This window comes from Phyllostomus discolor, chromosome 13 (assembly GCF_004126475.2).
Source record: "Phyllostomus discolor isolate MPI-MPIP mPhyDis1 chromosome 13, mPhyDis1.pri.v3, whole genome shotgun sequence".
NCBI classification, from domain to species: Eukaryota; Metazoa; Chordata; class Mammalia; order Chiroptera; family Phyllostomidae; genus Phyllostomus; species Phyllostomus discolor.
Genome location: NC_040915.2, coordinates 6,659,092 through 6,720,039, shown reverse-complemented (window position 1 = coordinate 6,720,039; position 60,948 = coordinate 6,659,092). Strand labels below are relative to the sequence as shown.

At 52.1% G+C, this 60,948-nt stretch overlaps 1 protein-coding gene and 1 pseudogene across 2 annotated transcripts; one reads left to right on the top strand and one right to left on the bottom strand.

The window, feature by feature from the left end:
* Positions 1-10,829: 10,829 nt before the first annotated feature.
* On the bottom strand, positions 10,830-33,530 carry LOC114510344 (annotated as a pseudogene).
* Positions 32,862-40,000, top strand: IRF1 (interferon regulatory factor 1). 2 transcript variants are annotated; one of them, XM_028527824.2, is made up of 10 exons: positions 32,862-33,233; positions 34,273-34,364; positions 35,549-35,648; positions 36,378-36,554; positions 36,703-36,752; positions 36,855-36,987; positions 37,165-37,287; positions 37,720-37,769; positions 38,592-38,727; positions 39,021-40,000. In XM_028527824.2, exons 2-10 carry the CDS (start codon positions 34,278-34,280, stop codon positions 39,143-39,145), a joined length of 981 nt encoding a protein of 326 aa, XP_028383625.1. In that variant the 5' UTR covers positions 32,862-33,233; positions 34,273-34,277; the 3' UTR covers positions 39,146-40,000. The 2 variants fall into 2 exon arrangements, with proteins under 2 accessions (XP_028383625.1, XP_035869659.1); XM_036013766.1 differs by lacking the exon at positions 34,273-34,364.
* The last annotated feature ends 20,948 nt before the right edge of the window (positions 40,001-60,948 follow it).

The window sequence follows — 60,948 nt, the reverse complement described above, 5'->3', positions numbered from 1 at the left end:
TTTTCCTATTTGCACAAAGGCTTGCCATGGGCTAGTGGTGGCCCTGGATACTATTAACTCCACTTCTGTTAAAAACTGTGACTTGAGGTCCTGGCTTCCCAAGAAAACACAAGCAGAACTACTTAGTATGAGGATCATATTGCAAGAAACAAAATTCGTATATTCATATAGCACATATAATGCATATATATGCAGATGATACAATATGACAAAAATAAAACCCAAAAGAATGTAGAGCCAGTCAAATAATTGAAAGGAAACAGTTTGTTTAACAAATTGCTGGATCACATACAAAATCGATTACACGTATCACCAACAAATAGCAATGTAATTTTAAGGACATTTATAATACTTACCAAAAATGAAGTGCCAAAGAATAAATATCAGAAAAAATGGGAAAGAACTTAAAACTTTATTGAAAGACAGTAAAAAGGACCTTAACAAAGGCAGAGACCTCCTGCACTAAGCACACGGACAGGGACACCGATACCGTAGCTTGGAAACTGATCTGTAAATTCCGTGTAGCTCCAATGAACGCCCCAGCAACCGGTGGGGGGAAGGGCTTACTAAAACGCACACGAAGAGCGAGGGTGCACGCACGGCCAGCACAACGCTGAAGAAGATGGGAGTGCAGAAGACGTCCACTGGGTGTCAGGCTTCAGTGATCCGGTCAGCGTGGTGTTGGCGTGGGGGAGAGCAGTGACTCTTGGCAGAGGATGCTGCCCTGGCCAGGGGGAATGTTCGGCAGGTTTCTGTTGCCACAGCTAAAGAGGAAGGAGGGGATGCTCTCGTCATCGGGGGCAGAGCCCAGGGATGCCACTGAACCATACGATACGCAGGACAGCCCCTACGACAAAGAATTATCCCATTTAAAATGGCACTAGTGCCAAGGTTAAGGATCTGGGGGTAGAGATAGACTAATTAAAAAACTAATTAAAGAAAGAAAATATGACCTTGGAGTGAGCATATCCAGCTGGAAACAGCTGGCACACGCATATTGGGTAACTTCAGGTGAGGTTTTTCAAAAAAGGGACCATTACAAAAGTGAGAAGAGGGCATAGAGAAACCTCGAGGGAAAGTGCAGCCCCCGGGGGTGATAGGAGATGTAACAGGACAGGGAACAGCTGCCAAAACCCAGAGGCTCAGAGGGCTGTGCAGAGGGGGCCCACAGGCAGGAGGCGGGACCTTCAGTCAAGGGACACAGCCGACCTGCAGCAACTTTGCAAGGAGAGAACTGAGAGGACAAACTCCCTGCCTTCACTGACGTTTGATTGCGTGTCACCGCTTCTCATGGCCAACCTGGTGGGGAGCCCTGACCAAGGAAGTCGTGAATTCAGCCCAGACAGGTCTGCCTCCCCTCCCGGGGCCCAGGGAAGGCTAGAGAAGGGCCGGGAGCAGATCTGAAGGCGCAAACAGGAGCTCTCCAGACCAAAGGGAAGGATTTCATACATAAACCACCCAAAGCACAGATCGCCGAGGCAATTTAATATTCATCAAATTTACTATATGAAGAATGAAAAGGCACAAACTAGGACAAATATATATCACTTTAAATGACAAAGGAGTAGTTTCCAGAATGTGTAACAAAATCCTCTTTATCAATAGGAAAAAGATAACCCACTAGAAAAGTTTTTCAAAAGGTAAATGACATGAATAAGCATTTCTCAGAACAGGAAACACAGATGGCCAATAAAAATATAAAGAGATGTTCAGCCTTGTTAGTAGTCAGGGAAATGCAAAACTGAACCACAGTGAGATAACATTTCACGCCCACCAGACAGGCAAAAATTAAAAAGGCAGATATCACAAGTCTTGCCCGGGCTGTGAAGTAAAAGGAATTCTCCTACTCAGGGCAGTAAACGGGCGCTTCTGATACGCGGTGCCTAGTGACACGGAGGGTGCGTGCACTCGGTGACCCAGAGTCGCAGCCTGGAGTGTGCTGTAAGGGAACTCTTGCGCGGGTGCATCAGAGGTCCAAGCAAGTATGTTCCTCACGGCACTGGTTTTTAAAAATAACCTTTTCACAATATGGAATATAAATTGAAGCAGGAGAACATTAAAAAATAACATTTTTTATTTTGGAATGATCTTTGATTTACAGAAAAAATGGGAAGTACAGAAAGTCCTCATATACTCCATACCCATTTCCCTCTGATAGTACATCTTGTGTTTGTACTGTACATTTCCACATTAATGAATCTCAAGTCCTTTTTCTCTTTATCTTTACCTGAGGATATTTTTATTGATTTTTAATTGATTTTTAGAGAGAGAGGAAGGGGGAGAGAAAGAGAGAAAAGGTGTGTGTGTGAAAGAGAGAGAGAGAGAGAAAGAGAGAGAGAGGGAGAGAAAAGCATCAGTCAGTTCCTTCTGTATGTGACCCACAGCCGGGGCTCAAACCTGAACCCAGGTAGGCACCCTGACCAGAGATCGAACCCTCAGCCATTCAGTGCACGGGATGACACTCTGGCCACAGCTTCATGTCCTTTTTTTAAAAAATTATTATTTTAATAGCTAAAATGGAAAAAAAAACCTATGTATCAGTATGAAATAGATACATAAATCCTAGCTTATTATTCATTCACTGGATTATGGTAAGTAAGGTTGATACAGTAGCATAAATGAATGCACAGGGTCAACGTGCACGAGTCCGAGAAGATTTTGTTGAGCAACGAAAGCGTGCCTGAAACACCTCCAACACAAGTCCATTTATAAAATGGTCAAAAATAGACAAAATAAAATATAGAATTTGAGGATATTCACATATTCGATAGAACTTAAAAATAGCAAAGAAATGATTAACCACAACAATGGAGGTGGCGGCCACCTCTGGTGGGGAGGGGCCGACGCTATGAAATACACACCTCCCCGGGGACAGGGCGGTGGGCACGTGGATTTTTATTTTGTTATGTTTTAAATTCTGCACATAGGTCATATTTTCTTTTGTGTCTGTATGTTTCATAGTAATAATTTAGAAAACTCTGCCCTGGCTGGTGTAACTCAGTGGATTGAGCATGGGTGGGCTATGGACCAAAGTGTTGCTGGTTCGATTCCCAGTCAGGGCACATGCCTGGGTTGCAGGCAGGTCCCCAGGAGGGGCACGTGAGAGGTAGCCACACCTTGATATTTCTCTCCTTCTCTTTCTCCTTCCCTTCCCCTCCCTCTAAAAATGAATATATCTATATATCTATATATCTATATGTCTATGAACTCTTATCCCCTTGCTGTTTTTTCTCCCTAAGGCATATTTTCCACAGAGTCCTCATCCTCCGGCGTGAGGTGGAAGGTGACGCATTAGAGCGAACAGGAACCCAGCCCTCTGGGCCCAAACCAAAGAAATGTGACCATGTCTTCTCTTATCGTTCTTTCAAACCCCAGCACACATCATGGTTTTTCCTGTTTCTCAGAAGCTAAGAAAATGCTGACATAATGTAATGAGTGGAAGTGAGGCTGCTCACACAGATCCACACAGAGCCTTGGGCATCACCCCAGCTGCGGTCAGAGCAAAGGCCAAACCCAGGCCCTTCGTTAAGGAATGACCCTAAGTGTGAAGCGTCACGGAGCAGGTGACTCTCGCCATGAAAGCAAGTGAGGCCACCGTCATCTGGCCCAAAATGTGTCTTCCACAACAGTGAGAGGCAACTTCTCAGCCCGTCCCTCTCTGCCAGGGGACTGCTGGGCTCCAGGCACGGAACTCCAGCTGGGGCCTGGGAAAGTCTGCCACCGCTGGGGCACTCCGATGCCTCCACCTCAGCTCTCCCTTGTATGTTCACTCAGTTGTTCGCCCATTCACCCAGCAAACGCTCTCGGAGCACCTGCCACAGCACGTGCTGGGCGCAGCTCTAAGCCCCGGCAACCCATCAGGGAGCAGGGCACAGCCCTGTTCCGGCAGCATCATGCCCAGACAACAAACAAACAAAACCACAACAAACTGTGCTGAGTGCCATCCAGGAAAGACAGGCAAAGGTAGAAGTAAAATAACCCAATGTCAAGGTGTGAGCCCGAAAGTCAGGCAGCCTGTGTTCCTGTTCTGCCTCTAGCACCTATACTCCAGGCAAGGTAACTGGCCTTTCTAGGCCTCCGTTTCCCTTTTTATAAATTGGAAGTGATGACCAAACCTACTGAATAGAACATTTATCCTTTTTTAAAAAATTTATTGAGCACCTCTACATGCCAGCACTAAGGATTAGCCCTGAAGATGACAGGCAAGGTCTTGACCTCAAGCTGCTTACATCATAGTGAGGGGAGAGTCACTTGGATAAGCAAAGGCCATTTCTGATAGCGGTACGGATGGGGGCTGAGGTGGCAGAGTGAGACGTGGGAGGTCGCTGCTGAGAAGCCAGGGCCTCCTGAGATGTCAGGGAATTCCTCTCTGAGAAGGAGACGTGTTAGAGCTAAATGATGAGAAGGAGCCAGACATGAGAAAGTCAGGGGGGGAGAGAGAGCTAAGCAGAGGGAATTAGTAAGAGCGAAAGTCCTGAAGGGGAATGAACTTGGGGTGGTTGATGACTAGCAGGAATACATTCACATCAGGAAAAGTATTCCCCCGCTTTGAGTTCCATTCTCTCTAAGGTGGTAGGCCTCTCTGGATCTGGGGTTCCCCCTCCCTCTGCTGCCTCCTGGCCCTGGAGCCCTCTCCCGGAACTCAGATGCACACTGGGACCCCCAGGCTCCTGAGACCTGGGTGAGAAGACCCAAAGTCCCCTTTGCCCAAGTGTTAGTCCAAAGCCTTTGCCAAGGTGCCTGTAAGATCCCAGGGGCTGGTGTTCACAGGACCACCACTGGGTCCCTGCTCCTCGTGCTCTCTGTGGAGTTGGTTCATCTGGAACGTTCTACAGGAGTGCTGCTCCTGTTCTGCAGCTGACAGAATGCAGCCCTTTCCACTGAGTGCTGTTCTCATAGTGAAGCTGACCAGCCACCCAGATGGGGCAGAAGCAGCCTCAAACTGAGCACTCTGGTTCCTGTTCTTGGAAGTCCTGTGCGCACCCCACTGGGTGGGTTTTCTGATTCTCCACCCTGGCTTTCACTCCCCTTGTCTCTAATCTTTTGCCATTTTGCCAGCTCCTCCTCCCTCCTCACCCAATTACAGTTTATTTCTAATACAGAGCAATTCCTGCAGCCCTTTCGTGAACTCAGCTCCCTACCTCCCTCTACTGACTGGTTCAGATATTTACCCCAAGAATTCCTGCTGAAGCAGGATTCATGACAGGCTGCAAGGCTGCCATGGAAAGCCCCTGCACACAGAGTGGTTCTAAGTGTTCAAGGTGCTTAAGACACATCAGGAAAACAAGCGAAGGCTGTCTGCCACGGAAGCCTAGGCTGAAGGAAGCCAAGCTCTGTTTACCATCCTCTGGCTGAAGTAGTTTTCTGGGGTGTTGACATACCCCACACCGCCCTCTAGTGGCTGGCAGATGTTAATTCTAGAACCTGCTGTCCCCACTTCAGAGACAAATCACTAGCCTTCCCAGCATTATCCTCCATAACAGCCTGCAGAGTCAAATCTTTAGACCAAGTTCTGTATTCTGCACAGGAGCCATTACATGTCGTAGGGGTGGGGCTGTCAACTGAGGTGCCTCCCAGCAGCGGCCTGAGTCCAGTCAAGGAGAGAGGTCAGGTGGGACCCTGAGCTTGGAAGGCCAAGCATCAAGGGACCCTTGCCCTGGCCAGCAGCTTGGTGGATTGGAGCGTTGTCCCGTGAACTGAAAGGTTTCGGGTTCAATTCCGGTCAGGGCACATATCTAGGTTGCTGGTCTGGGTGTGCGGGCGGCAGTGGGTCGATGTTTCTCTCCCTCTCCTTCTCTCCCTCCCTTCCTCTCTGTAAAATGAACAAGCATGTCCTCGGGTGAGGATAAAAGAACAGATGAGCCATCCTTGGTCTCGAGTGCTTCTCTGGACCGCGCCATGCGTCACGGCTTCTTGCTGCTCACCCTACACACTGGGCAGCAAGAACAAACCGGGGGTAAGGATGGCTGGCCCAGGGGCACTGACAGAATCAGAAAAGTGATGTTTGGTCTAAACTCTGACCAAACACCACTTTTTACCTCCTGACCTCTCAGGCCCAGTGTCAGCTCTGTGGAGCAAGGGGCCCTTCTGCTGGTCCCTCAGATCTCAGCACAGTGTGAAAACGCTGCTGGCAGGAGTGGGTAGAGCAGTGAATGAGGGTGGTGAGGGTGCCTCACTCACTCCTCCCGCCTCCTCACCCTGACCGGAGTGCGTGCAGCATGCTGTATGGCTCCTAACTCGACTCCCCACTCCCTCCCTCCCCTGCTCTCCCACCTCCAGCCCCCACATGACGGTTCCCTGGTTCTCCTCTGGCCTTGGTCCCCCAAATCTGCTCTTGCTGTCAGAGCGCTAGGCTAGGGATCAGGAGTCCCAGCTCTGGCATCAGTCAGCTCTTCTGTCTCATGGCCCATCTGTACCCCGAAATGTGGCCCTTCCTTGGCCCTAGGAAGTAAGTGGGGTGGGAAGGCACCCAACCTTACTTAGGACTGTGGTAGCCTGACTCGGAGCACTGCCCTCTCCCTCCCCCTCTCCCTCCCCCTGGTGCTATCTATCTCTTTGTAGTCCCACCTCCTTTCCACCCTGAACCCCTGGGAACTGCTAGTCAGATCTCCATCAACATGGTTTTGGCCTTTTGAGAATGTCACATTAATGGAAACAGGCAGTATGTAGCTTTCTGATACCAGCTTCTTCAATCCAGCATAATGACTCAGAAATTAATCTAAATTGTGTTTTCTTTTTCTTCCTTATTTATTTATTTATTTATTTATTTATTTTAAATTAACTAATTAATTTTGCTGAATAGTTATTTCATTGCATAGAGGTATGAGTGTGTTTAACCATTCACTTGCTGGATGTGTGAGTGGCTTCCAGTCATTGACAATTATGAATAGAGCTGCTAAAAACATCCGTGTACAGGTATTTGTGTGAGCATTTCTCTGGGGTAAAGATCTAGAAGTAGGATTGCCAGGTCGTATTGTAAGCATATGTTTAACTTTATAAAGAAATTGTTAAATTGCTTTCCAAACTGGCTGTATCATTTTGTATTTCCATCTATAATATATGAGAATTCCAGCTGCTATCTCCTCACCAGCACTTAGTCTTGCCAATGTTTTTTATTTTGATTATTCTAATAGACGTGTAGTGATACCTCATGATAGTTTTAATTTGCATTTACCTAATGCAATAATGTAAAGTTAATAATGTCCAAACATGTTCACAAATGTAATGATTGACATATTATGGCTTCAGCCTGACATTTAATATTTTGTTTTCTGTTCATTCTCTCGTTTCTCATCTTTTTATTCCCCCACCCACCCACCATCTCCTAAGTTAATTATATATTTTATCTGTTAGTCTTCTATCCAATACAGGATTTATAAATATTTTCAAATGTCTAATTTGACTTTCCATTTTCCTGATGATGGCATTTATTTATTTGTTTGCTTATTTATTTATTTTTCTCTATTAATCTATTATCTGAACACTGAAAAAGGATGTTAAAATAATCTGAAGTATAATCATAGTATAACCATGCCAGAAAGACTCAGCATTATGCTTTCATCCTGTAGAAAAACAAACAGAAATGTGACAATAAAATAATGAGATATGTTTCCATACTTTTTCTTCCTTTCCTGTAAAAAAATCAACCCTCTGCGTCAGCTTCCTCCCTCAGCAGAAACATATACACACTCCCTGCAAACAAAACACGGCCTTTTTTCCTCCTACAGCCACAGCTCACAAACACTGTCCACATTTACTGCTTTCCTCTCTCTCTCTACTCAGGCTTCTGCATCGATGTCGCACGAACAGTCCATAATGCCATCCACGGCTGCCCAATTGCCCAGCCAAGAAGTCCATCCTTTTTACTGTGTTTCACACTCTTACATATATTCCTCTTACCTGAGTTCATCTTCAGAAGTCCATGATGCCACTCTCTGGTCCTGTCGCTCTAGGCCTCCTTTTCCTACCACCCCTTGCAGGTTGGTGCTCCCAAGAGCCTGACAAAGACTTCCTGCCTAGACCACACACACACACACACACACACACGCACAGAGACTGGTGAAGAGACAGTCACACCACAACCGACGGCCAGCTAACCCTCTCAATCTGGACGTCAGGAGGTGCCTCACAGCATAATTCTCATTTCCAATTCCCCTAACCCCAAACCTTCTGGCTTTCCTTGTCTTGGTGATCTCACTATCCAACTCATGAGCCAGCCCAGAAATCTGGAAACCACGGTTACTTTCTACTTCCCCTTCTCAAGAAACACCACTAGTTTTACTTACTATGTGTAGTGCCAACCCGTCTCCCCCCTTTCATTCATCCTCATCAGCTCAGGTCTGCAGTGCATTAAAGGCCATCTTGGCATCGCCTTTTCCCATCCATCACTCTCCAGGCTGCCGCCCCTGATCCAGGCTGCTTGGCCAATAAGGCCAGTCCATGCCCATAAAATGAGGCTCTTCGTGATCTAAATATTTTCTGCTGTTTGCCCCCCAGCACTGCCTTGCCTCCCCGAAGCGGTATGCCTTCAGATCTCCCAATCAAAGTTCCCTTTGAGTGGAATGTCCTGGCCTAGCTGCTTGGCAAACTCATTTCTCCTTCAAAAGCCAGTCTTAAAAATGTTCACTTCAAAGGTCACCCTTCACGAAGCCTTCCCACACATCTCCAGACGGCGGCCACTACATGCACGGTCTCTATGGCTCCATTTCATGAACTCACCGAACTCTCCAAAAGCTGATGCGCTCCTTCACAGCCAGAAGTTTTCATTTGTTCCCCGGGGCGGCCTCGCAGTGCTTTGCTCATTATAAGCACTAGGTATTCATTTCAGGAGTAAATTCACCAGAATCAGTCTCATTATTTTATAGACACATTACTTTTACTCAAAAAGATAACCATCACAAATGCAGAAAAATAAAGCTAACATTTGAAGGTTAGTCAAGTTTCATGTTACGGACTATAGGGCTGATAAGCACTAGATACAGTTAGTTTTGGTAGCTGTGTGCCAAGCACACACACTAGAACTTGGGGCTTTGTCAAGTTGGCCTCTTTGATCACGTCTGTAGCTTTACCAACAATAATTCTGTAGTAAGTGTGTTCAATATCATCGTTTGGTTGGTGAGCGGAATAGATGAATGAAAATAAGTGGGACATCCAAATGGTTGGCAGCTCTTCTGATTTCAGAGTTTAACTTGTACAGTGCACACCTAGCTTCCCAAAAGTGAGTAAATAAAAGATTAAAGGAAAATAATCTCACTTAAGGTGACTGAATGCCTTTTTATATAGACTAAAATGAAAAGAAACAAAATAGGATTTATATATCCTTGGCTGATTTTTTTAAAAGATTTAATTAATTTATTTATTTTTAGAGACAGGGGAAGGGAGGGAGAAAGAGAGGGAGAGAAACATCAGTGTGTGGTTGCCTCTCGCACGCCTCCTACTGGGGACCTGGGCCACAACCCAGGCATGTGCCCTAACTAGGAGTCAAACCAGCGACCCTTTGCTGCACAGGCCAACACTCAATCTACTGAGCCACATCAGCCAGGGCCCTTAACTGATTTCTTAGGTAGAAATTAAACTATTTGCTCAAGTCAAATTGATTACATGAAATTTTCAATTTGTAATAGCTATTAACTTGAAACTATATGTTTCGACTTAATTTATTCTAAACTCTCTGGCAATAAAGTATTTTTACAAATAGTACTTTCTTTTTTTTACAAAAAAGTACTTCACAAACAGTAACATCCCAAGAAACTTATCAAATGATAAAATGCTATCCAATCTATAAATGTTAAAGACTATTATAACATGGTGCTATGTGAACTGACCTGGGTCCATATGGAGGTGGGAAGGTGTGACCAAAGAAAAAAATTACTGATGAGCCTTGGCTAGTATAGCTCAATGGATTGAGCACGGGCCTGTGAACCAAAGGGTCACTGGTTCAATTCCCAGTCAGGGCACATGCCTGGGTTGCGGTCCAGGTCCCCAGTAGGGGGCATGTGAGAAGCAACCACACATTGATGTTTCTCTCCCTCACTTTCTCCTTCCCTTCCCCTCTCTTTAAAAATAAATAAATAAAATCTTTTTAAAAATTATTGATGATTTGATCAAGTTCTTTCCAATGATGAAAAGTATCCAGTATTTCTATTAAGTTACCTTTCAATTAACTGTCTAAACTCATCTATCCTTCCAGGATTAGGCACTTTCCTATTTACGAAGTCAATGGATTCCTGTCAAGCACATTCAAATACAACAGAATAAGCTTTTCAGAAAGAATTTGAATTTTTGCTACAGCCATGTTCAGCTCTAGATTTCTGAATTTGTACTTTTTCTCAGTTCTTCAAAGTGAATTTGTAACAGGGTGCAGCCAAGAGGGGAGCCCCAAATAGGGATTTGTAGTGAGATCCAAAAGAGCTCGGAGATAACTGGCTCCACACCACAGGGCCACACCTGCCCAGAATGCTGGCAGCTGTGGGAGGAGCCGGGATTGGGGCTGCAGAGGAAGATTGGTGCTGGGATTCAAACGGAGGCTCGGCAGCCATTGGGCGTCTCTTTTTGGGACCATGCGCCTGTTTAGGACCACGTGGCTTGGGTGGGAGTCAGGACCACGAGGCTTTGGAAGTGCTTCCTTTTGCCATGTGGAGGGTGCCAGGAGGACTGTGTGTATTTGTGGAGAACTTCAGTTTGTGTTATTTCAAATAAATAATAAATTATTTTCCTTTTCACTGATCTCTGGTATTAAGAGATGTCTTTCCTCAGGCGGCAGGCAAAATGAACCCAGGAGGTGGGGAGGAACCCCCGGAGAAAAGGGGGGTCTTTTATATCATTCAGCCCTATCCCCGGTCTGTTGTGTAACAAACTGTCTTTCCTTTCCTTTCCTCTCTTTGTGTGGTAGGGCCTCTGTTATTCTGCTTTTGTGTTATACTGTGGGCATAAATATTCACTAAAAACTGTTGGCTTTTTAGCTGCGCCTGCTTTTGTAGCACCAAATCTTTTGCTGCCCTTTTCCTCAAAGATACTCTTGGTGGTGTCTTCGAAATGTCCAAAGTGGATTTGGACCGGAGATGTTTTTCAGATTTTCTTTCACAGCTTCTTTCACATGCTTAGTTTTTTTTTTATGACACCTCACAAACTCCTTGGTGGGAGTCTTCAAGGCACCAAATGTTTCCTTAACTGAACCCAGAGTTGTTTCTTTTGATTTATTTTTAGCCCTGTGGTTTCCTCTGCTCCCTTACTCTTTCCCATCAGTTTCTCGTTTTCCATTTTGATCTTGCCTCAATATACACTCTTTCCCACAAATCAGAGTGCTGCTGTTCAAACTGAACTTCCCCCTGGCTCAGGGAGTCTTACCCATCAGATTTCTAGTTCCCCTTCTCAGGCAGTGCATGGGGAGAGCCTGGGCTGCCTGCTGACCGCCTAGAGCTGAGCGGCTGACCTTCCCCCCTTAACACCTCGGTTTTCAATCATTCCCACTCCTCAGCATGTTCGCTTCCGCCAACGGAGTCTCCCTTTGATTAAGGAAGCTGTGTGTTTTCTGCTTTTCTGCTTTCAAATGCTGCTTACGTTTCTGATTTTCTGTAACTAACTCAGTACTTGCCCCTGTGTCTTCCCATGTCCTGATCAGTTCTCTTAGTTGCCACTTCTTCCAGTAGTAAAGACAAGGTTTGTCTTCCTTCTCCAGCGATATTCTTAAATCCTGATTTTCTGTGTTAAGTTTCTTTTTCTGAATGTCAAAAGACATCTTTTTCTCTGCTTCAGTAAGGGCCCCCAGCACTGTGCAAGGTTTTCCTTCAATGACTTACAATCTGTAGCAGATTCCTGTTTCTGGTGACACTGGGAAAGCTAAGCCTTCGTATCATTCAATTCCTCTCCATGTATCTTTGCGACTAACTGTTGATGCTCCTGAATCTGAATGTGCCGTAGAGATGTCCAAACCCCAAGCTGATTACAATCACCAGCAAATGTAACACACTTACTGAGGCCACTACTGAAACGGCGTTCATACAGCTCCTCAGAGGGGCCAGTTTCTAGTCAGTGAGCAGCCAGCCGTTCTTCAGATTCTGAACTAGAAGCAGCCTTCCGCCTCCTAGTGCAGGGTGGCCTCAAGGCAGGACCGGGCTGACGACTGGTTGAGCCCCTTCCTGACCTGTCGGCACTAGGCTGAGATGAAAATACAGCTTCTGGCTGTCAGAATGTGTAAGTTAGAGCCTTCTGGCCTCTGTGCTTCTGTAACAATTTTGGCTTCTCCTTGGTTTCCAATTTCTTCTAATTTAGGTGGCTCAAGGGTAACAATGTCAGAATTGTCACCGACAGTTCCAAAGTAGACACTATCTTCAGGTGACTTTTCCTCCTCTCGCTCAAGCACTGACTTCGTTTCCTCCCAAGCTGGATAAGCAGTTTCTCCCACTGAGATGGAGACGTTTCCGCTGCCCTCTCCCTGCTCTCACTGCTTGTGGCTCTGGAGACGAATGCTCCGGGCTGAGCTCGCAGCTGTCACTGGCTGTCCCGGGTTCAGAATTCACCTGCTCTGTACCAGACCCCTCCTGACTGAGGATGGTCCTGCCACAAGACGAACTGCTGTCGCTGGAATTTTCAGACACTTTTCAGGTCTGAAGGGTCAGTGCCACCTCCGCTCCACTGTGCTGGCTCTATGATGTATTTTAAAAAGCAAAAGTTTTACATTTGAAATCACATTGTCAATTTTTCATTTACATAATATGCTTTTGGAGTCATAGCTAAGGAATCTTTATTTAATCTAAGGTCAGAAAGATAGTCTCCTACGTTTGCTTCTAAACACTTTATCGTTTAGCTCTTACATGTAAGCCATTTCGAGTTCATTTTTGTGTGTGACGGGAAAGTGTGTAAACCCTTCCTGATGCATGTGGCTATTCAAATGTCCCAGCACCATTTGCAGCTAATCAATTTCAGTGTAGTAAGCCACTTCGAGTTAATTAATAGAATCACCTTGACACTTTTATTGAAAATGAATTGACTATAAATGTAAGGGTTTATTTTGGTACTCTCCATGCTGTTCCATATATCATAGATATAAATTAAAGAAATAAACATATTTATGTTTGTGTCAATACAGCACTGTTTTGACTCCTGTACTATTATAGGAAGATTTTATTTTATTTTATTATTTTATATTGACTTATATTTGAAATACACATTGCATAAATTTAAGGGATACAACATATTGCTTTGATACATTTATGTTGCAATACAATTGTCATAGTAGCATTAGCTAACACTTCTAGCTACTTATGTTTATAACATAGTTTTGTTCTCTATAATCACTGTATTGTGTGTTAGGTCTCTGGGACTTATCTACCAGTTGCTTAAGTCTGTAACTTAACATCTCTCCCACCCCATGCTCCCCAACCCCTGGTTACCACCATGTTACTCTCTGCTTTTAGGATTTTGTTTATTTTAGATTCCACATATAAAAGATATATAGTGTGTGTCTTTCTCTGTTTGATTTATCTCATTTAGCATAATGCCCTCAAGGTCCACCCATGTTGTTGCAAATAGCAGAACTGTGTTTTTTCTCATAGCTAAATAGTACCCATTGTATAAATGTGCCTTGTCTTCCTTATCCATTCATCCACTGGCGAACACTTAGGCTGTTTCTGTGCCTCGGCTACTGATGCAATGAGCATGGGGGTGCAGACACAGACATAGCTCAGAGATATTTTGGGTTTGGCTCCAGACCAAAGCAGTAAGGTGAATATCTGAATAAATTGAGTCACACATGTCTTTTATTTTCCCAGTGCATATGCAGCATAGCATGGTCTATTACAGTCTATTAAGTGTATAATAGCATCATGTCTAAAGAAATGTACATCCCTTAATTTTAAAACATTGCTAAAAATTGCTCACCATCGTCTGAGCCTTCAGCAAGTTGCAATTGTTTTGCTGGTGGGTGGGGGGGTCTTGCCTCCCTGTTGATGGAAGTGCAGTATCTGTGAAGAGCAATAAAGAGAAGCACAATAAAACACAGCATGCCTGTATCTTTTGATTTCCCACTTTCACTTCCTTCGGATATATATCCAAAAGTGGGATCACTGGATCACATGATAGTTCTAGTCTTCATGTTTTGAAGAACCTCTATACTGTTCCCAACAGTGGCTGCATGGGTTTACAATCCCACCAACAGGGCACGAAGGTCCGCCCCCTTTCCCACATCCTCCCCAGAACTTGTTCTCTCTCATCTTCTCGATGATTGATGATCGTCATTCTTGTCAGTTAGAAGTGATATCTCATTGTGACTTTGATTTGCATTTCCCTGATTAGTTCACCACATGGATGACACCTTGGAGAAACATCTATTTAGCTTTTCTACCCATTTTTTAAAATAAAAAAATGTTTATTGATTTTAGAGAGAAAGGAAGAGAGAGGGAGAAACATCAATTGGTTGCTTCCCATACACACCCTGACCAGGTATTGAACCTGCAACCTAAGTATGTGCCCTGACCGGGAATTGGACCCCACACCTTTTGGTGTTCAGGATGACATTCCAACCAACTGAACCACACCCACAAGGGCTCTCCTGCCCATTTTTAAATTAGATTGTTTTAATTGTACGAATTATTTACAAACTTGGGATATCTACCCCTTATCTGATATAGTGTGTAAAGGTTTTCTCCCATTCTGTAGGCAGCCTTTTTATTTGATTGACTATTCCTTTTACTAAGCAGAAGCTCTAAGTTTGATGTAGTCTCACTTGGTAATTTTTTTTCTTTTGGTGCCATATCCAAAAAAAATCATTGCCAAGGACAATGTCAAAGAGCTTCTTTCCTGTGTTTTATTCTAATAGTTTTATGTTTAAGTCTTTGGTCCATTTTCAGTTAATTTTTATGTGTGGTGTAAGATGGGTTTGAATTTATATTTTCTGCATAAAGTTATCCAGTTTTTCCAACACCAATATAAATAACAGTGAGGAAAAGATAAAAACAAAACCAAACCAAACCAGCAAGACCCAAACAGGATAAACCAAAGAAATCCATGCCCAGATGTATCATAATGAAACTAATCTGTCAATTAGTTTATTAAACTAATAAACTAATGAAACTCCAATGATGTGAAAGCTAAACCTTATGGGTTGTTTTCTTTTTGAGGCTCTATTTATTAGAAAAAATCTTTTTCTTGAACTTCTGGTCCAGATGGTAGTGTAGGTAAACATTGTACTTGTCTCCTCCCACAACCACATCAAAATTATGACTAAACTACAGAACAACCATCATTGAGAACCACCTGAAATCTGGCTGAATGAAAGTCCTACAACTAGGAATTTAAAGAAGCCACTTTAGATGGGTAGGCGGGGTGGAGACGTGGAACGGGATGGTCCCAACCTTAGGAGTCAAATAAAAATCAGGAAGCATATCTCAGCTGTGGAGAATCTGCCTGAAGAGCAACGGATCTCAGCCCCACACAAGGCCCCCAAGCCCAGGGTTCCAGTGCAGGGAAGAGAAGTTCTCATAACTTCTGGCTGTAAGAACCAGCAGGAACTGAGGCTGAGATAGAAGACTCTGGAGTGCCCAGCAGTTCCTCTTAAAGGGCCCACACAAGGGCTTACTCTGATTAACTTCCTCTGAGCTCCAGCCCTGGGGCAGCAGCTGGAAAGGCACCAGGGACATATGGGGAGGAACTAAATTGTCTGACATAAGGGCAAGAGCTGGGGAAAGGGACAACTTTCTCTTAGACAAAAGTGCTGGCAGAGGCCATTGTTCCTTTGATGAGCCCTTCCCCCATGAGAGGGCAGGCCAGAACCACATCTTCATCTCTACATCAACCTGGCTCTCACTATCTGTCCCACCCTGGTGATTCCCTGAGACTTCTCCCCACCAAACTTGTAGGCCCACCCACTCTATTTCCAGTGGTTTTTCCATATGAATGGCCTGTCTTGGCTCATGCTTCAGACTTTCCTAAAATTTCTCAGGGACTTTCCTAAAGTCTCTCAAACAAGCAGCATCTGGCCTCTGTGTAACCTATACCTCTTGCTAAGTAACCCCAGGCCCAGCCAGCCTTGGTTGCAGCTTGGCTTCTCCTGGGCACCTCCAAGCCCAGCACAAGTAGCAGCCACCTGTACATTACTCTGTAGCTCATGCAAGGTAGCTCCAGGCAGGGAACAGGCAGTGGCTGCTTTGTACCTCCCAGAAGGCCCCAGAGCCAGTGTATCTGGTGAATAGTCTCAGACCATGCTGGTTACAATCCTATCACCACCACAAGTCACACACTCAAGGGTCAGACACAGTGAGCACCAAAGCCCTGATGAAGCAAGTCCTGCTCTGTAGAGTTTACTCCAGCACAGCATCAACTCAATTGTAGTCGCAGCCAGTCCTCTCAGCAGATCAACCTGGGGGTTAACCCCTCCCAGTGAGGCCAACAGCAGTCAAGGTTCAACTACAACAGGACATTATACACAGCCCACACAAGGGTGCACCTGGAGAGCCCAGTTTGGAGGACCGGAGAGGCTGCGCTGCTGAGACCTGCAGAACACCTACTACACAAGGCCATTCTACCAAGTCTGGGAGATGTAGCAGCTCTACCTAATACACAGAAACAAATACAGGGATGCCGCCAAAATGCAGAGACAACGAAACATGTCCCAAATGAGAAAACGGGAGAAATATCCAGAAAAACAACTAAATAAAATGGAGACAAGAAAACTACCAGATACAGAGTTCAAAACAATGGTTATAAGGATGCTCAAGGAACTTAGTGAGAACTTCGATAGGATGAAAATAGACATAGAAACCAGCTAAAAAAGAACCAGTCAGAACAGAAGGATCCATGAACTGAAATGAAGAACAATCTTCAACAGTAGAGTAGATGAAGCTGAGAATCAGATCAGCAATTAGGAACATAAGGAAGCAAAAAACACCCAATCAGAACAGCAAAAAGAAAAAATAATGCAAAAAAAAAGTGAAGATAGTGTAAGGAGCCTCTGGAGCAACTTCAAGTGTGCCAGCATTCACATAATGGGGGAGCCAGGAGAAAGAGAGAGCAAGAAATTGAAAACATATTTGAAAAAAATAATGACAGAAAACTTCCCTAACCTGATGAGGAAACAGACACACAAGTCTAGGAAGCTCAGAGAGTCCCAAACAAGATGAACCCAAAGAGGCCCACACCAAGACACATCATAATTAAAATGCAAAAGGTTAAAGACAAAGAGAGAATCTTAAAATCGCCAAGAGAAAAGTAATTAGTTACCTAAAAAGGAGCTCCCATAAGACTGTCAGCTGATTTCTCAACAGAAATTTTGAAGGCCAGAAGGGAGAGAAATATTCAAAGTGATGAAAAGCAAGAACCTATGACCAAGATTACTCTACCCAACTAAGCTATCATTTAGAATTGAAGCTTCCAAAACAAGAAATAGCTAAAGGAGTTCATCACTACCAAACCAGTATTACATGAAACATTAAAGGGACTTCTTTAAAAACAAGAAGATAAAAAATATGAAAAATAAAATGGCAATAAATACATTCTATCAACAACTGAAGCTAAAAAGCAAAATAAATGAACAAGCAGTACAGAAACAGACTCATAGATACAGAGAACATTTTGACGGTTGCCAGTTGGAGGGAGGTTGGGGGGTAGGTGAAAAGGTGAAGGGATTAAGAAGTACAAATTGGTAGTTTCAAAATAGTCATGGGGATGTAAAGTACAGCACAGGGAATATAGTAATAATATTCTAATAACTATGTATGGTACCAGATGGGTATGAGATTTATTGGGATGATCACTTAGCTTTATAATATCTAATCACTAGGGAGTATTCCTGAAACTAACATAATATTGCATGTCAACGGTAATTTAAAATATGATTAAAAATAAATAAAACTTCAAGTGCTACAAAAATAAATAAATACAAGAGATAAATAAATCAATAAATCTTCTGTTATTCAGACTGGATCATTTATACTGGCCTACTTTCAAGTTTACTGACTGACTCTCTCCTCTGTCCTATTTTCTTTCTTCTTTTATGGACTCTCATTTTGCTTTTAATTTTTTAAAGATTTTATTTATTTTTAGAGAGAGGGGAAGGGAAGGAGAAAGAGAGGGAGAGAAACATCAATGTGTGGTTGTCTCTTGTATACCCACCACTGGAAACCTGACTCGCAACCCAGGCATGTGTCCTGACTGGGAATTGAACCCACAACCCTTTGGTTCTCAGGCCTGTGCATGATCCACTGAGCTATACTAGCCAGGGCTTTCCTATTTCCTATTTTGCTCCTGAGCTTATGTAGTGTATATCTAACTTTTAAATCTTGTATTTTTAAGTCCTAATTTTTAAAATTTCTTTATTTTTATGTCTTCTTTTTCTTTGCTGAGACCTTTCTTTATTCATTTCAAGAGTACTTGTCCTTATTTCTTGGAGCTTCTTTACAGCATCTTAAAGTCTGTTACCTAATTCCAACATCTCGGTGTTGGCCTCTTTCGATAGTCTTTGCCATGCAAGTTGAGCTTTTCTTGGGTCTCCATATGCCAAGTAATTTTGTTTTGAATTCTAGGCATTTTGAATTTCATGAGACCGAGTCTTATTTGAATACTATGGAAAATATTGAAATTTATATTTTAACAGGCAACTGACTGTTGGGTTCAGGCCACAAGTTCAGACCTGCCTTCTGGGGTTTCAATGTGAATTCCCTTTTCAATGCCTTTGCAGCACTGTTTCGATTTGGCCCACAAGGGCACCCTCCAGTGGTCAGTCTGAGAATAGGATGGCCGTGAATCCTTTAGTTCACTTCTGAATACCTGGTATGCTGCTTAGGCTCAAATCCATGCGTGCTGAGCTTGGAGGTGAGCTCAGGAGTTCATAAACGACTTTATGGGGTCGGTTTTCTGAGTTCCTCCTCCATTATCTCCCTGGGGCCCCTCTTTTCAGTCAAAAAGCTAGAGTTTTTGTTACTTTGTTCTGCAGCGTACTTCCTGCAACTGTGCCCCCCTTTCAGGGCCAAGTGGCAAGAGGACAGACAGAGAGCAATAGCAAGAGCAAGAGCGAGTGACAGCGTTCATCCCCATCCCTTGGGTTGCCTCCAATCCAAGTTTCTCTCCCTTTGAGTTTTAGGTGCCTGCAAGCCAAGTGGACTGCAGCAGGAATGTTAGGGGGCTCGTGCACGAGAGAATGAAGACAATTTCTAAGGAGAGGGAGGCATTTCCTCGCTCTTCGAGCATCAGAGTTCCTTTCCCATTCTTCCAACCAGAGCTAATGGGCTTCTCCTGGAGTTTCCCCCTGTCTGTGCCATCACCCGATTTCAGTTTCAGACGGCTGTCCTCCACCCAGCCCAGGGGGTGCTGGAGGGAAAACAGGAAACCCCTCCCCAGTTCAATGGCACTCAAAATTCTGATTTTCTTCCCCGATTCACCTGCTACTATTTACTCTGTTCAGAGTCCTTTGTGTGCCCTGTCCAGATTTTATTGCTGCATGTAGCGGGACAGACAGAGTGGAATATGTTTCCTCCATGTTACCTAGTCCCTTCCTTTCTCTTGCCAAGTACAGATCATGCTACAGTCCGTCCGTTCTCTTGCTGATGGCCATTTTCATTGTTTCCAGCTTTTGCTTATTACGAATCAAGCTGCTATGAACATCTGAACATTCAAGTACAAGTCTTTGTATGGACACATACTTTCATTTGTTTCGGGTAAACATCTAGGAATGGAAAAGCTAGGTTACATGGCATATATAGAAAATATATCATATATGTCATATATAACATATATATGGAAACTGCCAAAATGTTTCCAAAGCAGTTGTATCACTTTACATTCCTGCCAACAGCTGAGGAGCTGCAGTGGCCCCATGCCGTTGCCAGCACTCGGCGTGGTCCTTCTCATTCAGCCTTGTAAGTGGGCGGGCAGAGGTATTTCACGCAGTTTTAATGTGCAGGCCCTTAATGGTTCCTGAAGTTCGGCATCTTTTCATCTGCTTATTTGCCTGTGTATCTGTATATTTTCTTTGGTGAAATATCCATATGAATCTTCGGGCCATTTAAAAAAGGTGTTGCTTTATTATTGAGTTGTAAGTATTTTCTCTCTATATATTCCACATACAAATCCTGCGTGGGATCTACAATTTGCAAATATCTTCTCCTGATCTATAGCCACTGCATTTTATTTATTTCTGTTTGGCTTCCCCTCCAAATTCTGTCGGGATCCATTCCCTGCTCCTCCCATTGCTACCACCACCACCTTGGTCCCCTCTTCTGGATCATTCTCCTGCTCCAGCCTCCACTGTGCGCGGCCTTCCTGCTTCCACGTCTGCAGAAGGATTTGGTGTGTAGGTGTAGATGTGAACAAAACGAACTCCATTTCTGTGTCTCAGATTCCATTCCATTTCTTAGGTCCCAGTTTCCCTGTCCTCAGCAAGCATATTAAAACTTTCTAGTTGTCAAATACCCATGTTCCTTAAAATGTAGCCATAAATATGTTTTTAGTAACAGCTGAATACCATGACAACCAAAATAAATATTAAACTGGTAATAGTATCTATTCCAAACAATCGTCTATCATAAGACTACCAGGAGTTATAGCCTCTGGGGCTCCTGCCTTCTTTGTCCCGTTGTCCTGCCAATCATTAGCACTCAAGACATGCTATTTAAAAACTACTGTAATGGGTCTGTTAGCAGAGAATAATCTGTGCAGACTGCTGGGTCGTCTCTTCTGCTCCAAACCAATCTTCCTGTAAGTAACTTACCCTACAGCAAACTGATATAATCTGGGGTGTATTCTGCTTCATTTGTCAGTCTTAAAATGCCTTCTCATTGTGGTCCCCATTGCACCTCTGTCCCACCATCCGACACTGGGACTGGCCTACACTTCAGTCTACAAACAGTGTCCAGTGTGTACTCTAATGCACACAGCATCGTCTCACCTCCATGCATAACACCCTTCGAGAAAGCTCTCCATGCCCGTGGCACAAAACCCAAGCCCCCGTCCCTGCCTGTCTCCCTGGACCTGCCTTTGTCATTCTCCTGCCTGCCCACCACGTCGACCTTCTTTCTCAAACATACCAGCTTCCCTTCCTAAGAACTTTGCCCCAGCTATTCCCTCTGCCTGGGGCAGTCCTTGCCCTGTTCTGTACATTCCTGACTTCCGTCACTTAGAAAGTTAAAATGTCACCACTTCAGACAGATATGACATCATGCTATTTTATTTCTTGGCAATATAGTTATCACGAAATGACACTTTCCCGGTCCTTCATTGGCTGCCTCCCCTAGAACAAGCTCCATGAAAGCAGGGACTCAGTCTGCACTTCTACATCCCTCCTGTGAAGAGCTGTCCCTAGCACCCTGAACAGGCTGAATAAATTCCTGTTGAATGTCTGTGCCCGCAGCACTTACCTCTGTGCCTGGCACCTGGCCACAGAGTAAACGTTTGCTGTTTGAATTTATCAAGTAATCCATCCCCGTGGTAACATTGGTTAAAAAGCATCCCTGGGAAAAGTAAAGATACACATACAGGAAAGTGACAAGAGCAAGTTCGCAGAGAAGCCTAGAAGAGAAGACGAATTATTCCAGAAGTGTTTCAGCGCCTTGTGACCGAGTTGCCATGTTGCTGGCTCCGGCATGGGTTCCCACCCAAGAGAGAGCCTCCTGTGCTTGCGGGGCTGTGAGGAATGCACGTGACACAATGCACAGCTGGCAGGCACAGCCCCACGGCCTCCACAAGACCTGCTTGTCAGGAAATGAGACCCTTCAACCTCACCTGCTGCTCACTCTGCTCCTGTACATCCTGGCATCTGCAAGTTGATTTTCCTATCCCACAATCCTCAGTGCAGTGGGCCCCCCACCTCAGGAACTGGTGACAGCTTTTTGCTCCCATGGGTCCCACCCTCTCAGGCCATGTGGCACCAGGCCTGCTGGCTGAGCATGGCACCCAGGGTTCATGGACAGCTTTGACGCTCAGCACCAGGTCCTTCTCTTCATGGACCTTCCCGCAGGCCTCGCCTCTCCCTGAGAGCCCGGTAGGTGAGCAGCCTGAGGAGTCTCTGAGGCATGTACACTGCCCTGGTGAGTCCAGATGGTGAGGGCCACACCTGGGGCAGGGTGAGGCTCTGCGTCCTTGAGTCCTAAGGAGAATAGCGGCCCACCACGTGGCCTCAGCCTGGGAGGGAAATTTCTCTGTGGTCAAGACCCCTGGCAGGCTCCCAGGAGCCAGGGGAGGCCCCAGCCTTCAGTGTAACTAAGGGTCAGGGGTAAACAAACTCCCAGAAGCCTCTTATCTGAGGTGCAGACTCCAGTTGGCAGGGCATGGTTGGGCAGGGCTTATCAAGGAAAGCCACATTCTTTTGTGGGAGAAATTTCTGGGACGTGGCTGCTGGGAGGTGGCTCTGTTGTGGACATCTCAGCTGGGATGTAAGGGATTGAGGCAGCTCGCAGGGAGACCCGTCACTCCTCTGTCCCGCTCACCCAGCACTCTGAATCGGTCCTGTGTCCCAGGGCCCTGGCCTGGGGCTCCAGGGGGCGAGAGGGGTGTGCATCCTGATGAGGTTTGAATCTGAGGAACCAGGCAGCTGCTCATCAATTCTCTGATTTTGTTCTCCTGACGGGTCCCTGCCTCCATTCCCGGCTTGGACTGAATAGTTGGGGCAGGTTCTGCCTGGGGATGACTCTCCCTCTTTTTTTTAAAATCCTCACTCGAGGACATGATTATTGATTTGAGAAACAGAGAGAGAGGGAGAGAGAGGGAAACATTGATGTAAGGGGGAACATTGATTGGTTGCTTCCAATAGGCACCATGACTGGGGATCAAACCTGCAACCTTTTGGTGTACTGGGCATTGCTCCAAGCAACTGCGCTGCCTGGCCAGGGCTGACTCTCCCGCTTTTTAGAATGCCTAGGGCACTGCTCCTTCACAGGCCTATCTCTTGGCCTTCAATCCCAGGCTGAATCCTCTGTGGAGCCCCGGGGGCTTGCTCTGGGGGGAGCCAGGGGACACCTGAACCCACCTGAGGAGACATGTACTCAGCCTAGGATGGAGGTGTGCCTGGCCATGATGGCCTCCCTCAGTAACCACCTCTGAAAAACCATCGCTGCCTGCCTTCGCTTGGGTCCCTACTGTCTGGCACCTGTTCAAAGGCTACTGACCAGGAAACAGGTGTGCTGTTTACCAGGTCATACCTGCCTATCTACCTGAACCAAAGTCCAGTATTAATTGCTGCCCCTGCCCTTAGAGCCAGCATTGTCCCTGCACACTTCTCCCTCTCCTCAACCCCCTATAATCCCAGTCAAGAAGGGAAGAGGTGTTTCTGTTAGCCAGCAGGGGGAGCTACTGCCACAGGGTCAGAGCTTCCTGGAGCCTGAAGCTGCCAAACTGCTGATCCCCTGGGAACACAGGTGGACATAGGATGGCCTCTGGTCTGCTGGACAGCAGAAGGATGATGAACTGGCAGGCCTCATCCAGCAGTGAGGCCTTTGTCCCAAAGGGCACGACACAGCGGTCTTGGCATAGTTTCAGGTGCTAGCTGTAGTCATCAGTGACCTGGGCATTGCTGAGGCAGGCTGTGACCTTCTACCTCCTGCCCCATTTTCTTTAGCTCAGCTCAGTGCCTTCGATTCCCCAGATTCATAAGCTGGGATGGAAGCCAAGGCTTGTGACCCTGCCTTGACTCTGGCTGTAGACACACAGGCCCCTGGCAGAGTCAGAGCCGGTCTCCTTACACTGCTCCCAGAATGGGGAACCTTGAGAAGGCTTCGGAAGAGCCCTGCTCCAACCCACGCCACATCCTGGCCGTCTCCAAATTCTGTCCTACAAACCTGCTATCAGGCAGGCCCCCTTCTCCCCATCTACTGGGGCCACAGCCCTAATCCATCCGGCCCCCTTGAGCTGCCTCCTGCCTGTCACCCTGCTTCCGGGACGTGGCAGGGTAAGGCAAGCAGGTGCCTTGAGTGCAAGACTGAGGGAGGCACTCACTCTCAGGGTCATGCAAGTACAGACCTGGCCCCTGAGAAGGTCTCTTTAGATTTTGGGGCCCATGAGACCATCTCCCCTTGGCAGCCACAGAAAGTTCTAAAACCCAGGTCAGACTCCCAGTTATCCTCGCAGGGTCCACCCCAGAATTTACTACAACAAACCTGTGAGGACAGACCCTCGTGCTCCAGAAGGGGAAGAGCAATGTGTCCTGCCCGAGGAGCTTCTTGTCTGCCAGGATCAAGCCCAGACCCCTGAGAACAGCATCCAAATGTCTTCCTGGCATGTCCCCCATTGGCTGGTCCAGCCTCACTCCTGGGGCACCATATAAGCAGGATCTGCCCTGCATTTTTGCCTCTGGGCTTTTCCTTGGGCTATTCCCACACCCTGGACTGCCCCCTGCTACTGCTAGCTTATTAAACGTTGACTCCTTCATGACCTTGCTGAATGCTTGGCCCTCAGAGTAGCCTTCCGTGAACATTGCTAAAATAAACTGCTCCCGTCCCCACACCCCAGGATTTTTGTCCCTTTGCCTCATACTCCAGGTATGACGCACAGCTGTCATTCTGATATCAGAGGGCACTACGTGCCTACTGTTTCCAAGGTGTGTGCTAGATGCCAGGGAGGTGGCTCTGTGCATGTGACATTCAGAGAGCTGACACCGAATGGTGGGGACTTTGGCTGCTCACGGCCAGCACAGGCACAGGCCTGAGCAGCACTCCATGCACATCAGATGGCCCCAAGTCTTCAGCTTGCTGGACTGACTGTTCTACTAGAAGCAGATTAATACTCAAGGCTGCAGGAAGCCCTCTCCAACATTCCTGAAGAAGGCTGAATGGCTTTTGATTCCTGGGGGTGACCAGTCACCAGAGGCCCCCCTGGCTCTGAGCTCCTCCCAACACACCCTTGTCCATTCTGCCTCCCAGTATGGACCCAGTCCTCTGAAATACTCCCAGAGCAGCACATCACATTGGCCATCTTACATGGTGACATACTGTGGCTTGTCACCTGCCAAGCTGGAGGGCAGACAGTCATGCTTTTTCCCCACACGATCCAAGCCCGTGGGTCTCTGTTGACAGTTCACCCCTGCTATCAGTCAGTCAACAGACACTTCCCTGTGGACACGCACGCAGACAAAGACTGAACGCTCACACCTGGCTGAGGTCCTACTTAAAATGAGCCCCTTTGTGGACTTACTTTTCAAGAGAGACGATGGCATCCACCTGATATTAACACAACTTCCCCCTTGTCCTGTAGCTGGTTGGCTCCTGTCACTACACTCCCAGTCTCTTTTCAGGACTGAGAGGGGTCATACGTGTGAGCAGGGCAATAAGAAAGGGAGCAGAGGTCCCCTTGGAGGGACAGAACCAGACAGAAATAGATATGATCACAGTGCTGCTCAGGGAAGACAGGGCTCTCCCCACTCCCCCTTTGGGGTATCCATTGTTTCTGTGGAAACTGCCTTGTTGTCAAGACCACCTCGGGGAAAATGTATACACTGCGGAGACTATCGGAATCTGTCATCCATCCACCATCCATCCATCCCCATCCACACTGGTTCACAGGGCCGCTGCTGTGCTCAGCCAGAGTATCCATCAGGTCATCCTGTTCTCCTAACTCTTGCCCTACTTTCCTTCCACAAATGTACCTTTCACTCAGCTCTTGCTGAGTCCAAGCTACAAAGGAATATTCCTGTTGATGTTTTCTAGCCTAAGCTACATCTACTGTTTCTGAAATATGACTTCAAACATACTCTGAAGACCAGGTGCTTTCCCAAGTCAAAATTTACAGGCTTGGATCACAGTTAGGCTCCCTGCCTCAAAGATGTTACTTGGACTTGCAGATCGGTGGGTCTAGGAGAAGGAGGGGGCAATAACCTGTTTGGTCTGGGGCCTCGACTAAAATGCTGTCATGGTCACTAGGCTACTCAAGGACACTCCTCCATTGTCCTGAGCCCAATTCCAGGGCAGCCCCTGGAGTTGGGAATCCCAGGCAGCCCCTGGAATTGGGATTCCCAGGCTGAGTCACCAGGGTCACCAGGGGCTGTGCTCACAGCACAAGCTCCACTCTTGCAGCATTTGGAGTTTCCCTGGCCTGCCACCTGATCCTGAGCCTGGGCCAGAGGAAGTCAATGCTTGCCTGGATAACAAATGCTTGAGGGTCTCCCTGCCTGTCCCTCCACAGGCTAGCTGGCTGCTCCCAGAGTGGCTACCACTGCTACTTGCCCCACTCTCAGCTCTTCTGGACTAGGAAAGTTCTACTTGTTTGTCTTTCTAAGAGCCACAGTCTCAGGGCTATCAGGAAAGAGATCTCCCAATCACAGGCTTGGGATCTTAAATGCAAGAATTTAGGACACAAGGGCTTGCAGGTGACACCACCCACCTAGACCCCAGCTTTATTCTGAAGAAGTCTGGGAGGGTCCTGGACTCTGCCTCACCATCCCAAACTCCCAGCCTCTCTGGCTCAAATCCAGGCTCAGCCCACAAACATCTCTGGCCTGAGTTGCAAGCCCTGGGGAGGGGAGGAAGTGGCTGACCCCCACAGGCAGCATTCCTGAGCCATGACCACAGCCTGCTCACTGCCCAACCCACTCCATCTGGAGGGCAGCTCTCAAGGAACCACAGAGGGCTCCCTGCAAGGGGCTGAGGCCTCCTTCCACTGAATGTATCCAAGGGACCTGATTGGGCTGCAGGGCCAGGAGAGCTGGGGGCAGGTGGGGGGGAGTCCCCTGGAGTGAGTCAGACGGCCACCAGGCCCACTCTAGATGCCTCTGACTCACCGCATCTCTTTACTCATTCCATAAATCCTCACTGAGACCCTCCTGCTGGTTAGCTGGGTGCTGGGCCCTAGGAACCCAGCAGGCTGGGCTAGGCAGGCACGGCCCTCCGCTAAGGGGCTCCAAGTCCTGTAGGAGAAATCCCCCAGCAAATAAAGTACACGAATGGGATAGTCTCAGCCGCGATAAGAGCCATGAAGACAATAGAACTGGATGTGTCAGTCAGTGGTAAAACTGGGGACTTAAACGGTTTCAGGGGGCCGCTCCATTCCTCAGACTCCACCTGCCTCCACCCCTGCATGCACAGCCCCCTCACCTCCCTGCCCCCTACGCCCACTTCTGTGGGGGCAGCTGTATTCGGGTGGGGCTTTTCCGGGGCCGGTTTTCCCCAGCTCCTGCTGGAACTTCCAGAGAGCCACTGGCCCGCGACACTGGACGCCTGCCCGTCCCCTGCCCCCGGCCGCCGCGTGAACCTCAGCACTCCCGGCGCGGTTCCCGGAAACTCCTCGATTTCCCTGTCGCCCCAGCATTTGCAAGAAACAGAAACCCAGGCTCCGCCCCTCGGCGCGGGCCCGAGCAACCCCGGGTGGCCGGCCGGGCCCTGCCCCGCCGCGCCCCCGCCCTCAGGGACTGGCGGAGGCGGGAGCCGGCATGAGAGTCCGGGCTCCGCTGGGCGCCGATCCCCCGCCGGCAAGGCTTCGAGTGGGACCCGAGTCGCGCGGGCCGCGGCGGAGGACGAGCGCTCCTTCGGGGACACCTGACGTGGCCTTCCCCTGCAGGGGCGGAGGCGGGCGCCATTTCTGTGCGCCTACTGTGTGTCCGCGGGCGCGGGAGGCACAGCAGGGCAGGGGCATTTACGAAGGGCTCTGCACCTCGAGGTGTTACTGGCTTCTTCTTGCGGCGGTGGGGATAATGCACACAGAGAAGTTGCGTAACTTGCCCGAGGTCGCACGGCCAGGAGTTGCGGCGCGGGCTTGCAAACCCAGGCCCGCAGAGGGAGGCTGGGCGGGGGAGGAGGAGGAAGTGGCTCGGGCACCCGGCAGGTGAGCCGCTGGTCTGGGCGGGGCGGCCGGCGGGGCGGAGCGGGGAGCGGGGTGGTCACAGGCGGCCGCGGGAGCGCTGAGGTTGGCAAGCTTTCCTCTTCTCCTGCCTTCCCTCCCTTTCCAGGAAGCCAGCCAGGCGGGAGCCGCCGCTCACCCTAACTCACCCCCAGGCCGGGCTGAGCAGGAATGTGGAAGTTGGCCCGCAGAGCTTGGGCCCCCTCCCCTCCAAATACACACACACACACACCCTCAGGCCTGGGCAGCGCGGGCATGGGTCACGGGGTGGGGTGGAGAAGGGAGGAGATCCAGACCTGGACTGGGATTACCCAGGGCGAAGTAGGTGTACAGCTACCCCCACAAAGGCCAAGAAGCCTGCCAGGGGCACCCTGGACTAATGACAGAGGATGCAGGCCATGTTGCAGGACCCATTTGCGAGGGGGAGGAGGGTGCTGCTCGCATCCAGGTCCATTCCGGCCGCGGCTGCTGCTGGGGCACAGAATCCGCCCTCCCACCCCGCCTCGCGGGGGCCCCCCCACGGGGTGGATGGGGAGCTGAGGCCTCTTTCCTCCCAACGCAGTGTTTATGAGAAATGAAACTGCACAAGGCATCAGCGGCAGCCCACACTGACACCCATTCCCCCTCCGGGGTTCCGGAACAGCCCGGGGCGCTGGAGTGACTCCGCGGGCGTTCTCAATGGCAGGGCCCCCTAGTGCTTTCCCAGTCAGCTGCAACCTCCCACTCCGCATTTAGTATTTTTATAACAGCATAACGTTTATTCTGCTGTGTCATATAGCATTTTTGCCAGTGCTGTGAGGGGAGGAGGGATAAACTCGTGCCCAGCATATCCCCAGGGCCAAACCTGGAGTTGACCCAGAGCAGGAGTGTGATTTGTATTTGTCGAATGAATTAAGAAACGGCTTCCTTTCTTTTGAACTTGAACTTGCAGGCAGGGTGAAGCCGCCTGGATTCTATCGTCAAGTTTTGGATGCTTTTAGATGATCGTATGCCTCACTTGTGCTCTGCCTGCCTCCCAGGTTTGCTGGGAAAATAGAGATGATGGACCTGATTGGTGTGGCTCAGTTGGTTGGGCATTGTCAGGTGGGCAAGGGGTGGCTGGTTCCATTCCCAGTGGGAGGTACATGCCTGGGTTGTGGGTTCAGTCCCCGGTTGGGGGCTCAGTTTGCGCACAAGGCCCAATTGATCCATGTTTCTGTCTCACATTGATGTTTCTCTCCCTCTCTCCCTCTCTTCCCCTATCTCTAAAAATAAATAAATGAAAACTTAAAAAGAAAATAGAGGTGGTGTCTGGGAGGAACTTGGAGCATCTAAGAGAGCCCTCCCTCTGGACCTGGAAGGCTGGGACGCCTGCCTGGGCTTCATCTGCTTTGGGCACTGTGACTACTTCTGGTAACAGGCCCCACAGGGACCCCGGACTGCCCTACTCTCAAAACCCTAGTAAAGCCTCATCAGTCCTGCACCTCGGAACTAACTGGACCCACCTAGAGGGGAGCAGCATGTTCTGAGGGGCTGACGGAGGGGACAGAATTTGGTCCATCAGGGAAGAGGCTCTCACAGGACTCGTCTTGCCTCCAGCATCATGAGTGCCAGGCAGTCAGCGCCCCCACCAGCCGAGGACAGCCCAGGGCCCACTACAGAGCAGCTGTGCCATGCTGAGGGAATGACAGTATAGATGGGAGGCACCCTGGGAGCCTCCCTGCTCCAGAGCTGAGACCCAGCTAACTCCAGCTAAAGGTGTGAGGAACTCAGGTCTCTTGCAGAAAAATGCAGAGTTCCCCAGCAGGTCACCACCCAGAATGTGATACGTGGAGAAAAGGCAACATGAAAGTTTAGGGTGAGGGGCTTCTGAGGAGTAGAATGACTTCTAGCTGGCTGCTTTGGGGGTACTTCAGAAAACAGGCATTTGCTCTGGGCACTAATACGGAGACTGAAATGGAAGTGTGGGGAGGGGCAGAGAGGGGAAGAACTGAAATGGGGGGGTGAGTATTGCTAAGTCAGGGTTGAGAAGCAAAGACATGGGGGTGGGGGGAATACAAGATGTGCTCACAGAATGGAAATGCAGTGAAAGAGCCATGCATTTCTGTTAATAATACAGTGTCATTTGACTAATGTTTTACAGTGCAGCAAGGAGTTCGACAGTCTATAGCATTTCATTTTCACAACAAGTAGGAGAGGGTCTAGAGTATCTCTGATTTACAGATGAGAACACTGAGGCTCAGTGAGGGGCAGAAACTTGCCCAAGGTCACAGGCAAATAGCAATGGCACAAGAACCCAGGATTTTGAATGCAAATTCTATGTTCTCTTCCACTGCCCTCTAGTTATTGCCAAGGGTAGGGGAGCTGTGGGAGAGAACGTTGGAATGGGACCCTCAGGACCAGAGTGAGCAGCGATTCGAATGTGGGGCTGAGGAGTCAGGGAGAACTGAGAAGGCTCCAGGGTGAACCTGAATGCTAGGGGCATGGTCCAAGTTAGGGAGGTGACCCTATTGTAGAGGCACCTGGAAGGGTGGGCCCCAGGGAAGCTGTGGAAACACGGTCTGCTCCTGGAATGTGAAAATACAGCTTGGTATAGTGGAAGGAAGCCCCAGAGGACCAGGTGAGGCAAAGAGGATTGGAGGATGACCAAGACCTCAGGAGAGAGGGGGTTGGAAATAGGCAAAAGAAAGCTGCTGGACACAGTATGGGAGGGGAGGCTGGGAGTTCTGCTTGTATGAATGTGACTCCATGGGTAGGGTTCTAGGGAAGGGTCCAACCTTTCCCTAGGGACAGAAGTCCACCAGAGCTTGAGTTTGGACATCACCTGCCCAGAGGGGTTGCCTACAATCACAGAGGATGAGTATTTTGAGTCAGAGGGGAGAAAGGGCCAGTCCTGAATTACTAAGGAAAACCTAGGGAAGTCTTTGTTATCTGCTAAGCATTACAGGGCATATGGGATACATCTTAGAATAGGCAAAGATCAAGAGCAGTTACAATAAAAGTTTGAGATACTGCAACCAGGTGTAGCTTTCTTTCACTAATTTGGAGTATAGCACCCCCAATCCTGATAAGCAGATTCTCTTATAGACTTCAGCATACAATAGAATCCCTAGAGTTAGAAGTTTAAAAAGAAAAAAAAAAAGTCAAAGAACACTTTAGAGATGTAAATAACAATTTCATTGGTAAATCCTAACACCGGGGAATTTCTCCTAAGCAAAAAATTATTGATGTGTGCAAAGATTTAGCTACACTGTGTTGTTTGCACTATGAAAAAATGGAAATAACCTAAATGTCCTACGATAAGGGATTCATTGGGTAAATTTTTATTTATCCTTATAATAGAATAATACACACCCATTGCAAATGATATTGCAGAAACACATTTCATGACATGGAAAGAGGCTCATTATATATACATATGTATTTACAGGTGATTTTCTGTTTTAAAGCACGTCTTACAGTCTCCTGTTGTCTTCATGAGGTCATTTTGGTCAGTTTGTCAGACCACATGAGATGCACACTTCCTCTCCCTAATCTCATTCTGAATTTTCCAGTGTCCGTGTCAGTTTCTTAGGGAGGGGACAAGCGTCCACCTGCTGCACAGAGAATGGACCTCCCAGCTCAGGAGCCAGTTGCTCCTCCTCCTTTGCTCAGGAGGTCTCGGTCTCTGTGGCGGGTCCCCATTCTCATGTGTCGCTCAAAGCCCCCCAACCATTCCTGGCCCTCAGCACGGCCCATTTCGCTGAACACCCATCTGGGTTCATTCCTTGCAGTCCCTCCTGCCTCTTTGCCTCTCCCAACTCCTTCACCCACCGCCTGAATTGGCTGAACCCATTCATTTCCTCTCTGGGAGGGAGGCGGTGGAGGGACTGAATGGTGGAATGCTGCATCCATGCGTCTATTTATAGCCTGCATCAAGACAACTGGGTGCTGCCTGAGGGAGAGCTGGGTGAAGGGCCTGATGCGCTGTTCCCGCCAGAGAGAGCCTTTACTTCTGAGTCAGCACCTTTAGGGAAGTGAAGGAAGGAGCCTGCTGGGGCAGAGTTCTGGGTGGAAAATGAACACTCAACCCAGCCTCTAGCAGCACACAGGTGAGGCAAGGTCTAGTTGTAAGCGCAAAAGTTAACTTGCTGCCCTTCCCAAGGAGCCTAGGACCTGGGCTCCCCAGCCCTTTGTCTAGATGCATATGACCGTGGCCAGCCGGAAGAAATCCCCCCATGCTGCCCAGAACGTCTCTGGGCCAAGCCCTGAGAACCCAGAGACAACACCAACGCTTCTGCTGTGGAACGGGCACGCAAGGGCCACGTGAGGCTGTAGAGATGGCCTAAGGCAGGAGTTCTAGGAGAAACCCGAGGCTGTCCCCACCACCACCCCAACTCAGCAGTCCCTTCTTTTCCCTTCCCTTGAGGCCAGCCGCGGGGCAGTCCCAAGGAAGTAGACCGAGAAGGGGGCGAGGCGTCTCCCCGTCACTCTTTGACCCTGGCTAGGGATTTCGCAAACCACACAGCATCTGCTGTCCAAGTGGGGCATGGTGCTCAATGGATATTATCTCTCTGTCACTGTAAACCAGCGAGGTAGGGTGATTATTTTGCAGCTGAAGACAGTGAAGTCCCGAGTCCCTTGGAGAGCGGCGCCAGCAGCGCCGGTCTGCGGTTTCCTCTCGCCAGGCGGCTCCGCAGGCAGAGCAGGCTCTCCTTTGCTTCCCCCGGGCAGGTGAGTGCCCTGCAGGTGGGTCACCCCTCAAGATGCGGGTATTGTGAGGGCTGAACACCCCCCCGCCTCCTTCCTGACATCCCACTAGCGGGCTTGAGGAAGCAGGCTGGTTTTCAGGGATTCAATCCCGGCGTCCACTCCGAAGAAGGCGGCAGGTGCCCGGGTGGCCCCTCACCTGCGCTCCGGAGTCAGACGCCTTCACCCTAGTCCTCTCCGCTCCCCCCCGCCCCCGAGAGAAGGGCGAGGAGATGGCCTCCGGGGCGAGCCGGCTGGGAGAACGCGGACCGGGGAGTAATTGCGGGGAGGAGCGTTCGGCTCTCCAGGGCGGCCTTTCTCCAGGACGAGCCGGGGTGGGGGTGGAGTGGGAGCCGGCGGGGGGGCCGGCCGGGCGGCGGCGGAGGGGGTGGGTAGCAACAGCCGCCCTGTACTTCCCCTTCGCCGCTAGCTCTACAACAGCATGATTTCCCCGAAATGATGGGGCGGCGCCGGCCAATGGGCGCGCTCGCAGCCCTCTGGAGGGCGGGGCCCAGCCTGGGCTGGGGAATCCCGCTAAGTGTTTAGATCGCGGTCCGGCGCCGCTGCCCTGGCAGAACGCGCCACTCCTTCGATCAGGCAGGTCGTGCGCCGGAGCTCGGGCGAGCAGAGGCCAGCGGGAGCCGTGCCCAGACAAGACCAGCCGTACTCCGTGGCCCCGCGACCCGGGCATCCTCTGCCTCCTCCCGGTTCCCACCCGGAATTGCTCTCGCTGTGTCGGGACCCTCGGACGCAGCCCCCGAATCGCGCCCGCTGCAGAGGTGAGCCCGCCTTCGCCGCTGGGGGCACCGGTGGCGTCGAACAAAGGCGCGCGGGGCACCAGGAAGTGGGGGCTGAAAACCCCAGGCGGGAGAGTCGCGGGCGCGCGGCGTTGCCTGGTCCCCGCGCGGGCTCCGGAGGGCGCTGGAGGAGCGGCGGGCTGCAGCGCGGGGAGGGCGGGCCGCGGCTTGGACCGCCCATCCGCCGCGGTCGCAGGCGCCCCGCGGCTTTCGCAGATCTGTGTGCTGTGCCGAGCCGCCCGGGGCCTCTCGCTGGCGGGGTGTGTCTGTTGCGCGCATCCACAAGCCGTGCAGGGCACTCCAGTGTACGTCCGTGCGTGGGTGCCCCGCGCCCCTCGCTCAGGCCACAGGTTTCAGGCTGTCTGTGTAGGTGGCAGGGGTTGAGACTTGCTCCTCTGGACCACTAGTGGACCTGCGGGTGGAGCGGGAGGAGGTGCTACAGGTGTTCTTTGGGTCATTTCGCCGAGGGGGGTGGGGGGGAGAAAGGCCGGGGGGTGGCGGGGAGAAAGGGTTAGCCTTAAGGCTTCTGCTCTGTGGCTACCAAGTCAGGGAGTCGGAGAATAAGTGGGCAGGGGTGGGGGAGAGGATGTCTCCGGGGCAGGGCGACTGCTCGCCCATTAGGGAAAGTGCACAGCTAGGGAAATTTCTTGGCATCAAGCAAAGGAAGCCCCTCCCTTCCCAAAGGTTGTGAATTTGGGGAGAAAAATTCTGGTATTAGGATACCTGTGTGTTTTGCCTCTTTTTCATCCACATACAACCTGCAACTGTCAGTTGCATGCTTGTCTCCTTCCAGGACTGTCCAGGATGGGGTGGGGGAAGGGGCAGAAGTGGTTTTGCCTAAGATGCTGAAAGATTTGGAGAACAGTTGTATTTCAGTAAACGCCTCCTCCCCCACGGTTGTAGAGCCTGCCACTGGGCTGAGGGCAGGGCAGGGTAACTGGATGACCTGGGGTGGGGCAGGGCAGTGCCAGGGGCTGCTCAAACAGACTCCCAACAGGAGCCTTCTGTCTTCTCTTTACAGCCAACATGCCCATCACTCGGATGCGCATGAGACCCTGGCTAGAGATGCAGATAAATTCCAACCAAATCCCAGGGCTGATCTGGATTAATAAAGTGAGTGTAACTCTTTGGGTTTTTCTGCTCCATTTTAACCCATGTTCTTTGGGGGACCAAAGCTTCAGATGCAGCTGAAAAAGGGAAGTGATAGGAGACAGATGTGTTTCTCAGCGGGTCCTGCATGCAAGGCCCAGTCCTGAGCCCCACCTGCCTGACTTCTGCCTTCCTCTCTTGAGGCATGGACAGGGTCCCCACCGGAAGGCACTGAGTTTCCAACAGCTGGCCTCCCCCAGCACCTGAAGGGCTGGAGTTCTGATCTATCCTGAGGAAGAGTCCTAGAAACACACAGCATCCCACAGGGCTCCAGTCAGACAGATGATACTGCTGGCAGGAGGGTGACTGGCTCCCCAGGTGACCCAAGAATCAACCTCACTCCAGTTGCCCAGACCTAAGAAGTCTCTTGCTGGTGCCTAAAGGGCAATACAGACCCTGAAGACTTGGTAGTAACAGTATTCGTAATAACAGCTACTGTTATTTACATTGTGTCATTTAATTCTCAGAATAGTCCTATGAGGTAGAACCTATAGGTTCTACTGGAACCTAATCTCTCCATTTTCAGCTAAGGAAACTGAGGCACTGAGAGGTAGATAATGGCTTTGATGCCAGGACTTGAATCTGAGCTGTCTGACTCCAAAGTCCATACTGTTAACTACCAATAATGAGAACAGTGAGAACTTAGTCTTTATATTTGTCACTGTGTGTTCTCATTTCACAGAAAACAGTGAGGGACAAGGAGGTGCAGTGACAGCACCAGGGTTACACAGGTAGTCAGCATCCAAGTCTGGCCCAGGGCTTCCTCAGGTGTATGGCCAGAAGCCCATGTAGGAGCCAATAGCCCCAGGTGTCCTGAGCAGCACTGTCTAATGGACAGAGTTCTCATTTCCACGTTGGTGCTGATAAACTAGAGGAGCTTCGCAGCAAGTGCATCTGTAACAGGCAGGGGGAGGTCTTTGCTGAGCTGGCGGTGCCACTGCGCACCAGAACCCATGGCCCCTTCTGAGAGATCTGGAGTGAGACAGCAGCCTGTTTAAGCCAATCTCCGGATGGGTCAACCCAAGCCAGCTGTCCTGGAGAAAAGGGGAAGTCAGCTTTTCCCAGACCTGGGGGGCTGGGCAGACTCAGGCTAAAAGCCCGAGGTCCCGGAGCTGACACGACCTTGTGTACATGTGTGTGCTATTCAGGAGGAGATGATCTTCCAGATCCCGTGGAAGCACGCTGCCAAGCATGGCTGGGACATCAACAAGGACGCCTGTCTGTTCCGGAGCTGGGCCATTCACACAGGTGTGTGACTCTTGCCCAGGAGGAGCTGGAGAGGGGACAAGGGGAGGCACCTCTGTGCACACAGAGGCCCTTCCCTGGGCTCCCTGGCTCCCTTGATGGCGTGCGGAATCTGGGGCTGGGCAGGGGACGGCCTGCCTGTGTTTCTGGGGAGAGGGGCCATGGCTTCAGGGAGTTTATGGCTGGATGCAAGTTCTCCCCGGCAAAAGCAGCAATGAGCCGGGATATTAAAAGAGACTCAGGCCTAACTTTTCTTGATGTTGACCAAGGTCCTTGGCTCAAGGCCCATCTGGTTGGTGGCCTCCCTTTATCCTTAGGGTCGGGGCTCTTGGGCCATATCAGACCAGTCAGCCCACTTGTCAGTAACCACTCGTTGATGGCGACTCTGCCCACCACCACATTCGGCTTGTCCTTGCCCTCTGGCTACTGACAGCTCCAGAGGGGAGTCTGGCCGTGGGCCAGGACCAGGGTGCTTTGGGCATATGGGCTTCTGGTGCTTCCGGCCAAGCCCTCCAGTGAGGCCTGCCAGGTCGTCTGGACAAAAGCCTGGGCACTTGAGAAGCCCAGGGTCCAGGGCCTGCGGAGTGTCATGCAGGAACACCTGCTTGTTTGATCAGTGAGGGTCTCTGGCAGCATAAGAGCTCAGGAAACTCTTGCCTCCCTCCTCCCAGGGGGCAGCTAAGGATCCCTGCCTTTGGCCCTGATGATCCTCTTCACTCTCCTGCCCACTAGGCCGATACAAAGCAGGGGAAAAGGAGCCAGACCCCAAGACGTGGAAGGCCAACTTCCGCTGTGCCATGAACTCGCTGCCGGACATCGAGGAAGTGAAGGACCAGAGCAGGAACAAAGGCAGCTCAGCCGTGCGGGTGTACCGGATGCTCCCGCCCCTCACCAAGAACCAGAGAAAAGGTATTCAAGGACTCTGGGTGCTCAGGAAGCCCTCGGGGGGTGGGGGGGTGCCCCTGAGGCCAGGGAGGAAGGGCAGGGAAGGAGGGAGAGGCAGGCAACTGGGGCTGGTGTGCCTGTACCAAGGCTGAGAGCCTGTCTACCCCTGCAGAGAGAAAGTCCAAGTCCAGCCGAGATGCGAAGAGCAAGACCAAGAGGAAGGTGAGTGTGGTCCTAGGCAGCTGGCCTTCGGCCACCTGTGAGTAGGGCTGGCGGTGGAAGAAACACCACAGCAGCTCGGCCTAAGCTCCTCTCTCTCTGCAGTCCTACGGGGACTCCAGCCCGGATACCTTCTCTGATGGCCTCAGCAGCTCCACCCTGCCCGACGACCACAGCAGCTACACGGCTCAGGGCTACATGGGGCAGGACCTGGAGGTGGAGCAGGCCCTTACTCCAGGTGAGATGGGTGGGTCTGGCAGCAACCGGTGGGAGACGGGTGGCCCTTACTCTTAGGTCTGGGAGGCATCATGCTTTCGGGGGTGGCCTGTTAGAGCAGGCTGCAGGGGAGGGGATGCTGGGTGTCTTGCAAACTGAGAGCACACGGCTCTGACCTGCGGACTCTCTTCTCCTGAAGCACTGTCACCGTGCGCCGTCAGCAGCACTCTCCCTGACTGGCATATGCCCGTGGAGATTGTGCCAGACAGCACCAGCGACCTGTACAACTTCCAGGTGTCACCCATGCCTTCCACCTCTGAAGGTTCGTTCTGCTGGGGTCCAGCCCGCTTTCCTAACTGCTTGGGTCTTGGTGGGGCGGGGGCTTCCTGGGGGAGAGAACTGCAGGAAGGCGCTGAGAACTCCCTCTGGTATAGCGTTGACTGCAGTAGGTGAGAGAGAAGAGGAAGAGGGCTGCATTTCGGCCTAAGGTTGCTGGTTCTCCCAGCTCCTCTGCAGCCCAGGGTAAGGAAGGAAGCGAGGGGGTGGGAAGAGGTGGCTGAGTCACTAGGTCAGTGATCTGTTCTGGAATCTCCATGGCAGGCAGGCAGGCAGGCAGGCAGCTGTCCACTGGGAGGCCTGTGTGTGTGATAGAGAGAAAGAGTATATATAGGCAGGGGCAGGGGGACCTCATGGGGCTGGAAGTGCAGGGCAAGCCTGGCTGACTGCCAACCTCTCTGCCATTCCCTCTCCACAGCCACAACAGATGAGGACGAGGAAGGGAAATTACCTGAGGACATCATGAAGGTAAAGCCCCTTCCTCCCTGGGCACTCTTTAGAAGTAGCTGCTGCTCAGTGAGGAGAGAAAGAACCCCTGGGAGCTTGCAGCTCAGGGGCTAGGCAGCTACCGCTGTGAGCTGGGTGCTTGCGTAGTGCCATGTCCACGTGGCGGGGGCCATTGCCCCCCTTGGCTGGTGGGACAGACGCTGTGGCAGTGAGGACAGAAGGGAGGCCAGGTTCCCAGCAGGCTGTCCTGAAGCAGGCCTCAGGGCCTCAGAGAGCTCTGAGTCAGCACGGCAGGACCTGGTCCCTGGCCCCATCCTCCGCCCCAACATGCCCCAGCCCTGCTGGGCTGAGAAATGCGCATCAGGTTTCAATAATCAGCCTTCGGGATCTGTAATATGGTGGCTTTTTTAAAAAAGCAAATTAATTCTCTGGGGTTGTTTTGTTTTCTGCTTCAGTTTAAAAAGTCAATATAAAAAAGTCATTACAGTAAGTTGTACAGAAAATTGAGCAAACAAAGTTGAGACATGGGCATAGTTGCTTATCTGTAGCTTTTCTGGTTATCTTTTCTGGACTTATTATGCCAGCCATTGTTCGAAGCCATACTCCCAGTTGTCATGCCCTTACCCAGCTGACAGGAGGGTCTTGGAGATTCGGTGCCAGGGCTGGATGTGGGAGTGAGCGTCCAGGGCCCTGCCCTAAGTGAACTCCTCCCCAGCGGCCGCCTGAGCCTGTGAAGATGGCCAAGGGTGGGGTCTGGGCTGGGAGGCTTTGGCTCACTGCGGGCAGGGCGCAGGGTGAGTCTGCAATGGAAGTGAGCTGATGGCCTCTTGTTTCTGTCCCCAGCTCTTAGAGCAGGAGCAGTCAGAGTGGCAGCCGACGAATGTGGATGGGAAGGGGTACCTGCTCAATGAACCTGGGGCCCAGCCCACCTCTGTCTATGGAGACTTCAGCTGCAAGGAAGAGCCAGACAGCCTTGGGGGTAAGACGCCCCTGAGGGAGAAGGGAGAACCACGGGAGGAGGGGGTGGCTTGGGGGTCAGACCAGGGAGCAGCAGAGGTAAAGCATCCCTTCTGCAGCTCACATGGGTACAGGCAGCTTGCAGATTGGCTGCTGCTCCCATGCCCTTAAGTTTGCCTAAAGATGAGGGGTGTTGCAGCCATGGGGTGGACAGGAGAGACTGCTGTGTCTATGGCCTTCAGGGGTGGGGATCAGCGGGGGGACACACCTCTTCCCACCCCCTTAACCTCACACAACCTTCTTCACATCTCCTAGGGGATATCGGGCTGAGCCTACACCGTGTCTTCACGGACCTGAAGAACATGGACACCAGCTGGCTGGACAGCCTGTTGCCCCCGGTCCGGCTCCCCTCCATCCAGGCCATTCCTTGTGCGCCATAGCTGTGTCCCCAGCCCCCTTTTGCTCTCCTAGGCGAGTGGGACCTGCCACCGTGGTGGCTGTGGTGCAGAGAAGCAGGACTGCTGTGGGCCCCTTGACCTACAAAGTGTGACCCTAGTACCAAGTGGGGATGGGGCTGCCATCCTTGGGACGGTGGCTTCTAGGGGCCTGGCAGGTCAGGGTCTGGGCTCATCTGGCAGGGTGAAGCTGGTCCTGCCTCCCAGGAAGATGGGGTTCTGAGACTGGTGGTGGGTGGAGGCCTCAGCCAGGAGCCTGCCCTCTGGGTTTTCACTCTGAGCCCCACTGCCTCGAGAGGGTCTGCCTGTCGCTGAGCTGGCCTGAGGGAACAGACCAGTGACCTCAGAAAAGCCCAGCACCAACCCAAGGGCTGGCTCTGCACTAAGAGACAATTGCACTAAGCAAACCCTATTCCCAAAGACGCGCCTCCCTTCCCAGCTGAGCCCTGGGGACTGTTCCAAAGCCAGTGAAATGTGAAGGAAAACGGGGTCCTGTGGGACATTGTCCCCCAGCCTCAGAGGAGCTCTCTCTGCCCTGCTCCCTGCTCAGGCCGAGGGGCTGGAGGGAGAAACATGGCACTTTTTCGTGTGGACTTGCTATGTCCTGGTCAGAGGTGTACACTAACGCCCCCTGGGCTCTCAGCCCTTGCATTTATTTATACAGTGCCTTGCCCTGCGCCCACCGGCGGCCCTCAGCAGGCCCAGGGAGGGAAGTGGGAGTGCCTCAATGTAACTTTTAAAATTGGAAAAACTCCCTAACCACTAAGTCATGTATGACCACAGACATACATGTGTGTAAATATGTACATTTGTCTTTTTATAAAAAGTTAATTGTTCTAAGGTGTGGCCTTTTATTTAGAGAGAAATTGTAGATGATTCTACTTTCCGTGGAGATATCCTGATGGACTCCTTGGCACCTTGCCTGAGCTTGACTGTGGAGTGAGGTGACATGCACTTACTATGGAACCCTTTCCATCATGTTCACGGAGAAGGTGGCAGGAGGAGGGGGCTGCCATGGCACAGGGACATGCCCCTGGAAATACAGTCCCGCACCCTTGGCTTTAGAGCCAGGGCTGTGAGTTGAATTTGGGCTTCTGGGGGCTGAAGAGTATTAGGTGTTGAGTTCTTTAGAGGAATGTGCCGTAGACCCTGTGTCCTGCTGAACTCAAGTGCTAGTGCACTCGGGTGCTACTCCCAAAAGTTGACAGTTGGCACAGCACAGTCACGGACAATGAGCACAGACAGAGCTCGAGGGCCCCGAGGCCGGCTGTGCCCTCTCCGAGCGGTTTGGTGTGGTGGACAGGTGCCAGACAGTTGTATGTGCCCACTGACTCCCAGAAATGTGGCCAGTGCTGTGGAGGAACCCAATTTGAAATTTCATTAGTTAAGATTTAAATTGTCATGGTATCATATTGGACAGTGTAGGTAGATTCTGGATTGGGGGCAGGTCTGAGGGGGTGGGGTGGAGTGATGAGAGAACATGGGTCAGGAGCTTGGGGCTATTTACCTGCCAATTCAAAAGTTTTTACTCTTTTGCCAGCCAAGAAAAACCGCTGGTGCTGAATGCCAGCCCTGCATTGTACTGTGAAACAGGTCCGTGCACAAATGTGTTCGGAAAACCTTGGATGACCTTACAGGAAGCAGGCTTTCCTCCTCCACGTCTTTTTAGGGCCTGGCCAGGCTAATGCACATGGAATCTCTGAAAGGGTATATTTGATTAGAACAGTGTTTCTGAAAACTGCAGGTTGGGAACCATCGGCATACCGCAGAGCCCCCTTCAGATGAACCCCCTTCAGATGAGGGGGTGAAGGTCTGGATGTGGGCTTTGCTCATCCCCCCTCCCTGCCCCTCGCCCCATTCTCTGGCCCTAAGGCATAAACAGCACCCCACACTAGGCGGGCTGGCCAAGGGAAGCCCCCTGGCATCACCAGTCATCATCTAGGGATGCAGCCATGGCAGTAAGGGGCTTGCTCAGGGAAACCAAGCTCTGCTGACACATATTCCATATCCTTAGTCCCAGAAACCACTCTCACCGTGATCCCCTCTTTGGACCCAGCCCTCAGGAAGAAGTGTAGGGAGTTGCAGACGGCCTCCTGCTGGTGGGGGAGGGGTTATCCTGCAGGTGGTTGCCTAGAGAGACCCCAGTTTCAAGTCCTGTCCATCAGAAGATCCACCTGGATTTTTTCAAGAGGAGCCTCACCTCTGGGCAGAGAGATGGATAACAGGCCCTTTCCTAGCTCCTCCAGTTGCTGAGAAGAATTGGATGGGGCTAACTAGCCAGCCTCCTGTGGCTTATAACGGGAGGGGTGGGGAAGGGTGTGGGGGGCTTGGCAAGGTCTTCCAGCAGGTGACTTTTCTAGATTAGGAATGGCTGGGGTGGTGTGCAGCCGGTGGAGGGGACTGAGGGAGGCTGGAAGGGATGGGATGCAGCCCAGAGCGAGCAGGGACCGCTCTGGCTTCTCTACTCTCCCCATGTCCTTCAACCTCGCCCCCCACAGAGAGTATGCTAAGTGGGAATGTTGAACCCCAGGTAGCTGTGGAAGCGACAAGTTCTACTATGCAATGTTTATCGCTTTGTAAGTTACCAAAAAGGGAGAGGAATGCCAGCCATCAGCTCCCGGCCTCCAGAGCCCAGCGGGAGTCCTGAGCTCCTCCAGCTCTTCCTGTCCCGGGAGCCCTGCACAACTGGGCCCAGCTCCTCAGAACGTCCGGTCCCCCCACCCCCATCACAGTGGAGCTGGGTCCCTGGGGCCGGGCCTGGAGGAGTGTGAGCTCGAGCCAGACCCTCCAGCACAGTGAGCTGTCCCGAGGCGCGCCACTTCAGCCTGCACCTAACGGGAGAACCAGTAGAGTCTGACTGTTCCCTGAAGGGCGCTGGCCATGGCACTAACTCAGTAGTCAACAGGAGCCCCATCTGCGGGACAACAGTGGTACAATCTGAGCCAAACTCGGCCACAGTGATTTTAGTTCACCCTCAGGACCTGCCGATGCGTCTGTGAGTCATTCCAAGAGTTTCAGTCTGAGTGCTGAGGGTGGGAGCTCTTGACTGAGGGAGCTAGGAGGTGGTTGAAATCCCCGTACTGTTGGGGCTGGGATGGTGTCATGCCACCCAGGGCCACTTTCCAGTGGGGTAAACTGGCAAAGTGGGGCTCGGCCACACCAGCCAGGGCTCCTGCCACATCTACAGATGCTCAAAGGCACTTCTGGTTGGTTACGGGTGTTCCTCGAGTTACGGGTGTTCCTCGCCATACTCCGAAGGTGCCACCGTAATTGGGCTAGTTTACTCATTCAGCTCCCTTGGCAGTGGGAAGAGAGCTAGAGGCTGACATGCTTGCTGCCCATGCAGAGCTCTCCAGGGAAGACAGATACAAACTCTCCCTTCTCGGTATGTGGGTTTGCAACATCTCGCAGTCGGACCGCACACAGAGTGAGTGCTCTCTCAGGTCACTCTGGAGGTCTCCGGTGGGGACTGCCAAAGACAGATTGAAGTCCTAGGAAAAATCCCAGGCCTGCTTGAGGTAGAGTCCTTGCCTCTGGGAGTGGCAGCCCTGGGCTGGTGGAGCTGATCACACCCAAGTGATCATTCTCTGGAGCTACTTGGCCTTTTAACACAGTTTTCACAGACCCCAAAATCCTTGTCTTGTACTAGTGGGGAACCAGGAGCCCTGCTGGAACATCCAGGAAGCTTTGGTCGCTGTCAGACAGAATGTCCTTTCTTCACTTGGGCCTGACTAGCCCTCCATTGTGTGGGAGCCTGAAATTCATCTGAACGCTGCACTAACCTTTCCCCGCTTGTCCCCGTGGTCACAGGGCGAGGAGCCTGGGGAAGGGGAATGGGGAACTGCTGCACTATCTTTTTCAAGAAGGCCAGTTCTGGGCAGAGTGAGACTTGCCTTTGATAGCCAGGACACCCTGGGGAGGCCAAGTTCGGGGCAGCACAAGGGAATAGCTGGCTGGCCACATGGTTTTCTTAACTCTGGGCAGCTCCCAGACACCCTTTTTTGCTGATTTTCTGGGGCTGAGGAGTTGGAGATGAAACCCCCACTTCTGCAGGCTCTGGGGTGAGGCAGATGTAGTCTTTGCTAAGGGTTTCATTTCAGAGGAGGTGATAGTGCAGGTAATGAGGCGAGGACATGGGGACCGAGCGTGAAGAGAGGCAGACGTCCAGCCTGCCATCCCTAATACAGCTCCTCGAGCTCAGAAATGGGTGAAACTGGAAAGGACCTCACTGTCTGGCTGGGTAATGACAACACGGTCCTCAAGTGTTCCCGTTGCACTGGGCACTATGCCAAGCACCCCATACGCACCATGGCACTGGCACCCACAGCAGCACCTAGTCACAGGCCAGGAAACCAAAGCCCAACTGGCTTGCCCAAGATGACTCAGCTAATCTGTGGGGAGCCTGGATTCCAACCCACGTCTGCCTGTGCCCGAGCCCAGACTGCTTCCATGCTATCAGGCTGTCTGCTGAGGGGGAAACTGAGGCCTGGGGCGGAGGTTTGGGAGAGCTTGCCAGGGAGCGGGGCACTAGCCCCTCGTGGCAAGAAAGCCTTCGGGGCCACCAGGACAAGGCAGCTAAAGCTGCAGCTGCTCTGCGCACTGCAGGGACACTGTCCCTGCCTTCACCCTGTGACCTCCCCTCCCCCCAGGTGGCAGGGCTCTGCTGCTACAGTCCCCAGGGCCCCAGCAGGGAGGGTTTGTCTTGGTTCTCAAGGGGACCTATGCCCCACCTATGCCCTGGAGGCCACCTGCAGCTTGGAGGGGTGGAGGCCCCAGGAAGTGGGACATAGGCCGCCTGTCACTTGGTCTCAGTGCCGGAGCAGGACTCCGGCCTGCTGGCCCTTATCTCAGCTTCAGGGATCAAAGAGGGCTTTTCATCACTTTCATCACGTCTGGGTGTCTGGGCGTCTGTCTGAGCAATGTCACCAGGGCTCTCCAGTTCCGCTCAAAATCAGACCCTCTGTGGGGTCCTGGGGTCCTCGCAGGGCTGGACTCTGGTGATTGTACCAGCCAGGACCACTTGGGGGTATACCCCGGCTCCCAGCCATGTGGCTGGGGGAGTCACCTTGTGGCTGTCCTGAGTCTAATTCCAGCTTCTTGGCCCCTGAGAACACCCAGCACTTCTAACCGCTGGCTGGTTGCTGCCCCATGTCAGGTGGGCTTTCTTCAGAAACCTCCCTGCCCTGCCCTCTGGACCCAGCTGAGAGGCAGCGGGTTGGGCCCTCCCTTCTATTTCTGGCCAAATGCCTTGCATTCGCCTGGGTTCCCTTCTTGGTTTCTGCCCTCCACCTTTCATTGACAGCCAGGTGGCTGTGGCCTGTCCAGGGCTGCTGCCCCTTCTTATCTCACTCTCAGTCCGGAGAATCTGCCCAGAGTTAGGAAGGAGCAGTGAGTCCTTCCACAGCATTGAAATACTCAGCCACATGTTTGCTCGGAGAGCAGAAGGGGTACGCCTGTGATATTGGTTCAGGAGCAAAGTCAGTGGCCGGGGCACCCTGGAGTCCTGGGGTGGGGGCGGGGTGGGGGACGGTGAGCCAGGCTTCTCTGAGAAAGCCAGCTGCGTGGGACACAGTGGTGGCATTTGGGAATCTGGGGTGGACAGGGAGGGAGTCAGTATGCCAGAAGAGCTGTTACTTTTCTAAAACTAAGAACAAGTCAAGGAGTCCTGTCCCGCTGGCCACATGGGTGCTAGGCTGGCCTTGGGCGGGGAGGTGAAGGGTGACTGCCTCGGCTTGGACAGAGGGTTCCGCTCCCTTCTCAGCTTGCCCGGATGGGGAGAGGGGCTGGAGGTCATGGTGCTGAGAACCATGGTGAGACCTGGGTAGGTAGGTGTGGGAGCCAGGCATTCCCATAGAGGGGGGTGGGGGTGGGGGGTCAGAGAGGAGGACCCAGAGGGGTGTACAACTCTCCAAGACTCAGAGCAGCCCAGTGACTGTTCATCGCTGCCCTTCTGTGGAGAGCTGGCAGCCGCAGAGTTCTCAGCTCAGGAGACTGTCTGCCCTGTCTTGGGGGACCTGCCTCAGGCCCCTTGGGAGGACCCCAGGTTTGGCTCCTGGCCATACTAAGGCACCCTCCCTTATCTGACAGCCCACCCAAGCAAAGTGCCATCACCCAGTGCCCGTCCCCTTCCTGTCTGCTGTTCCCTACGTGGAGGTGCCCCATCTCTCCGACCGGACTGAGGGCTCTGCAGGGGCAGGAGCCACTGCCTCCGTGTTCTCACAGGGCTCAGGCAGGACTGGCACTTGAGACCATCTCCTGCAAACCCTGGATCAGCAAAACCCTGTGGTCAGCACCTGCTCACCTGCTCTGCCCACTGCCCACCTGGCTTCTCTGAGTCCTTCCCTGGGGGTCAGTCCAGGCTGGACTCAGGGTGCAGGGGAGCAGGCTGAGAGGCAGGGAGGGCACAGAGCGGTACCTGGCCCTGGCACTGCAATAGAGCCTTGGGCAGAACGGCAGCCAGAGCCCAGGCCCGGAACGAGGACCAACTATGGCCCACGACGTACAGCACAGCTTGTCTGCGCCCCTCGGCAGCACTGCTGGAGACGGAAGGCTGAGTCATCGATTGCTCTCTTTTATTAAACATGCACACAAGTAAAGGGACATGGCTGAATTGTACAGAGTAAGAAACACAATGAGTAAATAGACACATTCATTGAAGCCACTCACAGTACACTACCCAGAAGTAATCAGGCTGTTAACACTTTCAGAGAATCGGGTGCAAATACAACTTTTCACTCCCCTGTGCATGTTTGCAGGAGCTCTGCCCCACGCAGACACAGGCGTGGTCTCCGCAAGCGGCGCCTCAGCCAGGAACCCTGCAGGCAGGGGTCTGCACTTCCCTGCCACTGGCTGGGGCCCTTCCTCAGCCCCAGGTTCCTCTGCGCCCAGGTGCTGTGCAGAGGGTGGCATCCCAGAGTCCAAAGGGCCCACCGTCCAGGCTGCAGAGGTAGTCTGGAGTAGAGAGGGGGTGCAAAGGACCTTGCTTGGGACTGAGGTGTCTCCTGGGACATGGAGCTTCCAGTGCTGAAACTGAGAGAGTCCTGGGCAAACTGGGACAAGCTGGGAAGACTCCTGCTGGGCCTTAGACCCCCAGACCCTCACCAAGCAGCCAGGGCAGGAGAGGAGGGAGGGAAAGAGTAAGGCAGGCAGACAGGCAGTCATCACCTGAAGCAGGGGAGGTGACACCTGGCTGCCAAGGGCAACCAGGCATGTGGAGGTGGAGGGGCTCCAGTACTTGGTCACTAGCCCCTCTAGCCTTGCAGTGGCCCTTAGACTTCTGTGTCTGAGTCCTCAGAGGTGAGGCTCTAAACCCCGGGTGCAGCATCTCCAGGTGAGAAGCACTCAGCCCCCCAGGGCCTCCCACAACCCTGGGACAGCACCCCAGGGCTTACACCCCCTCCTCCAGGCCCACACCCCTGGTGCTTCCTACACACCTCCTCGCTACCTCAGGCTGGGAGCAGAGGAGGCCAGGAGAGGCTGAGCTGAGTGAGGAGCAGGCAGGTGGGAGGGGACCTGGGCAGGAAGGACCTCTGACAGTGGCTGGCATACCCTGACTGTGGTCTGGCCCTGCACTCCATCTACATCTGAGGATGGGTCCCTTGGACAACCCAGAGAGTAGACAGAATAATGGTCCACGGTGGGATAAAGGTGTTCACATCCTACTGTGCGGAATGTGTGAATATGTGATATCACATGGCAATGGGAACTGAATTATGATGGGAGAGGGAATTAATTAGGAGATCTTAAAATAAAGAGATTATCCTGGGTTATCTGGATGGGTCCCTATCTTTGCCAGGGTCCTTATGTGGAGAAGGAGGAGGCAGAAGAATCAGAACCAGAGAGGTGGAATTGTGTGACTAGCCTGACTTGCTGGCTGTGGAGATGGAGGAAGGCACCATAGCCATGGCATGCAGGTGGCCCCTAAAGCTGTCTAGGGCAATAAACGGGTTCCCTGCCAGAGGCCCCTGAAAGCCATGCAGCCCTGCTGATGCCTTGTTAGCTCATCGAGACCCATTTTGGACTTCTGGCCTACAGAACTGCAAGATCATAACTGTGTTGTTCTAAGCCACCTAGTCATGGTAATTTGTCACACAGCAGCAAATCTGAGAAACCACCTGGGGGATGCAGCTGCCAAAAATCCCTTGGGTAGGGCCAGTCTCCCGGGGCCCCATAGTGCCTCTGTGAGAGGCCCTGTTTGTTCTGGGAGGCCCTGAGATGTTGGAGACCTGGGCAGGGAGGGGCCTCCCCAGCTTGGGTGGTCAAGGCGGACGTGTCCACAGGAGACGGCTGCCCCCGAGGGCGCTGGCTCTGAGTCACAGCTGGAGATGTTGCCTCGAGGTCGGGCCCCTTGGCACATGCAGGCAGAGTCTGCAGGGCTTGGCTTCAGACCCCCGAGCAGGCCTGGTTGTCCTTTCCACACACCTGAGACACTCACGGTGCTCTGGGTTCTTGGCCTCACTTACTACGGGCATCCAGCGCACGGTGGAAAAAGCTGGGACTAGAGGGAAGAAAAGGTTAGAGGAAAATCCCTAAACTGGATGTCAGCCAAATCTGTGCAAAGTCCGTGCTCTGCCACTGACGCGCTGTGTAGCCTCAGAGAAGCCACTAGACTTCTGGTAGCCTCAGTTCCTCCACTTGCACAAAGGGTGCAACAGCTTTCATCCTACCTGTCTCTCTGGGTGTGTGTCTCGGGGGACACAACACCTGAGACAACACTGCTGCACAGATTGAGATGCCGTCGTTAATAAGCAGTAATGATCACATCCCCACCCGCCTGTGGATGGAGCGGGTGATCACAGATCTTGGGGCGGCGAGGGAGGGGCGAGTGCAGACACATCGGTCGTGGGCCTGCAGGCAGGAGGTGCAGCCTGCCCAGGGAGAAGAGGAAGACCTGTCTCTCTGAGCCGCTGAGGAGCTCGCACCGGATGTGAGCCGAGCTGCCCTGCAGCCTGCAGGATGTCCTCCCCACCGCCACAGACTGTGGCTTTGCACCTTTTTTATTTTTTATCTTTTTGCTAAGGAGAGCATTTTCTAGAGCTATTCTTTGCTTTTTTTTTTTTTTTTTTGCATTGAAATAATCCCTCTGTTCGTTCGCAGAACACTCACAATTTTACAGGAGAGAGCTGGGACGTGAAACTGGGCCCCACACAGCTGCAATCCCACAAGCAGACAGTGTGTAACTGTGTGTGGAACACCTCCTGGAAGGAATGCATCAGCGTAGTAACTGGGATTGCCTTTGGTAGTGAGATGTGGTGATTATATTTCCTTCTTTGTATTTCTATGATTTAAAAATGCTCTGTAATGACCCATAATTATGCTTACAGTAGAAAGAATGTATATATGAAAAGTACCAGGGACTTCCTTTTGTGGGCTGGAGGGATCATTTGAGCTGGTTGTGTAGAGGCAGCGGTCCTGGCCCGGGTCCTTGCTGTGGGACCTGGGAGACTCCCCACTCTCCCTTCCTGGCCTAGCCGGCCTGCGCGATAGGGTGCTGGCCAAGACATTCTCTAGGATCCTTGGCAGCTTGAGAAAGTACTCACCTGAGTCTCATCCATCCCTGCTTATCTCACTTCCGGGGGCTTCTCTGTTCTTAAAGAAGTCCTTCCTCTGGCCTTGAGGCAGAGACCACCTCCCTCATCAACCTGGCTGCTCCCAGGCCTGCCCTGGAAGAAGCCCCCTGGCGTTTGCCTGCACTGAGATCTGCCCTTCTCAGAGCCTGCCCTTCCTTGAAGAACAAAGCCTGGCCAAGCCCTATGCAGCCTGCTGGCTGGCAGTGACCCCTGCTTCCCTCTCACTCGTGCATAACAATAGCTACCAGTTGTGGCTGTTAACTTCAGGTCACAGGTAAAAGTGCTCTCATTTAATTCTGGCAAAGATTAAAATGTGAACTTGCCCTGGGGGTGGGCCCTATTTGATCCTCCCTGGCCTCTGAGGTCTGTCCTGTCCTCCCCATTTCACTGGTAACTGAGGCTCAGCGAGGTCGAGTTGACTCATCCACGGTCACATAGCGACTCAGTTTGTGGCAGAGCTAGGACTTGATCTCGCGTCAGCTCAGTCCAAGACGTGCTTTTCACTCCCACGGTGGGCCCTTCCTCAGTGCCCACCTTCCAGCACTGGGGGGCAGGGACAGTGTGCTCTGAGTTGGACACATGGAGAGCACCCAGCGACTGTCTGTTGGTGGTGGTGATCGCACTGAGTTCAACCAGCGCTTCTCATTCCATCAGCAAGCCTTCCCAGGGCATCTGGGAGCTCTGGGGAGCGGGCATGGGCCTGTTCTGTTCAATGCCATACTCCCTCACCTGGCAGGGCCTGGCACATAGTATTTGCTCAGTTAGTGACACTAAATTAATTATTGTTCATCAAATAATGAAACAACAGAGTAAATAATACGAGCTAACAGCTGTGGAGTGCCTACCACAAGCCAGCTCTCAGGGAGTCTCCAGGAGAGTTGAGAAGAACTGGAACCCTGGTGACAAGGGCTACTCACAGAGTTTTGCATCACAAAGTATTTGTGCGAAGGCCCTGAGAACACAGGCGAGAGAAAGATGATCAGAAGCCTTCCTACCTTGTCGGGAGCCATGCCAGCCGCCGTCCCCATGGCAGCTCGAAGGCACTGACCCCAAGACACACAACCCTAACTTCCCGCCCACTGATGAGGCTCCACCAGCTCAGAACACATCTGGGCACTTCTGCTGCCTCTCCAGCCTGGAAAACCAGAACGCCGAGGGCTGTTAAGACAATCAGGAAATGGGTGCCGTTTAGCTCGGGGAAGAAAACAGGGTCCCCTTGAACAGCTGAGGAAGAGCATGCTCTGGAGACGGACCAGAGGAGCAGGGACTGGTGGCAGCCTCTCCAGTGACTGAGGCCTTACTGTCCACAGCACATGCTCCGCACCCTCGTTCACACCGCAGGCGCTCTCACTCGTCAACTGTCATGCTCCGCCCACTCCAGGCCAGGGCAGCAGGATGGATAAAACCAGCTTGCAACCTTAGAAAACACCTGTGCCCTAGGGGACAGAGTCAGGAAAGCCTCATCCTGTGGCCTCAGAGTCCTTATTATGCACCCAATCGGGTCCTGTCCCAACCACAGCTGAATGAAGGCCACGTCCTTCCTTGTGTTCTGGAGGGGCCGGGCAGATGTCATGGCAGATAATCAACCAACACAGCATCCCTGAAGAGGGATCCTGAGGAGGGAAGTCCAGTGAATCAACCCTCTGTTGGGACCAAGGGGGCTGGGTCTCAGGTGTGGTCATTTGTGGTCCTCTACCCCTTCAGGTCCCTGCAAGTCCAGACAGGCCCTGACCACGGTGGCTTCCAGCCTCCTGTTTCCACACACAGTGAATGACCTCCGCCGGCGGCAGTGGCGTGTCAAAGGATGCCCTCCGATCCCAGGCTGCATACCAGTCTTCGTCTTCCATTCCCTGAGAGGCTCCCCAGGCACGGTGACAGCTGCGGTGCAGCCAGCAGTGGGGCACTCTTGAGAGCTGCCTGGAAAGAAGGCTCACGAAACACCCTGTCCATTCACCATGCTGCCCGGTGCCGGACCTGACGTAACACGCTTTTAAGCGTGAAACAGTAATTATGCAAAAGCCACACGGAACATGTGTTCAGTTTAATAAGTACAAAGTATAAAGCAAACATGTGAACAATCACCACCAAATCCAGAGACAAAACAATGCCCACGCCCTCCACGACCCCTGTGCACACCTTCCTCCTTGTCACAGCCCGAACCCGACCTGTGGTCCCATCTAGACTGACCTTTGTGACAATAATTTCTGTTTTTTATATTTTGCCTCCTCTGCACGCACCCACCCTTCAACAGCACAGTCCGGTTTTGCCAGTGGTTAAATTCTCCGTGGAAGGAATCACACAGGTATTCTTCTGGGTGCTTCGCCAAGTGTTGTGTTGATGAGTCAGCCATTGCCACAGTGCCCTTGCACAACACCGTGGCCCTGCAGGCCGTCCGTTCTCTCTGCAGGCATGCAGCTCAGGCCATTTCTGTTCCATGGTGGTGACGAGCACGTGGGCTTTTCCTGGTGCCATGTGGGTGCCTGGTGCACAAGGGTGAGGGTTTGGTTAGAGAACATCCTGAGGAGTAGGGCGGCTGGGTTGTGGGGTGTATGTATTTTCATCTCCACCAGATCACTTACATACGTTTTAATACTGAAAATGGTTCTCAGGGAGGTGGTGCTGTAATTCTCCAGCACTGCTGGAAGCAGGGAAAGTAAGGGACCGTATTTTGCCGTGTATAACGCGCAGCCACGTTCTGTGCGCATTATACACACGATTACTCTACCCATGGTGTGTAAGCATTATACCCATGTATAAGGCACATCCTTATTTTTCCTCAAAAATTTGGGCAAAAGAGTACGTGCTATACATGGCAAAATACCCGTGCATCTGTCCTGCCAGTCTGCCTGGCCCACCCTCTGCCCTCAGCACCTCACCCCCTCCCTGCGGCCCAGCCCCCCTCTCCCCTCCTCTGGCACCGTGGGCGGGGCCCCTCAGCAGCAGGCTCTTCTCGGGCCTCCCTCCATCCCTCCGTGAGGCCGCTGGGTGGGGGTGGGAGGAGGCTGAGAATGAGGAAGTGGAAACCAAATACGAGGGCCACAGAGAAGTCTGGTCCACAGACCTCAGTGTTTCGGCAGCACACCCCGTGGGAGAGGAACGTGCGAGCTGCTTGTGGAGCACGCCTAGCAGGGGCCAGGCCCACTCAGGCCAAGGCATGCTTCTGGCCAAGCCACCGCTTTGCACTAGGTTCCTGTACGTAGGTCACTCCGTGCAGTCCTCACCCCAGCCCTGTGAGGTAGGTGTTACCACCGTCACGTCACAGACGAAGACTGAGGCACAGAGACACTGAGTGACAGGCAATAGAGGACATCAGTTGATAGTGTGGGATCTGGGCCGTTTAAATTGGGTTTAAACTGTGGCTTCCCTACTTTCTGGTGTGACTGCCGACTAGTTACCTGACTTCCTTCAGCCTCAGTTTCCTCATCTGTGGAATAGGCTAATGGGCTCACAGGGCTGTTGAGAGAGTTAAAGGAGATAACGTGTAGAAAGAGCTTAGCAGAGTGCCGGCCAAAGGAGGAATGAGCAGAACTATGAGATGGGAACTATGGGTTTCCAAGGTGGACAACCAGGACACGGTGGCCAGGGCCGGGGACGCAGCTCATCCTGGCAAGCTGGGACCAGGCCACCAGGCTGAGGGAGCTCATCCGGGGCTGTGTGGGGACTCAGTCAGTGGCGTGCTGGCCAGGTGGACTTTGAAACGCCAGCACCCAGGCAGTCTTGACCCTTGGCACCTTTGCCTAGGTCACTGTGCCTCGCTGTGGCTGCTTCAAAGGGCAGCGATTTGTGACAGGGAGCAGCTGGGCCGCTGCACATGTGGGGGCTTCCATCCAGCCCCAGTGCCGGAGTCCGGGAGGCTGCATTGGCAGGCGGCAGCAGTGGCAGCCAATAGGCAGCCAGCCTGTTGCTAAGGTCACTGGTGAACCTTATTTGGTGACATCCAGCTGACCCTGCCTTCACCTCTGAGAACCCTGGGAAACGCCAACCACAGATGTGAAATTAACATCTCAAAACCACAGCTTCATTTCCTTTGAGAAAAGATTTGGCTCTCCCCTCTAGCCTGCCTCTTGGGCTGGACGCCTTTTGTACAGCAGCTTGCAACCTCGAGGGAGAGAAGTCGGGGCGGCCTGGGCAGGGACAGAGGGCAGGGCTGCTACCCAGGGGCCTCGGGACCCAGCAAGGATCTCGAGGGCTGGTGTTTGCACGCAGGTGGCTGCTGGCTCCTGCCCAGGCCGCCCTCTCACACCCCGAAGTGTTCCCGGCCCCACTTCCTGCAGCCTTGGGAAGCGGCTGGTATGAGGAAGACCTGCGAGGCACAGGGAGGAAGTGGGCCTGCCCGGGCCTGCCCACCATCTGCACCGGCCACATCGCTTCGCTGCAGCCTACAGCTCAAACGGTCGGCGGTTTCAGTCTTTTACCTCCCTCGGGCGCATCGTCTAGCTTCACATTAAATGTGTAGAACTGTTGCCCCACCCCAGTGTGGGGGAAGCTGTGTCTTCGGTATTTCCAAAATAGTACAATTTCCTCCCGTTCATACGGCACCTTCGATCCCGGAACCGTGCTCATGTTTGCGGTCTTGCGGGCTCCTCGAGGAGCCCGGCCGGCCAGTAACAGCTAGCGCCGACCCGGCCCTCGCCAAGTCAGGAGCACAAAGGAGCTCAGAGAACCTGCCATCACTGTCCCCACGTCCCACGAGAGAAACGAGGCAAAGAGAGAGTCAGTTACCAGCTCAAAAAGTCACGTGGCTCATGAAAGCTGGGATTTCATCCCAAGTAGCCCAGTTCCGAAGTCTGTCCTATTGTCTTCTGCTACGTTGCCTTTCAAGGCACAGAGACCAGAACAAATGTCGTTCTCAGGTGATGAGCTAAGGCCGAGAGGACTGAAGGGTGCTGTGGGCCCAAGTCAGGGCTGCTCTCCTAGTCGACATCTCCTCCGGAGGACCATCTGCTGGCATGCATCCGTCACCGTCCCGTCTGTTTGGTATCACGGTCAGCTTGTCTCCTGACCTGTCAGCTAGAAGTGGCCTTTCTTTTTAGAGAGGGAAGGGAGGGGGGGGGGGGAGAGAGAGAGAGAGAGAGAGAGAGAGAGAGAGAGAGAGAGAGAGAGAGAGAGAGAAACATTAATGTGTGGTTGCTGGGGGTTATGGCCTGCAACCCAGGAATGTACCCTGGCTGGGAATCGAACCTGGGACACTTTGATTCCCAGCCCGCGCTCAATCCACTGAGCTACGCCAGCCAGGGCGAAGTGGCCTTTCTTTTCTGGGCAGCCCGGGGAGCTAAGTGGCCCAGCCTGTCTGGAAGAGGCTACATGAGCCCATCTGTCAGATAAGCGGGGCAAAGCCAGGGTCACGGAAAACATACCGTAGGACACCCTCTCCATACCCCCACCTTCCCCTGCTAAGCCTGGGGGCCTCAGAAGCCCCAGAACCCAGGACAATGGGCTGGATGGACCTGGCCTGTCTTCGTGCAACCGTGCAAGTGCCAGGGGTGCAATTTAATTTTTAATTAGAGGGTGGAGAGAGAAAGAGAGAGAAACGTGTGGTTGTCTCTTGTGCACCCTGCACTGGGGTCCTGGCCTGCAACCCAGGCATGTGCCCTAGACTGGGAATCGAACTGGTGACCCCTTGGGCCGCTGAGCCACACCAGCCAGGGCTGAATGCATACTTTTGGGGGTACCTGCCAAGTGTCAGACACTATTGCAAGCACTGGGGATGCAAGAGTGAACAACACAGACCAGGTTCCGGGCCTCGAAGGTTTAGTTCCAGTACCAGCGAGGGAGACCGACAGTCACACGGAGAGCTGGGCCCACAGGGCACAGCAGCTCGGTCTTTATCTGAGGAGCATATGAGGTGGGGGCGTAGGGCGGCCCTTCCTTGAAGAACAGAGAGTTGGTGTGGAGGTGGGGGTAGGGACAGTTCTTGGCCCCTTCCCCACTGTCCTCCTCTCTCCCACATTCCAATGCCTTCTGGAAGCTGGCTTCCATGAAAGCCACTCTGCTGGTGTCAAAATTGCCGTGCGCAGCACCTGTGCCAGCATCTGCTCCCGGTGTTTCTGCCGGAGGGAGCAGACTCACAGGCTAGCTGGGAGGCCTGAGGAGAGAGGGCTGGGGGAGGGGGTTGATCTTTGATCCCCAGCTGAACTCAGTCACCTCCAGTCCTCATCACAGCCCCGCCCATGCATATGAAGGAGCCCTAGGGGGTGGGGCACATGGGCGGGTGGGGGAGGGGAGAAGGCAGCCCATAGCGCAAGAAGCTGCTGGTGAGAAATGCCTAATTCTGAGAAACTTTTTCAGATTGAACATTTTCACCTTAACCAAGAGCCAGGGCCCTCCCTAAAATACCTCCGAAAAGTTTTTCAGCCTAAAGCGTGAAATTAGCCTTTCCTAGAGAGGAAACCCCCAGGGGGCCACAGCAGCTGGACAGCCTCAGAGGAAGCTGGAGCGGCGGAGGGGCCCTCCTGCTGGGCCTGGCCGCCAGCGAGGAGGCACAGGGTCCACACCCGCAGCCAGGCTGCTCACGAAACACCTGGAACACCTTGTGGACTCCGTTAACTATGCGTCTGCTCCTCCTCCCCCGAGGGACTCTCCTCGTGGAAAAGGATCCCTGGCACTGGTGGTTTCAAGTCTGTGATTTCCAGTTTCATTTTCCAGTTTCCATCTAGCAGCATCTCTGCCAACTCTCTACTCCCACAAGGCGCCACGGAAGAGCTGAGGGGAGGAAAAGAGTGTCCCTGCCAGCATCCTGCTCCCTGGAGCTCTCAGAGGGCTGGGGCTGGCCGAGTCCCCTGTGGGCATGGTTGATAAAATGCATATTCCTGGCCCCCAGGCTCTGAGGTGGCGGGTTTGAGCCCGTCAGGGATTCTGAAGTGACCTCTGGGCCCCAGCCTGGCAGTCAGAGCATCAGGGCAGTCACAGCCTCGAGCCACTGGAGCAGACAGCTCCTCTCTTACACACCCTTCAATTTCCCTTTATGGTGCTTATTTCTAATAGGTACTAATAGAAACAAAACAAGAAGGAGAATTTCTGCTAAGAGCCCTCAGGCCCCCTGTGCTTCCCCCTTGCCCTGTTTATTTGCGATTTATAGCCAGCCTAGTTTTAGGGCGAGCACATCTGGTTTGCCCTGTGTGTGTGTGACTGTGGGTGGGCTGGGCCTTCCACCGTACCCTTGTCCTCATCTGCTCCTGGAGAGAGCAGGTGGGCAGGTCCCCGAGCCTGGCAGATGTAGACCTTTCCTAATCTCTAGGGCAAATTTGTTCTTCAGTGTTTCTACTATTAGTGTTTGATCAATCATTAATCAAAGTTGCAATAAAAAGTTATCCTTCTCAGTACTGGGCTATAAAGGTTCTTAAATAAACTCTTCTGTGGAGGCCTCAAAGCCGAGAGAGAAGGGTCTTGTGTCTGTAGCTGGAGTTGGAGGCAAATTCATTTCTAATCAGCGGGGACGGACGTGAACTTTAGTAACCTGAGTGGCTGTGGCCTCTTGCTCCAGCTTGTGCTGCTGGTGAAGCTGGCCGTGTCCTGACTCCTGGGCCAGGTGGCGAAGGTGGGGAAGGAGGCTGCAGTTGGGCTGAAACACGGGGGCCTGGGGGCACCCGCACAGGTGTGACTGCTGTGGCACGGCTTGGGCGCCAGGGCTGATGGCAGTGGGGGAGGCAGGGCAGCCCCTGGGTTCCACAGAGCCCATGCGATGGAGGGAGCCCATCGCCGGTAGCTGGGCTCCTTCCTGCTGACCTACAGCCTCGCAGGGCAGAGTGGCGCCTTGGATGGGGGGGTGGGGAGGCCCACTTATCCTGGCAGCAAGAACGGAAGTGACTGCTCCTTCCAGGGCACAGCAGGGGTCAGTGCTGTGGTGCCCGACTCCTCTACAAACTCACGGAGGGGAGGAGGGGAAGAGGGGAGGAGGGGACGGTGGCTCTGCCCTTGGGGGCCTGAGGTCCGCTCCTCCGACAGACAGGCTGCAGAGGCTGCCTCTAGGAGCTGAATCAGCCAGTATTGGGGCTAATGGGAGACCCAGCACCAGCTACGAGAGGCAAGGACATCAAGGCAGGGTACGGGGACCTGGGCCAAGTGCAAGCAGGACCAACAGTCACAGGGGCTTAGTGAGTAACCCTCACTGCAGCGGCAACACTGATGGCGTCCTCCCGAGGACACGGCTGAGATGTGTGGCATCAGAGAAGGTGGGAGAGGCACTCACTTCCCTGCCACCTTCCATCCATAACCCGGCCCACGCTGGTGCCCCATTTTCAGGCCCAAGGGAGAGGTGGGCATTTTCAGGGAAGTATAGCCCAGTATAGGTGCAGGGTAGTGAAATCAGGTGTCAGAAATTGCTCAAAGGGTTGGTGTCCATGACTGAGATGGACTTGTTCTGGGTGGCCACAGTGGGAGGAAGCAGCCTAGAGAGACAGGTTCGAGGAAGAGGCTCCCTATGGGTCCAGTGTGCTCTCCAAAAACAGGCAGATACACGCACACACACACTGGTTTTTCTGAAAGAGGACAGGAAATGAATGGAAAGATACACACTCAAATTTTAACAGCAGCTGTCTCTAGCTGGTAAGACAATGAATGATTTTAGTTTTTTCCCTTTTTGCTTACCAATAGTTTCTAGAATGTCCATAATATACCCAAATTACTTTTTTATCGTGGTAAAATATACATAATGTAACATTTACCATTTTAACTATTTTTAGGTGTGTGAGTCAATGGCATTAAGTTTTTTGTTAAATATTTTTTTTATCCTCACAGTAGGACACTTTTTTCCTTGCTTTTTAAAGGGAGAGGAAGGGAGAGTGCGAAGCATCGATCGGCTGCCTCCCACGTGCGCCCAGACCAGGACTGTACATGCCTGGACGGGGAACCGAACCCGCAGCTGTTTGGTTGCTCCAACCAGGTGGACCACATCGGCCAGGGCGGCCTGACGTTCCCTCCGCACCCTGCTGTGCTGCTCCAGCCTTCATCATCCCCAACACAGTTCCAGCCTCGTTCCATTAGCTCCCCACTCCCCGCAGCCGCCTCTCTACTTCCTGTCTCTGCGGATTTGACCGCTCCAGGCTCCTTGCGGGCGTGGGGTCGTTCCATATTTGTCTTTTTTGGTCTGACTCATTTTACTACTTCTTGGCACAATGTTTTCAAAGTTCATCTACATGGTAGCATGTGGCAGAATTGCACTGCTTTTTAAGGCTGAATAACATTCCACTGTGTGCAGATTCCATCCACCTGCCAATGGAAGTTTGGGTCGTTTCCGCCTGTTGCTGTTGTGAATGAAGCTGGTGTGAACACGGTGTACAAGGACCTCCCAGAGATCCCGCCTTCGGCCCCTCTGCACACAGGCCCAGGACTGGAGCTGTTGGATCACGTGGTCATTCCACATTTAACTTTTTTAGAAACTGCCACACTGCTTTCCGCAGTGATTGCATCAGTTTACACGCCCACCAGCCATGAATGAGGGTTTTAATTTCTCCATAGCCTTGACAACACTTATATTTTCTGGGGGTTTTTGATAACAGCTATCCTAAAGGGTGCGAAGAAGTATGTCACTGTGGTTTTGATTTGCATTTCCCAAATCCAAACAACTTATTTTTAACAAAAACAACTTATTTTCATTTGCATTTCCCTAGTCCAAACAACCCAATTCTATGTGAAATCCCCTGTCCTTTGCTTCCTGATCAAATGGACCTCTCTCCCTCTTTCCGTACTTATCCTCTGCATTGTTTTTCAAATTATGTTAAAACACATGTTTGTTAAGTATTGTTAAGCAAATTCACATCATTGTGACTTAACACAAATTACCTTTACAATAATAAAAAGAAACAAAAGTCGACTTAAAAAGAAAGCAAGCGGTGGATTCTCAGCCCGTGTGGTGCTTACACTTTGGCTTAGTCCAGGCAGGGACTTGCACCCACCCACCGAGCCCCTCCAGTGTGCCAGGTTCTGTGCCAGGCAGGGGGCTCCGAGGTGCCCATAGTCTGGTCTCTGCCCCTCAGTTTCAGCCTCTGCCAGGAGCAGTTCTGCCCAAGGCTGCTGGGCCCAGAGGGCCACCCTGTCGTGTGGGCGCAGCACCGAGAAAGGCAGCACAGAGGAGGAGGCATGGCTGGGCCTCAAAGGCAAGATGTCTGCACGCAAAGAAAGGAACTGGGCTGTGGCAACACTGGTCACAACGGCCATTCCACAAGCACTTGTCTGTTTAGGTCTGTGTTCCTTCTTCGATGATGACCTTTGTGAGAGCTCGGCCAGGTGGTCCTATTCTCTGGGGGATCCCAGCACTGGCAGGATGAAGTGAATACTTGCTGAGTAAGTGAGTGGTTGAGGAGGAGAGGGGGGAAGTCTCCTTCCAGAATCTCGGCCCTGAGAGGCAGACAGCATGACTGTGCTCCATGTGGAAGGGGCTGGAGGGACGCATTTCACGGGTGACGGAGACAGGAGCAGGCCAGATGCTCAGCACAGGGCCCGTGGGGAAGGGGAGTCTGGAGACCCATGTTTGAGGGAACGGAAGGCCATGGTGCCTGGGGAGGGGCCCTGGGGAAAGGGAGGGGCTGGGAAGCAGGCCCACTGAAGGAGGAGGTCTCCCTTTTTTGTGAGACTCAGGTGGTCAACAGGAAAAAGACAGAAAATGGCAGTTGTTGACAAGGGTGTGAAGCTCCTGGCACGCTCACACACTGATGGAGAGTGTCTTCCTGCTATGACTCTGGGCTTCAGACAGCACTCCGGTCGCTGGTTGGCTCAGGGTGCCATTTGGGCCAGTCTAGGGAGCCCCAACACCTGCACTTAGGCTACCAGACATGACACGTTCTATGTCCAGAGCGATCTCCCAAAACAGCCTGAATTCATGGGACAGGCACGAGAGTTGTCTCTGCTCGCCAACTTCCAAAATGTCGACTTTGCCCATGTGCCTCCTTGCCTCTCATCTCAGGTCATGTAGCTGGCAGGACTTCCGTCAACAGAAGGTGAACCCTCTCTTTTTAGATCGCGAGTGGGATGGGCACTGCCAAGCCCCCTCCACCCCACCTCTGAGCACTGTGGTGAAGTCCATGCATCAGGGCACTGACAGTCCCTCTGCCTGAGGGGCCCTTCTGCATTCGAGCCTGCCACCAGCATCCGAGCCCCAAGCTGAGGTCCGAGACTCAGGGCACAGCCCCGCCCACCAGCCGCACAGCACGTGGGCCCACTCGCAGCCCGCAGTGGGCAGCTCTGCTTGACGTTTGCACAGCTCAAGTCTGGGGGCAGGAAAATAATGACTGTGTGTAGTTTGTATTTTTATTGTATCTTCTTCTCAAGTTCAAGGATCCTGTCACTGAGTTATGAAATGCCGCTTCACTCACTGTGGGGAGCACAGACAAGTGCCCGGCAGCCCCTGGGAGGAGGCTGCAGCCCGGAGACGAGCACAGGCTGAACGCAGGAGCCTCAGAGGGAACTTGCTACCAGGGAGTGTGCCCCCAGGAGTCACATGGCATGCCCTCACTCTGAGTGCCACAGGAGCTCAGAAGTGAGAGAGGATACACAGGGGTGGGGTGGACAGGGAAGACCCTGGAGCAGGGCCCCCAAGGTGGGGAGCAGAGGATAGAGGAGACCACCACAGGTGAGCAAAACGACAACTGGAACCTGCATGCACACCTGCCAGAATGCAAGATCGGGCCATGCCTGGGCCCTTTGGGGGGGGGCCCACTGGCTGCCCTTTCACCCGCAGACAGCAGGCCTCCTTCAGCCCCACCCAGGTCCCCAGGACACATGCTGCACTGTCCCCAGCCTGACCACAACCCCCACATGAGCCATGTCCTGTTCAGACTGGCTTAGAAACTGGGAAGTACCTGGCATGGGGCCCTCCACTTCCTCTACATGATTGCCTGGGGCTCCAGGGGGACCAGCAAGGGATCATTTTTGTGGCCAGGAAATGTCTGTGGCAGCTGTGGACACCACAGGCCTTCCCTAGACCCTTCTGAAGTGGAGGCCGCATTCCCAGTGATTCTCGGCTGCCTGAACTACAGCTCCAATCCTGTGCTTCTTCCTGGTAGGCTCATCTTGGTGTGTGCGCGTGGGGAGGGGGTACAGGTTGTCTTTTCCAAGTCCATGAGGTGACCTCAGATCCAAAATCCTCTAAGATCAAGGGCAGGACACTGAAAAGCAGAGCAGCAGATACTCACTTGTGGTTTAGTTCAAGGCTTTTCAACCTTGGCCGCCCATCACAGCCACCTAAGGAGCTTCTTAAAAGTACTCATGTCCAAGTCCTGGCTG

Coding starts and splice junctions, on each gene's coding strand:
- IRF1 (XM_028527824.2), top strand. CDS start 34,278: ATGCCCATCACTCGGATGCGCATGAGACCCTGGCTAGAGATGCAGATA. Junction 35,649..36,377: donor GAGCTGGGCCATTCACACAG/GTGTGTGACTCT, acceptor CCTGCCCACTAG/GCCGATACAAAGCAGGGGAA. Junction 36,555..36,702: donor CACCAAGAACCAGAGAAAAG/GTATTCAAGGAC, acceptor CTACCCCTGCAG/AGAGAAAGTCCAAGTCCAGC.